Source organism: Oryza brachyantha, chromosome 1 (genome assembly GCF_000231095.2).
Source record: "Oryza brachyantha chromosome 1, ObraRS2, whole genome shotgun sequence".
In the NCBI taxonomy this organism is placed as follows: Eukaryota; Viridiplantae; Streptophyta; class Magnoliopsida; order Poales; family Poaceae; genus Oryza; species Oryza brachyantha.
In genome coordinates, this window is record NC_023163.2 from 4345161 (window position 1) to 4415683 (window position 70523).

The 70523-nt window shown below is 43.8% G+C and overlaps 8 protein-coding genes across 11 annotated transcripts; 3 read left to right on the forward strand and 5 right to left on the reverse strand.

Annotated features, from left to right (window-relative positions):
* The first annotated feature begins 391 nt into the window (after positions 1–391).
* On the forward strand, positions 392–2064 carry LOC102708655 (putative CBL-interacting protein kinase 13). Its single transcript, XM_015840237.2, has one exon. The coding sequence runs from the start codon at positions 412–414 to the stop codon at positions 1960–1962; it is 1551 nt and encodes a 516-aa protein (XP_015695723.2). The 5' UTR covers positions 392–411; the 3' UTR covers positions 1963–2064.
* Positions 2065–11560: 9496 nt separating this feature from the next.
* LOC102708933 (CBL-interacting protein kinase 5) lies at positions 11561–13478 on the reverse strand. The gene has a single exon (XM_006643827.3). It carries the CDS (start codon positions 13143–13145, stop codon positions 11760–11762), a length of 1386 nt encoding a protein of 461 aa, XP_006643890.1. The 5' UTR covers positions 13146–13478; the 3' UTR covers positions 11561–11759.
* A 5809-nt stretch (positions 13479–19287) lies between these two features.
* On the reverse strand, positions 19288–23743 carry LOC102705864 (protein MALE DISCOVERER 2). Of its 4 annotated transcripts, none has more exons than XM_015842469.2 (12): positions 23040–23743; positions 22829–22945; positions 22405–22465; positions 22163–22306; positions 21994–22095; positions 21795–21877; positions 21262–21717; positions 20762–20952; positions 20551–20683; positions 20312–20469; positions 19925–20110; positions 19288–19819 (listed from the first exon to the last, which is right to left on the reverse strand). In XM_015842469.2, the coding sequence occupies exons 1-12, from the start codon at positions 23170–23172 to the stop codon at positions 19562–19564; spliced, it is 2022 nt and encodes a 673-aa protein (XP_015697955.1). In that variant the 5' UTR covers positions 23173–23743; the 3' UTR covers positions 19288–19561. The 4 variants fall into 4 exon arrangements, with proteins under 4 accessions (XP_015697955.1, XP_006645618.1, XP_015697947.1 ...); XM_006645555.3 differs by having other exon boundaries at positions 21813–21877; positions 22405–22476; positions 22813–22945; XM_015842461.2 differs by having other exon boundaries at positions 22405–22476; positions 22813–22945.
* A 675-nt stretch (positions 23744–24418) lies between these two features.
* LOC102706148 lies at positions 24419–29375 on the reverse strand. The gene is made up of 2 exons (XM_040528259.1): positions 27526–29375; positions 24419–26810 (listed from the first exon to the last, which is right to left on the reverse strand). Exons 1-2 carry the CDS (start codon positions 29323–29325, stop codon positions 25023–25025), a joined length of 3588 nt encoding a protein of 1195 aa, XP_040384193.1. The 5' UTR covers positions 29326–29375; the 3' UTR covers positions 24419–25022.
* Positions 29376–36231: 6856 nt separating this feature from the next.
* LOC102706429 (peptide-N4-(N-acetyl-beta-glucosaminyl)asparagine amidase A-like) lies at positions 36232–38418 on the reverse strand. Its single transcript, XM_006645557.3, has one exon. It carries the CDS (start codon positions 38150–38152, stop codon positions 36413–36415), a length of 1740 nt encoding a protein of 579 aa, XP_006645620.2. The 5' UTR covers positions 38153–38418; the 3' UTR covers positions 36232–36412.
* A 6841-nt stretch (positions 38419–45259) lies between these two features.
* Positions 45260–51044, forward strand: LOC102709213 (WAT1-related protein At5g64700-like). Its single transcript, XM_040519949.1, has 4 exons — positions 45260–45462; positions 45561–45623; positions 45738–45854; positions 49996–51044. The coding sequence occupies exons 1-4, from the start codon at positions 45290–45292 to the stop codon at positions 50768–50770; spliced, it is 1128 nt and encodes a 375-aa protein (XP_040375883.1). The 5' UTR covers positions 45260–45289; the 3' UTR covers positions 50771–51044.
* Positions 51045–58618: 7574 nt separating this feature from the next.
* LOC102706705 (WAT1-related protein At5g64700-like) lies at positions 58619–60078 on the forward strand. Its single transcript, XM_040519831.1, has 4 exons — positions 58619–58791; positions 58920–58982; positions 59085–59201; positions 59298–60078. The coding sequence occupies exons 1-4, from the start codon at positions 58619–58621 to the stop codon at positions 60076–60078; spliced, it is 1134 nt and encodes a 377-aa protein (XP_040375765.1).
* Positions 60079–61954: 1876 nt separating this feature from the next.
* LOC102706986 (peptide-N4-(N-acetyl-beta-glucosaminyl)asparagine amidase A-like) lies at positions 61955–63969 on the reverse strand. Its single transcript, XM_040519830.1, has one exon. It carries the CDS (start codon positions 63943–63945, stop codon positions 62131–62133), a length of 1815 nt encoding a protein of 604 aa, XP_040375764.1. The 5' UTR covers positions 63946–63969; the 3' UTR covers positions 61955–62130.
* Positions 63970–70523: the final 6554 nt, after the last annotated feature.

Here is a 70523-nt window from a genome sequence, read left to right on the forward strand (position 1 = left end):
GAGACTTCCAGTTCACCAACCCAAATGACTAGAGTATATCCCTTACTCAGAACCAACAGCCCAGATATCACCACAATCCACATCCAACGGCAGAAGAACAACCACGTCATCAATATGCAAAATTAGGCAGCTGTCTATTCAGTCCAGGATTTTTTTAACCAGTGAGACACACTCATAATTTTCCTTTGGAAAATTAATAAAGAAAATGTATTTCACCAATGAATTAATGAAAGTCAAACTTTTTTTAAGCTAGCTGGCACACTCTCCATCATCTTCAACAAAAAAAGATTTAATTTAATAACAAAAAAAACTCTGCATAAAGAAGCACGCGCCCCTCTCCATTATCTTCTCTCCCATTTGTTAGCTGGCTCGTCGATCGTTAGTGGTGGCGGCGTTCTTGCTGGATCGTCAATGGCGCGGTTGGGGATCAGCAAGGGAGGAAGCGGCGGCGGCGGCAAGGAGGCGAAGAAGGCGCTGCTGCTGGGGCGGTTCGAGGTGGGGAAGCTGCTGGGGCAGGGCAACTTCGCGAAGGTGTACCACGCGCGCAACGCGGCCACCGGCGAGGAGGTGGCGATCAAGGTGATGGAGAAGGAGAAGATCTTCAAGTCGGGGCTCACGGCGCACATCAAGCGGGAGATCGCCGTGCTGCGGCGGGTGCGCCACCCGCACATCGTGCAGCTCTACGAGGTGATGGCCACCAAGCTGCGGATCTACTTCGTGATGGAGTACGTGCGCGGCGGCGAGCTGTTCGCGCGCGTGTCGCGGGGCCGCCTCCCGGAGGCCGACGCGCGGCGCTACTTCCAGCAGCTGGTGTCCGCCGTCGCGTTCTGCCACGCGCGCGGGGTGTTCCACCGGGACATCAAGCCGGAGAACCTCCTCGTCGACGACGCCGGCGACCTCAAGGTCTCCGACTTCGGGCTCTCCGCCGTCGCCGACCAGATGCGCCACGACGGGCTCTTCCACACCTTCTGCGGCACTCCGGCGTACGTCGCGCCGGAGGTGCTCTCGCGCCGCGGATACGACGCCGCCAAGGCCGACCTCTGGTCCTGCGGCGTCGTGCTCTTCGTCCTCATGGCCGGTTACCTCCCCTTCCAGGACCGCAACCTCGTCGGCATGTACCGCAAGATCCACAAGGGCGACTTCCGCTGTCCCAAGTGGTTCTCACCGGAGCTCATCAGCCTCCTCCGCGGCGTCCTCGTCACCAACCCGCAGCGCCGCGCCACCTCCGAGGTCATCATGGAGAACGAATGGTTCAAGATCGGCTTCCGCCGCTTCTCCTTCCGCATCGAGGACGACCGCTCCTTCACCTGCTTCGACCTGGACGACGCCACCACCGTCGACGCGTCCACCACGCCGCCCGACACACCGCGGACAGTGGATGTAGCCGGCGCCGGGGCCGGGTACGACGTCGCTCCCATGCGACTGAGAAAGGAGGGGAACCTGACGTCGTGCGGGTCGGCGCCGTCGTTGCTGGAACTGGAAGGGAGATCCGCGCTGGGTGGGAGCTCACGGCGGCGGTCTAGCCTGAACGCGTTCGACATCATCTCCTTCTCTCGCGGATTCGACCTCTCAGGGCTGTTCGATCAGGACGATGGCGGCGCGGGGAGTGTCCCGGAGCAGCAGCAGAACAGCACGGCGCGGTTCATGTCGGCGGCGCCGGTCGAGGTGATCCTAGCGACGCTGGAGGTGGCCGCGACGGCGGCGGGCATGGCGGTGCGGGAGATGGAGGACGGGTCGATCAGCATGGAGGGGACACGCGAGGGCGAGCACGGCGCGCTGGCGGTGGCCGCCGAGATCTACGAGCTCACGCCGGAGCTGGTGGTGGTGGAGGTGCGGCGAAAGGCCGGCGGCGCCGCCGAGTACGAGGAGTTCTTCCGGGCGCGGCTCAAGCCCAGCCTACGCGAGCTCGTCTGCGACGACCGGCCATGCCCCGACTCCGGCGAGCTCTGTCGAAGCCTTTGAGGCCACGACCACCGGCATGCATGCACGTTCCTTGTCCATATGTACGTAGAAACTTATGTACGCACGCACGTATGCGAGGAAGTATATGTATACATATACATACAGGCGTATATATATATATATATATATATATATATATATATACACAGCACCAAAATAATTGATTGATTTTACAATGAGAAATATAATTGCTTTTTTGTAGTATAGTACTCCTGATTATATATTTGGGTGTTAGGAGACCATATATATGTGCATCTGTGTAAGCGTGAGAAATTTGCTGTTTTTGATGTAAATCGCTACCGTGAGTTTTGGAGAAGGAAATGAAACATGATCATTCATCACAAATTAAGCACTCATTATTGATCAATTTCCCATGCATGCCGAGTTGTATGAAAAAGAGGATTTCAGAGCTAGATTATGAAAAGCTACCAGTGGCGGTGGTACACATTGTTTGTGATGGTAAATCACTGATCTGAGACTTAGCCCGTGTTATTTTATCCATTTTTTTAATTATTTCTCGGCTTTTGCGTAAGCTTTCTGAACCATTAGACGGTGCAATATTTTTTTTGAAAAACTATATAAAAGTTTTTCATCTTACATTTTTAAAGAAGATTTCTAGCACAGCAGTAGTCAACTTTATTGTCTATACCATTAAATAGCAAAAAATAGATAATATTTCATCTTTATCTAGGGAAAAAACATAACCTTAATGCCAAAATGTGTTGTAGCAGCTGAAACTGCAGGAGTAAAAAAATATGAAAAAGAAGGAGAACTAAAAATGTTGGTGACTTTTTGAACAAAACCGACAACTAAAAATGTTGGTGACTTTTTGAACAAAACCGACAGAAGAGCTGCCAATTTTATTTCATATAAGAAGGAGTAAAAATTCAGACCGGATTACAAGAAAGAAAAAAGAACACACTCTTAACAGAGCCCAACATAGGCAACCAAGCTAAACTTTCCACCAAGGCAAAGAACCGGTTCCAAATTTGCGCGTTATGTTATCGTTGTCAAGCTTGTCGTCCTAAGAATACAACAGCTTTGATTTTATGACAACACATCAATGTTGTCAGCCCTGCCACCAAGATGAAAAAATAACTCTAGCTACACATAGTGAACATCAGCCGCAACCACTAGAGCACCACTTCAATCAAACAACTGAAGCTAGCACACTAAATCGGAGAAGTCCGGGTGCCATCGTTGCCAAGCTTCGAAGCACCTCTAACAGTGAAGCAGCTTTGACTCGACTGGGCCAAAAATGTTGGCGACTTGGCGGGGGTAGAAAACAGACAATTTCAATCTCGCAATCAATTAATTTTTATGTCTTCATATCAAGGCCAAAGCATACGGACCGAGAATATTTGAGCTTATCAAATCGATGATTTGATTAAACAATTAGATTTGACGAACCAGCCAGAAGCTCTTTGTCTTTAGATTTGTCCGTTACACGTTGGCACAGTTTGACGTTTCTGGTCACCCAAGTCTCGCATATTTTCGTTTTGTTTACCTGATTCCACGCTTAACTCCTGTTGCATCTGCACACGTATCACACAAGGAGAGATCTCGTTCACGTAATTTGTCGCAAAAAAAACAAACAAACAAACAAAAGAGGTGTACACGTTTAACGTGGCTAATCATGGTCATATCTCGAACTAAGTCAGGACTCTCGAATTAGTTAACGTCCCGTTTAGTTAAAATTTTTTTTGGAAAGAGGTCACATCGAGCGTACGATTATATATTTAAAGTATTAAACGTAGTCTAATACTCCGTACAAAATAATTTTCAGAAAACCGCGAGACAAAATCTTTTGAGTTTAATTAATCCGCCATTAGCATATGTTGGTTATTGTTGCACTTATGTCTATTCATGCACTAATTAGACTCAAAAGATTCGTCTCACGATTTTTCCCATAACTATATAATTAGTTTTAATTTTCTTAATATTTAATGCTCCATTTAAATGTCAAAAAATTCGATGTGATGTTTTTAGAAAATGATTTTAGAGCTAAACAGGGCATAAGATGTAGGTCAGACTTTTGAGCCTTCAGCTCGAGTGATGTGCAGTGCACTAGTCCAACAAGTACGCTTGATATGCTCATTTGTTCGCTAGCTAGCAGCTTAGCCAACTGGGTTGCATCTTGCATGTTCTGTATGGATTCATTTTTGAATTTTCATGAATTGATCACTTGGCTAATAGAGCTAGCTAATCCTGGAATCAGTGAAGTAAGAGGAGTTGAGGTTGGTGGTTGTTTTTCTTATCACATAGGAAAGGTACACACATCAGAGTTTGCGCTGAGGATATTGAATATTGATTCTACCTTAGGAGTTAGAAAGGGTCAGTTTGCAGCCTTAGGCCAGTCTCAATGCATGTTTTATGGAGTGTCATATACACTAAATAGGGTGCCACATCAGTAAAATTATTGACTCGACAGAATTATTAAATAAGAGAGTTTTATAAGATGAGAGATGTGTTTCATCCCCATAAAACTCATGTAGCTCGGTTATCTAATTTATCGTCTTGGTAACTATGCCATGAAATTATCATTGAGACTGGCCTTACAATACTATTTGCTATGCTATACTCCTAAAGGTAGAATCCTGTACGATCATAAACTCACACGAATTAAAATAATTTATCTATGAAAGTTCTTAAAATTTTAGCATTTCAAAGAAGCCTTGGTAAATTTTGAAACTAATGTGGGCAAAATATCTGGTTATTTTTCACTGTCAACTTTCAAAACCGGATAAACAACACATTGGAATTACTTCCTAGTTTTGTTTTGAGACGGAGGTGGTATGCTCTTGTTATGCATATTCTACTAATGCAGATGTGCCACGCTCAGAAATTTACACCAAATTTCTGAACAATAGCATGCATTAAATCTCGGTCTAGGAATCAGCCTGAGCACACACTATGACAAATTAATACATAGTTTCACGACTTAAAAACAAATAAAAACAATTATCTATCGAAATGCAGCGGAAAAGGAAAACAAACTAGACCATCTAATCTTCAGCTTCAACTGGCGATGACGGCTCCACACCACAGACATTCTCGACGGCGGACTAAACCTCACTTCAACCTTGAGAACGACCTTCTGACTTCTGATTGAAACTCTGGCACTTCTTTAGTGGGGAAAAATTAAACAAGGCTGAGTACAAACCACCGTACTCAACAAGTAACACCCAAGAAAGGGGAAATAATGAATGCAATAGGGTACACGGATAGGCTAAGATTAAATTGCACAAAAGCAGCCGATTTAGCAAAACAGTAAATAAAATAGACTGAACTAAAAGTAAAGTAACATTTAAAGTAATCATCCACTGTCCAACGTTACACCACGTTGCAACAGGCCCAAACCACTGTCCAGCGTTACACCACACTGCAACAGGGTCAGCCCTCTATCCAACGTTAAACCACGTTGCGACAGACTCAAACCACTGCCAACGTTACACCACGTTGCGCAGGATCAAACCAGTTCCAAGATTAATAAAATTATTAAAGGGGTTCAACTAATCCCAGTGAATCTGTTAGTTCGCCCAATAACCGCGGGCACAGCTATTCGAATAGTTTTACTCTGCAGAGGTGTACAACTTTACCCACAAGACATGGCTTCCAAGCATGTTACCATGCCCCAACGTATCACCACGATAACTCAGTACAGAAACCATGATAAGACCTTTCACCTAACCCTCTCTAGACAATCGCACCGCACTTCAGATTTCACCCCCTCCTTTACACCAAGTCGGGCAGTCCCTTCTTGTGTCTTGGTGAATCCGGAAGCAGCAGAGGCTTTCGTTACACCATGATTGCCCGTCCATACTCCATCACGCTCACCCTTGCCTTGGTACGTCGAATAGAGACAAGCTAGATTACGAGTCTCACTGTTGCCCATTCTAACTTGTGGTTAGTACGTGTAAGACTTCCAGGGTTTCCTGAGAACTGGTCCTTAATTGCCATGGACACGACTCTCAAAATCATGCACCCACTGCCCACCATAAACAATATTTTAGTTGTATTAATCCACATCGGGAGATTAATAATGATTACAACCATTAAAGGTCTATCAAAGTGTAACAGTAATTAAATAATAATTGGTGAGCTAGTTGAACTAAGCATGGCTAAGCATTGTCTAACCCTAAGTCTAGTCAAATGAACCCTGGGATGACAATAATAATAAATGGGAATCAACGGGTATAAAGGTAATTGCCCAATAGATAAATACAATAAATAGATTTGCATAAAACAATGCATGTTTGAATGTAAAGCAGGGAATTTTATAATCATTGGGTCAATATGATCAAAGAAGGGTGCCACTTGCCTTGCTGAGACCCACGAGGAACTTCTGCGACAACTTCGGGAACGAACGGCGCTGCGACGGGGTCAAAACCTACGACAAACAAGGCAAAACAAGCAAAAACAGACTATTAAACTACTGAAACAGAGAAAGAAACTATTTTTAATGGATTCTTGGTGTTTTTCTTGATTTAATGAAACTTGAATGGACCTAAACGGAGACTAGATGAATTACTTATGAATTTTAGAAGATTAACTGTGTTTTTAAACTAAACAAGAAAATCTTAATGAATTATTGCGCAATAATTGGAGACGATGATGTCAGCACAGAGGAGAGAGGATGTTGGCTGACAGCTGGGACCCACACGGCGGTGTGAGAGAGAGGGAGACGGGAGGCTGACAAGTGGGCCCGCGCGCGAGAGAGAAAGGGAGTGAGCTGGCGGGCGGGTCCACGAGGCAGCGAGGAGAGGGAGTATGACGGGTGGGGCCAGCGGAGAGAGAGGGAGCTGGCGCTTGGCAGATGGGCCCCACTGGCCGGTGGCACAAGACAAAGGAGAGGGAGGGGAGATCAGCTCGACCGAAACAGAGAGAGGGGCGATGACAGCTCCCGCGGCAGCGCGGGCGACGACCAGGGAACAGCGGCGACGGCTGCGCGGCGGCAGCGGAGGCGGTGCAACAACAGCGGCGGAGCTCGGCGACCAAGCGGCAAGCACCGGTGATACGTGGAGCGGTAGAGGCGACGGCCAACAGGCGGCGATAGGGAGGCGAGCGGCTAGCAGCGGCGGTGGTGAGCACCGGGAGAGAGGGAGGAGGGGGAGACAGAGGTGCCGGCCTCGGCTTGGCTCGACGACGGCGGCGACGAATACCGACGGCGTCGACGCTTGAGCATGGGCCGAGAGGAAGAGAGGACGGGGAAGGAGGAGGAGGCGGATGAGGCAACATCCGCCGAGCGGCTCGTGCGACGACGGCGAAGGCCAACGGCGACGCGGCGATGATGTCAACGCGCGATCGACAACGGGTGGTGCGCGACGGCACCCGCACGCTCACGACGACGTGTGGCGGCGGCCGAGAAGGAGAGGGAAAAGGGAGAAGGGAAGGGAGAGCGGGTGCTCACCGGCGACCGAGGAAGACGACGGTGCGTGGCCGAGGAGGAGCTACGGCGTCTGCGCGACGACGGGCAACCGGCACGACGGTGGCTTGAGAACAAGTGCGGCGGCACGCGGCGGTAGGGCTTTATAGGGGAGCTGGCGCCGGCTAGGGCGGGGAGGTGGTTAGCGGCGCCGGAGAAAGAGGAGGGGTGGTTGCACCGGCGCGAGCGGGATGCGCGTGCGGACACGACAGTGCAGTGCACGACACGCAACGGCTCGGGCTCACGACGCTCGCGGGCGGAGGGTGGCTGGCACGGTGCAAACGGGTAGCGCGACGGCACGGGCGCGCGATCGGCGTCCAGCGGCAAAGCCGAGCGGCGGGCGAATGCAGAGGCAAGGACGCTGGCACATGCGGCGAGCGCGCGGGTGCAGCGGGCGAGGCGGCGCGACGCGACGCAGCGGCAGGGAGGAACGTGCGGCGACAGCGACGCGGCGGGGTTCGGCGACGGATTCTGTGGCGGGATCGAGATCTGGTGGCGGCGGCATCAGCCGAAGAGGAAGAAAAAGGAGGAAGAGGGGAAGGGGATGCTCACCGCGGCGCGAAGGGTGGCAGCGAGTCGGTGTCGAGCGGGAATGGGTGATGACGCGGCCCCACGACGACGACGGGCGGTGAGGCGCGAGCTCGACTGGCGGCAGCGAGGCAATGGGCGCGTCCAATGTGACGAGCGACGGGCATTGGCGCGGCAGCAGCGCGTAGCGGCTACTGGCGACGGCGGCTCGCGCGGCAGCGAGGCTGCAGCCACGTTGCGGGCGCAATCCGCGTGGCGAGCACGGCGGTGCGGGTGTGGGGTGGCTACGCGGCTCGGACGCAGCGAGGCGCGGGGCGCGAACACGGCTCGGCGACAAGGTGGAGATGAGCACGACGCGACGGCGCGGCGGAGACGCAGCGCACGCGCAGGTGCGGCTGGGCGATCGGGGCGTGGGAGCGAGGGCACGGCGCGACTAGCGGCGCGCGACGCGGTGGCGACAGCCACGGCGAGGCGGCACAGCAAGACGGATGCGGGGAGGACGCGAAGGGCGGCGGCCGAGCGGCACACGACCATGGCAGCGGCGAGATCGACGCGCAGCGCGGCTAGCGCGCGCGAGCGGGCAGACAGAGGAGGGAGACGGTGGCAGCGCGAAGGAGAGGCGAAGCGGGGTGCTCACCGGCATCGCGGAGGGTGGCAACAAGTCGGCGTCGACGAGGCGGAGGTGGTGACGCAGGTGGGCGGCGGCGCACGGCAACCGGCGGCGAGATCGATCGGTGGCGGGGTGACGGTGGCGTGTGGCGGTGCTTGCGGAAAGAGGTGGCGGCGGCGTGCAAGGAGAGGGGGTTTATAGGGGAGGTTGCGCCGGCTAGGGCGGAGGCGGCGGTTAGGGAGGAGACCGAGTCGGTGACGGCCGGATTCGGCGGCGGCCGTTGCGGGCACCGGCGGTGTCTGGCTCGGCGGCGAGGAGGGCTCGGGCGCGCATGGAGGCGCGGCGGACTTCGGCGCGCGGGGTGCGGGCGCGGGAAGGAGGGGGAGGAAGCGGGCCGGGTGGCTGGCACGGGCGAGCAGGAGAAGGCCGGCTCGGCTGGGCCGGCCTGGAGGGGGAGGTGGGTCGGCTCAGTTGGGCCGGCCTGGGAAGGAAGAGGGAAAAAGAAAAAGGAAAAAGAAAAAGAGAGAGGAGGAAAATTGGTCTACGGCCTAATTTGGGAAGGAAGGAAAAACGAAAGAAGGAGGGAAAAAGGAAAAGAGAAAAAGAAAGGGAAAAAGAAAAAAAATGATGGAGGAAAAAAATTGCCTCCAATTTTGCCGATTTTTATTAAGTTTATTAGACCAAATTTTATTGACTGCAATTCGAATATAAATCTTGTTAATAATTTAAAATGCTTTCGGGACATTTTAGAACATTCCGAAAAGCTTCCAATTAATTAAATTAATTTATTACACTGAGTTTCTCCTGAACTTTAATTAACAAATTATTTTTAATACATTATTTAATTAATTCTTAGTTTAGGTAAAACTCAGAGCGTGACACGATGTCACTTAATTATGTCCAAAATCATAAAAAACGACCTAATTGAAGCTCAGGTTAGTTGAAAAAAATAACCAAAAAATATGGTCACTGTTATTTGTTAGATTCTAAAATTTTAAGGTGATAAGCAACAACCTTTGCAGTTTAGGGTAAAGATAAATTTTGGTAAAAGTTCAAAGAAAAAAAAAAGATGCATTGGACCAAAATTACGATGAAACCAATGATTTTCTCTATTTTTTCAAGGCCCATGTAGACACTAGTAAGCCCACAGCCCACTAGTTTGGCCCATTAGTGTGTATCTATAGCCTAAAGGCCAGATTGGCAAGGTTACTTTCGCAGTGAGAAAAAGAGACGAAGCCTAGCTTGAGTTTCCTTCCCCTCTTCTCGGGCCTCGGCCGAATCCATCTACTCCACTCCGGCGAGCCGCCGACCACCATGGCCGCCCCCGCCGGCGAGGCGTCCTCCAAGCTCCTCCGCTTCCTCTGCTTCGTCGGCGCCGGAGGTATGCGTCCTTTCGCCTCCCCGCGTGCATTCGTGCGTGCGCGTCAATTAGACGCTCTGACCATTGATTGGTGGTGTTTTTTTGCTCTTCGTCTCCAGTGATCTGCACCAAGGCCATCAACACGTATCGCGACTACGAGCGCAAGCAGGAGGCCTCTGCCACCGCTGCCGCGGCCGCGGCAGCGGCAACGGTGGTGGTGGCGGCCGACCCCGCTCCGGCGACCGCCACCGCCGCAAAGCCCTGAGGAGGTTATTTCTTCGCCAGCTAGGGATTTTGTGGTGATGCTGGACACTCCTAAAGGGGAAAATTGCTAGCTCTGCTGTTCGTAACGTATTGTGATAGCATAATTCGACAGTAACAGCCTTTCCTCTGCCATTTGATGTGATACTACAAATGCTATGAGGTTGATTTTACCTACTCGATTGTGGTGTGATGAATAATATCAGCACTTGTCTTTGGATTGTGTTCATTGTTCTTTAGCTGTTAGTGGTACCAACTACCAAGGAGAAAATGCCAGTGCTGTTTTATTCAGTGTCCTGATTCACTGTACTGCTATTTTAATATGGAGGATACTTAATCAAACTATATATAGTGACTGATAAAAATTGAGTCACAGTGCTCTTGTAGTTAGGTATTCTGTTTATCCATGTTGGCTGGCTGATAGTTACTTAGATACTTCAGCACCATTCTGTTTATGGCCACTTATATGGGTAAGATGTAACTTACTAACTTAACCAGTGTCTCAAAGAAGGATTCTGCATGTGAAGAGATCCTAATAACCTGTACCTATATGAAGAGATTTGTTAAGTAGGAGATAAATTGTCATTGTCGTTTTTTCCGCCTTTTGTTCATCATTACCTTATTCCGTGATGGCAGGGCTTGATTTTTCACAACTCACAAGTATGTTTATGAGGCAACTGGGAGTTCTTGATATGTTGTTAAGTGCTTTATAAATTTACCTAACAATGAACAAACTATGCTTCATCACATGATGCAAGAGACTTCCAGATCCTTGCTTTAGTATACTCTTGTACTCCCTCCATTTTATATTGTAAGACATTTTGGTTATACCTAGATTTATCTGTTGACCAATTTACACTATTTATATATATACGTCTAGATTCATTAGCATCCATATCAATCTAAGCAATATTAGAAAGTCTTATATTGTGAAACGGATGTAGAAGTGAATTTCATAGGATAATGGACATATGATTGTGGGACCAAGTTATTCTGTTTATTTTAGGCACAAAACTTGGTAAATTGCACCCTTCCACATCCCTTGTTTAATCTTTGTTCTACTGAATCATGAAGTGAATGAAATTGTTAAAGCCATATAATCAGACCAGCATCCGTGGAAATATTCTTTCGACACATCAATGTTGCCTTTTTTTCTATCTTTCTTTCATATATAAGTATTCTATTTTGAACAGCATAATCGCTAGGAATTTCTCAACTCACAAGATAACATCCTGGAATGCCTAGGTGGGTCTTACTTATCCTTCATTTTGCTGTCTGACAGTATTCCCATGTCAGTTGCCATTTCATTCTTGTCGCTAACGGATTTCTTTATCCTATTAAGATTCAATTTCCTATTTTTTTCTGCAGGTGATGGTATGTTTGTCCCAAAGCAACAAATAAAACCTAAAAAAAATGCCGTTGGCAATCTCCCTGCTTCTATCAGTTAAAGGAACAGGAGATCCATGTAAACAAAGTGCTACTACACAAGGAATACTGGCAAAAATATCAGCAAAGAGTCCTAAGCCTGATGCTCAAGTGAGAAAACTCTCAGCTCTTTGATGAAAGGAAAAAGGAGGAAATGGATTGTCATTGCATCTCTTATGAGGTTGCACTTAAATGGCATGTCTCGAGATTGACTTAGAGGACTGAGCTAGAGTTGATGGCTCTGCCGGTGATGGACGCTCTGACGGACCATTCCAGCAAATGTCCCTGAGTGAAGGTCTTAGGTCCTTGTTGCAGAACGTTTCATACTCCAATGTGTCCCCTGCTGACTTTTTCACCTCGACAACATAGAAGGATGGTGTTACTTCAAAGATCTCTGCATCGATCGCAAGCTGCCCTTTCCTCCCTTCTTTTGATCCTTGGAGCTTCACCAGTCCGTCCTGCTTCTTCACCTTGAAGCTCTCTGTCTCAGCAATCTGCTCTAGCTTTGACACTATTGCTGATGCTGGTTTTTGTGTCATGAACCGTGAGTTAGCCTTCTGCTCTTTGTCCTCCTCAAACAGGCCTGACAGGTCAAATCCTTTAGAGAGGGAAATGATGTCAAATGCATTCAAGCTCACTGGCTTCAAAGAGCTTGCTGGTTCTTTTGCCTTTCCTTCATTGTCCTTGTGGTCAGTGCTGAAAGCAGTCTGGACATCCTTGAGGCTGTTTGAGCCTTGTGGCTGTGCTAACATCACTGCCGGTTTATACCCCTTCCTGAACCATGGGTGCTCAACTAGCTTCTCGATGGTGATCCTAGTGTTTGGATTTGGATCAAGCAGCCTAGACAGAAGCTTTCGCACATCAGTATTGAACCACTGCGGGTACTTAACATCACTTTTGCTAATTTTCCGGTACATCTCCATTAGATTTGCGTCATGGAATGGTAGATAGCCAGCAAGCAGAACAAAGAGTATGACACCACAAGACCATATGTCTGCTTTTGCTCCATCGTAGCCCTTCTTGTTGATTATCTCCGGTGCAACATATGCAGGTGTGCCACATGTTGTGTGGAGTAGCCCATCCTGCTTCTGACACTCCCTGAAGGCACTCAGCCCAAAGTCTGATACTTTGAGGTTGCCATTCTCGTCCACAAGGAGGTTCTCTGGCTTGAGGTCTCGGTGGTAGACACCGCGGCTGTGACAGAAGTCCACAGCCCCTATCAACTGCTGAAAGTACTTCCTTGCAGCATCCTCCTTAAGTCGGCCCCTGGCTACCCTGCTGAAGAGCTCACCACCCCGGACATACTCCATTGCAAAGTATATCTTGCTCTTGCTGGCCATGACCTCATGCAGCTGGACGATGTTGGGGTGGCGGACGAGACGCATGACGGAGATCTCTCGCTTGATCTGGTCAATCATGCCGATACGCAGTACCTTTTCCTTGTCGATGACCTTGATGGCGACGCTCTGGTTGGACGCAAGGTTCCGCGCATGGTATACCTTGGCGAAGGTGCCTTGCCCGAGCATGCGTCCGAGCTCATACCGGTTCATGAGGATGGACACCTTCTTCTCCATCCTGCTGGATTCTTCAGGGATTCTTCAGTGCAAAAGAAGCAAATGGAGGGATGATTTACAAGCGTCTACTCTGCGCCACTTCATGCCTCCATCTTCCTCCCTCCCTTATCCATGTAATGGAAGGGGGAGAGGGAGGAGAGGTGAAGGGCGAGAGAGCGCTGTGTTTGGGAAATCCAAGACACGATTGGTGTGTTTGGGATTCTCCTAGGAGGAAGGAGGAAAAGAGAGAGGTAGCCTATGGTGGCTAGTGCTTTCCTTGTGACATGAGGCTGGGACTCACTTTCCCCCCTGGAGATGGAAGAGGATGCCTAAAAATAAGCCAGGTGTTTGTGTTGAGTGGCTGTAGTTTTGCATCCTATTTGTAGGATCAGTGGTGTGTTCTAAATTCATTCATGCTACACATCAGTTTCTCTATGTAGTTAAATGCATGTGTCTTTCATCATGGGGCTCTGCAAATGAATTATGTGAACTTTGATTGCATTGCATCTATCATTGGTTTTAGATATGAAATGGGTGAGGTGTTATCGACAATCTTCCTGTAGCAACTGATGGCGTGCTCTGGGTGAGTCGCGGTATCATTCAGCTGCATGTGGTCACCATGTGCGCCTATGAGATGATTCTGTAACACATATGATGTTAGGTTTCTTTTAAAAAAAGTTTGGTGGATTTATGGAGCAGGCATGTGTCAATATATCTTTCTGCGTCCTCTAAACCAAAGTTCATGCAGAGTTTGGCTGTCCTTGACCCAAATCTAGTGTTATGTGGGCACGACTGGTACCAGCCTTTCTCACTAGATCTTGTCAGTGTATTTGTATCAATGAAAGTTCCATGCTTTACCTTTTGGATTGATGTAAAATTGCCAATCACGCACTATTCATTTTTAATAATGAAAGCCTTCGTTGATCTCGGTTAATTACTCAAGAAGATATAATTCTTGTGAGAACCCAGCTCGGGTACTGTTGTTCATTCGAAACTTGTTTTTTTTTTGTGAGAGAGAATTCATCAGGGTGTACGAGAAAGTTTGGCCTCATGATTAGGTTTCTGGTTTGCCACAAACGTCAAGTTTTCTCAGGAGACACGGCGATGGGCAAAATGTGACGTCTGGTTGGCTGATAGAACTTGCCACAGATGAATTCAGAAAGTGCAGCTTTCTAGTAGTCAGTGGTCACCTTCAGATATAAACTACCTTCCAATCCGTCCCGTTCTTGCCAACATGATATCTCCATCGCGTACACGAGACCCTTCATTACCATTTGAAGAATTGGTTGATGAATCAAGTAAATAATTAACAAGCTTTAGCCGTAAAAGAAACGAGCTGTTCCTTCAGTATGTTCAGATGTCTCAGCTCGCAGGCTTGCCAAATGCCAAAGTTTTGAACTGGTCTATGTATAGTATAGCCTAGTGAAATTTCTGTGAAATTTAGCATAACACAAGTGTCGATAGTTTCTTTCCCAGTGTAAGGTACACCCCGTTTAAAAATATAGTTATTTTAGATTTTTTTTCCGTAAAGATTAAGGAGCGAAGCAAAAGACTAGATAGTCCTTTCATCACTAAAAACACCCTTGCAACTCTAAAAGCAGTTATATTTTGAGACAGAATTTAAGTGCTGGAAGTAGGGATAGAGTTAGACAGTTAGTAGTTGCAAAGTAATACTAAAATCTACTTATCAATAGCAAGAGCTATTGTCAATATGTCATAACTATTTAAACGGGCAGATTCCACTTCAGGAGGCTTTTAATTCAAGTTTGACAGATTACACTGGTCACATCCAGAAAATCGAATTTGGCATGATCGGCTTAAATTTGACAGATACAGATTATGTATTATTGGTATATGATTAGCATGGTTCTTTAGGATAGACGGATAAGAAAAGAAGAGGCGTTCAATTTTATTTGGCAAGAGTTAGGGGAAATGCCTTCTAATCCCATGAGGGGATGTCTTTTGGAAGTCATCTAAATAGTTTAAAAAAATTGATAAGATAGATTAATATGTGATATATATCTTCACAAACATGTATGTCCAAATTCGACTTCGATAACTTATAACTAAAAGAATAAATTAAACTCCGATTTCTATATGAATATTCATAGTCATATCTAGTTTTTTTGTTGTAACTTGCAAGAGTCAAATTTGATCCAACATATTTGTGTATCATTCAATAATCCATCTTGTTATGTTTTTTATAACTGTATAGATAACATACAAGGGAACAATAGGATATCCCCTTGCAGGTTTAAAGAGTTTGCCACAGTTAGTTATAAATTGCATTAATTTGAATTGGAACAGGTATCTCTGTCAGAGTAACATCATCTTAAAAAAAATCTCCGTCGGATTGAGCTTCATTCAGTTAAGTCGTGGAAATAATTGAAACTATGCCATCCAGAAAGTATTCACTCCTCTTTTCCTCTTTTATAGATAAATACCTGAACTTTTCTACGATTATCCAATAGACAAAAAGAAAGAAAGAAATGTCATGCACACCTTTTCTCAATCATGTATTGGATCAGTATCTATTCACTCAATCCAAAATGTAGCTAACTAGGATGAAATTTGACCCATCTCCTATTCTCGTATCTATATTTTAAGAGTGAGTGAAATTTTTTTTCTCACACACAAAAGCATTACTCTGCTACAGTTATACGTCAGGGTCGTGCCATGTGGCAAACATGGCTGGTATTATCTGACACAAGTCGACATCCAAAAACTTGAAATTTCTCAAATCGGCATCAAGTTTGTGATGGAATTACGTAGCTTCTGAGTTCGGAATAATTGGTGCCAAATTTCAATAAGCAACAAAGACAGGTAAGAAAGCCTAAGCCATGCATTTTCTTAGGGAATTTGCCAGCCACTGGATTAGCATAATTGGTGCCGATGAAACAGTACTGAGCCACGTGTAATTGAAATCTGCAGGTGTATTCTGGTTATTTAGAAATTAAAAACTGCAAATATTGGTACCAAAATTTTTGGTACTTTTATGTACCTATACTTGGAGATACTAGGTTTCTACACTAGGAAATATAATAGTCAAATGTATATTATAAGTATGGTAAAAAAGTCCTTAAAAGACAATGGTTAGTATCTTATAGTATGCTCTATGATATCTTTAACAGATATAGACACATGGCTGAGTACGTCTCGTGTGAAATTTTTAGGCACGCAACAACGGTAAAATATCAGAGTATCTATGGCGGAAATCTTTCTTAGCACATAGGTGGAAATCCACCATTTCTCGCATATCACCTAAATAGTTAAAAAATATAATATAAATTAATATGAGATTTATCACTATATATACATGTAAGTTAATTAGAATTCTACAAGTGGTAACAAAAATAACAAATATATTGTGTATACGCTGGTTTCAGTTTAATTTGTTTGTTGTTATAACTTGTAGTAGATAAATTTGAATTTACATATTTGTAGAGTGATATATCTCATATTAAATAATTTTGTCAACTTTTTAATTACTATTTAGTTGACATGCAAACGGGTAAATATACACCTACATACTAAAAACATTCATATGGTCATTTCTATCGGACTCCTCCTTCCAGGAGGCATTGATGCAGTCCGACCAGCACAGGAAGTCACTAAACTTCAGTTCTTTGGGCTTTACAAGATTGGACCTATCTGAACTTGAGGGGAATTTCACGGAAGAGGAGGTCTGGAAAGTGATAAAAGAGCTGCCAAAGGACAAGGCACCTGGACCCGACGGCTTCTCCGGTTTGTTCTATCAAACCTGCTGGAATGTCATAAAGGCCGATGTACTCATGGCCCTGGAGAAGTTCTTCACCGGCAACACACAGAATTTGCACAAACTCAACTCAGCCTCAATCATCTTATTGCCAAAGAAGGAAGCACCAGAAACACTGAAGGATTATAGACCAATTAGTCTAATACACAGTGTATCCAAACTGTTCGCTAAGCTGATGGCCTCAAGACTCGCCCGCAGAATGGGCGAACTGGTACCGTTCACTCAGTCAGCCTTCATACAAGGGAGGTCACTGCATGAGAACTTCATATTCGTCAGCGCCTTGTCAAGAAAATGCCACACAAGAAAGGTACCTACGGCTCTGCTCAAGCTGGACATCTCGCGAGCATTTGACTCGGTGTCTTGGCAGTTCTTACTGGAGCTTCTTAGATTTCGTGGCTTTGGGCGAAAATGGTGCAGTTGGGTATGTGCTCTGTTGCAGACATCATCCACTACGGTCTCCATTAATGGGGACGACTCGGAGTCCATTAGGCCCGCAAGGGGACTAAGACAGGGCGACCCGCTATCACCCCTGCCTTTTGTCTTGGTTATGGATGCGCTACAGGCATTAATTGCCAAGGCAACGTCAGCAGGTCTTCTAGAAGGGCTGCAAGGGAACTTGCGATCACCAGCAATATCCCTCTACGCTGACGACGCCATCATCTTTTTTAGACCAACAGAGCAAGAGGCATTCAGTCTAAGGGCAATTCTGCATCTTTTTGGCGCAGCAACAGGGCTCAAAAGCAACCTTGCCAAGAGTGCGATCACCACCATTCGATGCTCGGATGAGATGGCTGATAGGATCAAAGTAATTATGGGGTGTAGACTAGACACTTTCCCGATCACATACCTGGGCTTACCTCTATCCTTCAAGAAATTGACAAGGACAGATATTCAGCCACTCATGGACAAATTTGCAAAAAAGCTGGCTGGATGGAAGCCAAAATTCCTCTCAACAGGTGATCGGTTAACACTAGTGAAGGCAGTACTCATGGCACTCCCACTGCACTGGCTATCGGTCCTTCAACTACCACAATGGGCGGTGAAGGAAATCGGCAGGAAATGTAGAGGTTTTCTTTGGAAAGGGCAAGAAGACATAAATGGTGGTCACTGTCTAGTGGCATGGAACCTAATTTGCATGCCAATTGCCAAAGGGGGACTGGGAATCAGGGATGTGAATCTCTTCAGCAAAGCTCTCAGAATGAAGTGGCTGGCCCTGAAACAAGACCAATGCAATCGTCCTTGGACAATCCACATACCGAAACCAAGCAAAGAGATGCTGGACATGTTCTATGCAGCAACAAAACACTTCGTGCATAATGGGCATCAAACTGACTTTTGGAGAGCAGATTGGCTGCCGGAAGGAAGTATCATGAATTCCAAACCTCTGATCTCAAGCTACGTGGAAAAGCCCGGAATCACAGTGGCACAAGCTTTACAGGGCAACCGATGGGTTAAAGACATAAAAGGTGCACCTTCAAATGCAGCAATTGAAGAATTTTTTCAGATTTGGGATGAGGTGCAGAACCTAGAAATGAATACATCGGAAAGCGATGACATAATGTGGAAGACATCAACCAAAGGTGTATTCTCGGTATCAGACATCTATGAGTTATTCTTCATTGCAAAGACAACAGCACCTTGTGGGAGACTTATATGGAAGTCCAAAGTGCCATCCAAGATCAAGTTTTTCATGTGGCTAGCAGAAAAGCAAAGGTGTCTTACGGCAGACAACCTCATCAAAAGGGGCTGGCCGCACAATGCAACCTGTGTATTGTGCCAAGTAGCTCAGGAGGACTACTTTCATCTATTTGTTGCCTGCGAATACACAACACGTGTGTGGAGACTGATAAGGCAATGGGCAGGCATTGTGTTCCCGCTACCTAGCGGCTCAGCTGAAAACCTTGGACAATGGTGGATCCAAGCCAGAACAAGCTGTCAGCCTAAGTTCAGAGCAAATTTTGATTGCCGGTACAGCTTGTGTGTTGGATGATCTGGAAGGAGCGAAATGGGAGGATTTTTAATCAGAAGATAACTTCGGCACCACAGCTGTATCAGGAAATCAAGGAAGAAGTGGGGGTCTGGAAGTTAGCGGGAGTGTTCAAAATAGGACGCGAGTAGTCAGCATGACGTTTCCCTGTTGATCGCTTGGTTCAGATTGTGAGCCGGCGATCACTCCTTCGACAGCTTTCTTGTCGATGTATCCAATCTGTAAACTCTCCTTTTCTACCTTAATGAAATTTGGTTGGCTGTCTTAGCCGACCCTGCCAAAAAAATTTCTATCGGACTTACGTTGTATCGGTTGTGAAGATCATATTCCCAACAATTTCATTTTTTTCTTAGCTTGCTGATTAGTTTCAACTTTCAAGCTAACAGAATAACAGCAGAAAACTTGCTTAATTCTTACACTATCAAACTTATAGATTCTCATACAATTCACATTCCCATCTTGTGTAAAGATCAATGTACATTAGATCCACTAGTTACACATCTGTTACACAGCATTTTCTGCATGGAACTATGGATGATCACAGCAGTCAGTGAGTTTATAGTGATTTTTTTTTTCATAGGATCAAGAGCATGAATCCTGTACATAAACGGGGCTGCAAGAGTGCAAGTATTCGTACACAAGCAACAATATACACAACCGATCCGATCATATCTACTATGTTGCCTCTGCAGAGAGTATCTCGAGCTCAGCCCACCACAGAGGCGAGAGCCGCGGCGTCGCCGCCTCCGGCGAGATGTTGAGAACCGGTCTCAGCTTGCGAATGACATCTCTGATCGTTGGCCGCTGATTCGAGTCGGGATCAATGCACTGCTGAATCACCTCGCAGACGGCCTCGAGCTCCTTGGCGTTGTGATCCTTGAGCGACTCGTCGACCAGCTTGCTGTAGTTCTTGCCATTCAGATACTCGGCAGCCTGTGGCAAATGGAGATTTCATTTGGAACCGTGTTTTGCTAGAAGTGAAGTTTTATGCTTAAATAGAAGAAGAAATGGAACTTTTTGGGTTTGCATCATTGGTACCCAGTTGCACATGGATTCTTGATCGTCTGCTTCAGGGAGCCTTCCAGATATGATCTCTATCAGAAGAGCGCCAAAGCAGTAGACGTTGCTCGCGAGATCAGGAGGAGATTCAGAACGGCTGCGGCTCTCCTCCTTTGCAGCCTTTGCTTTGGTGGCGACTTCTTTCCAGACACTAACATCAGCAACCTGCATACGCAGAACACATGACATTACGCTAGAGCAAGAGGAGGGTCATGTGAACCATCCATCTTAATCAATTCAAACTTGCGCCCTAACGTGAAATGACGCATTATCGAGCAACAAAATTATATGCTCAATTCTGCTGCTTGAAATGAGAGGAAACACTGTGTACGTTACTAAAATTACCACACCTATTTGAAACTGTACCTTGGCAGCATAATCATCTGTCATGAAGATTGTGTCGGAGCGCATGTCGTTTATCGCAACAGGTGGGTTGAGCTCATGGTGCATGTATTGGAGGCAGTAAGACACACCCATGATGATCCTCATCCTTGCAGCCCAGTCCAGATGTTCAAATTCTTTTACTGCAAAATAATCACATTCAGTGAGCAGCAGAATAAGTATGCATATGTGCGAGAGAGTCATGGAAAGGTTAAACAACTTACGGTGGAGATGCTCAGAGAGAGTGCCATTTGGAGCATACTCAAACACCATCATTCTCATGAAGGGTTGATTTTCCAGGCAATAGCCTAGGAGATTGATGAAGTTCTTGTGGTTTACTCTTGATAGTGTGTCTATCTACAATTTAGGGGATTAGGGAAGATCTAGCATTGAAGGACTTACTGCTCCAATTAGAAGATGCTGGAAGCCATTGACCTTTTTTTTGAAGCATGTCTCTGAACTCCTAGGCCAATCTTTGATTGACGAAACGGCAGTAGAAACAACACTGATCTCAACTCCGCTAGATAATGTCCCTTTGAACACGGTGCAGCTAGGGAAAGTGTTGATTATGTTGCTGAAATCCTCACAAGCGGCTTCGAGTTCAGGCCTGTTTAGCTTTGGAACACCTGATTGCAATAATTTACATATAAAAGATTAACTGTACTACCTAGAGGATCTGAAATATCAAAAAATATAACTGAAATCAAATATGACTTCCTGATTTGATCATGTGCACAGCTTAAAAAATAATTGCATCACAAAAAGCGAGCAGGTCCTTGAAATTTGTCAGGCTATAAATGTGATGCAGAACAGCTACCCAAGTGAAAATGAAATTTGTAAAAGATTGGTACTTGGCATGTACTTCTTGAGTTTTTCTGCAGATGATGTATCTACTTCCTAAACCATAAAATTAGCACGATAATAGGAATGTTTACCTGTAATAAGTGCCTTCTGAAGTGGGCCACTTAGTCCTGTTTTCCAAGGTCCTATTGGCGCACGCCCTTGCTTCCGACAAAGCAAGATTGGTGCAACAATCAGGCTAATAAGCAATATTGCAGCTGGAAGTATCATAAAATATAACCACTTGCTGTACTTTGCACTGGACACTTCACCAGTCGATTGGTTTGCTGCTACAGACTGCACTGCGACAGCATCAGCATTCAGAGTTGATTCCAGAACTTCGCCGTCTGAATTTGGAAATGCAGAGAATGATCCACTCCCTAAAGAGAGAACATCAATAGCCCTTTGGGTTTCTTCTGAATTTTCAGGGCCGGGAGATTTAGCATCGTTCCCTGAGAGGGCAGGCAGATTGCCAGCTTCACTGAGCAGCCTGCGGCGCATGGCACTTGCAAAGGACTGCAAATTTTGAATGATGTGTGGCTCACTAAGACCTGACAGAAATGCAAGAATGTAAAATGTTTCATGCTGTGCATGACATAAAGGAACAAGGGCTGATTGTTTATACAACATTCAAATGTGCAGTTACTTGCTAGGTTGGTGGAATATTTCTCTCGGAGGCCACTGAAAGAAGTCCAATCCTTAAACTCCACCCTGAAAAATAAAAATCTGTTAGGAGGTCAGATAAAACCTCTAGAAACAAAAACTGGAAACATTAGAATGCTAGAATTGAGAAACTAAAAATTTAACCTCTAGAATAGGCCACTTACCAGCAACCTAATTTTCTACTCAAGCATCCTGCCTGCTCATAAGCTATACCTTGTGTGTTCAAAGAAGAGATACCATCTTGGATATGGTTGTCATGAAGCGACCTGAAGCACGATAATTGCTCATTGCACGAAGCAACTAGCAGGGAATGAAAGACACCATTAGACTTACAGTTGCTTGAGCAGTGGCATTGCCCTTAATTCTTCTGGAATCGTTCCATCCAGGTTGTTGCTGCTCAAATCCAGTACTTCAAGGGCAGTTAACCCTCTGAATTCTTTGGGAATTTGTCCACGAAAATTGTTCTTTGGAAGCAAACTGTGTATCAATGAAGGTTCACAAATCATAATCCACTGAATTTGAGCTGAGAATAAACTCAGTTCAGTTCGTCCATATAAGTGTAGAGAAGCACTCACAGAGATTTTAAGAGTTGAAGACCTCCGATCTCAGGTGCAAGAGTTCCCACCAGTTCTCGGCCTGTTAAGTTCCTACATGTTGATGCAGATAAGAACTCAAGGCACACAATGCGCAATCGATTTTTTCAGGAATTCAGCATATGCTGGGCTAAAAAACATCACCATATCAAATCATATCGGAAGAAATGTGATCTTAAACAATCATGCTAATAACAGCGAACAGACTATTTCCTACCTAAAACAACCTATTGTGATACACCAAAATCAGTTCATTTTCCTATATTTTTCACATAGAAACAAACAAATTGAGTATTAATTCAATTAGGAGCTTCAAGAACAAAAAAATCATTTAGTGGCTTACACGATAGACATTGTATGGGTGAAAACATGGAGGAAAAACAGACTTACAAAATCTCAACTTTACCGTCAAAGCATTGCACACCGGACCATCCGCAGGGCGTGGCGTCTGTCGGATTCCAATCCCGGAATGCTCCATGGGGGTCAGCCTCCACCCTCTCCCTCAGCTCCAGCAACGCCATTCCTGCGCACAGGAAACACCAATCCATGGATGTGGTCAGACCAAGCACGAGCGATACCACCACCATGGCGAGACCGCCCCCTTTGCTGCCCGTTACCTTCGCCGTTGAGCGTGGCGCCGCCGCGCCCCACCTGCGCCTGGAGCAGCACGAGGCAGATGAAGAGCAGATTGAGCGCGTCGCGCTGACACAGCTCAACGGTTGTGAGGCGAGGCCCCCATCGCGCACCCATGGCGACGGGAGCGCCTCCCGGACAATGGCAGGCCGGGCGGCCACTCGCCAGTTCGCCACCAGCCGCCCTCGTCCGGTCGGAACAGGGAGGGGATCAAGAACCAGATGAAGCCGAGATGGCTAGACGAGACAACGGCGGCGCAGACACGCGGCCTCGCTCCGGTCGTCCTCGTCACGACGCCGGAAAAGGCAGCATAAGAGGATGATGATGACGACGATGACACCAACGCCCGCGGCGCTGGTTCCGGCAACCAGAGCCGGAAGAGAGGCCTAGCTACCCGCCGGATCCCATCGGTCGCCCGTGCCGGCCGGCGTCTCTGGCGGCGGCGCGGGAAGCTGGGTCGTCGGCCGAGCTGCCTGGACGGGATTCTCGTCGGGATGGGTGGTCGACGGCGGCGGCGCGAAGGGGAGGTGGAGGGGATTTCGCGCGCGAAGGTGGCGGGAGGTGGTTAGATTCGGCTTAGGGGGAGGGGAGGGGGAGGCGGAGGCGGAGGCGAGGGCCGCCGCGCCCGTCGCCGCAGCGCGCGCCAAACCGCTCCCTTCGGCTCCCGTGGACCGTGGTTGTGCACTTGTGCTCCTCGGGGCTCGCGGGTTTTTTTTTAAAAAAAAGTAAGAGTCAATCTGGGCTGGTTCTCAGTTGTGAATTGACCTGGCCCGCGTTCGGCAAATTATCTTATCTCCTCATTTTCCACTCACGCGCTTCAATGGTTGTATTTTTGTAAAAAAATTTTATAGAAAATTTATTTTAAAAATCATATTAATTTATTTTATATTTTTTAAATAATTAATTATTAATTAATCATGTACTAATTTATTAGTATGTTTTTCGCGCTGGATAATTAACCCACATCTTCCCTTCTTCCGAATGCGACCCTAATTAGATCGTGATTACCATATGCATCAATCAACCAACCAAGGCTGCGTTCGTTGTTAGGTTTAGATACTGGAGCAGAAAACATAGCAGGTGATTAGTATATGATTAAATAATTATTAATTATAAAACATGCAAAATAATTTGATATGATTTTTAAAACAACTTTTATATAGAAAAACTTTTACAAAAATACAAATAGTTTGAAAACATATATGTGAAAAGCGAGAGAATATAGGTTAGTAAGAGGAGGTGAACAACTCAGCCCAAGTCACGTTCTCAACTGTCTAAATGGCACTACTCCGCACAATATATTTTAAAAATATATTTAAATTCATTTTACAACTCATTCATTTGTACTCTTAGATACAATGGAGGGCATCATTTACCTGGTTTTTTTTTCATAACTTGACTACAAAATAAGTCTGAGGTCCAAGTTTTCATTAGAAGTGATGTTATTACTTCGAAAAGTAACATATAATACAAGTGTACAACAACACAAGTTACACAAAGCAGTTAGTATGACCAGTTAAATATAGATATGCCATGTACAACCCCTGTAATCATATATGAAAGCGAAGACTTACATGTGCACCTTAAAAATCTCTTAGAGTCTTGAGGAAGATCGGGGACAATCATGTTGTCAAAGGCTAGCTAATGTACTGTCAGCACAAAATCTGCAGGCTGCTGTAGTATATTGGCATAAATGATAAACCGTGGAAAAGGATAAGCAATGGTGGAAAGCATCCAATCCAGAAATATCATGGTACGATTGATAGCTACTGGTAATAGTTACTTGTAGCACACTTAGATTTCAAGAAGTGTATTTATAATGAAATCCAGTTTTCTTACCTACCACAAGAAGCGTAAACCAACCTAATCAACCTTTATTGAAGAGATGGCCGAAACAATGAAGTTCTTTATATTATTCTATCTGTATGTTTTGTTCACCAGTAACTTTCATTTTGCTTGCTGACCTTTCAAGTAAGCTTCACAGAGGAGAATTTGGGTCCATTATGTGGTGATCCCTTGGAGCAAACATCACCAGACTGATCGGAAATTATAGTGTAATTCCTGCTGCCAACATATCTGGAGTAGCATCCATCGGTACCCGTATATTTATATACCTGATGGGTCTCTCCTAATCCATCAACTACCAAATTCTTCTTTACCCTCATATAACCATGTGCCGACTGTGCATTTCGCAAAGAGTTGTATGAAAACTCCGCCTTCCTGCCAGAGGTCCTCTTCTCATTGAACCCCATTCTCACAACCGAAATCAACGAGTACTCATCACCCACTTGGTCTGAGGTTGCAGAAAAAATGTATAACGGGAAGGTGCTGTGAACTTCTTCCAGGAGCAGCACAACGCTTTTGCTTCTGGAGAAAACACCGGACTTTGCAACGATTGTTTGGTTCACCACTTGCACCGTGCCATTCTTGCTATACACATTGCTGTTTATGTAGGTGAATCTCTGGTAGAAGGTTGTCACAACATTGCCGCATGACGAGTTCACCCACCCAGTGGCAGCGATATGCCGGTTTGCGCTTGTCGCAAACTGCCCATCCAGTGCTCTAAAATTGGAGTCCACCTTAAGCGCCAATGTGGGAGCCTCATAGCTCAGCAAGCTCCCGAATGTCTTCTTACTCTTCTGATCCAACCACAGATGCAGATTGGCGTCAATGAACCAGACATCCAAAGCATTTGTTACGCTAAACCCGAAATCATGCTCCTTGCCATCCAGGAGCTTACCAAGGAAAGGGGTGATGTCGATGTCATATGTAGGGAGATTGAATGAACCAATGGCGGTGATAGGCCGCCAGAAAAGCGGGTTGACACCGCCAGTGTAGATGACAGTAAAGGGCCAAACAGCACCGACGACATCGCCGTCGACCTTAACAGTGATCTCCCGAAATGCGCCATTGCCGGGGAGGCCGGACTTATTGTTGGCTTCAATGTATTCATTTGGCGGGTGCACGTACCAGTCCTCATCATTTGAGTGGAAAGAGACGAACACCTCAAGAACTGCCCTGTAAGTGTTCGACGGAATGACAAGCTTCTTGGAGTGCATATCGGTGGAATTCTGGATGGCGAACCACTGCCCGTCGTTTAGAGGTAAGCTTCTTGAGATAGGCAAGATCAGATCGGCATGCTGCTTCTGCTGCTGCGATGCTTGGTGGAAGTAGAGGTGAAGCGTGAGGTTGGCGTGGTAGACGCCAGTGTAGGTGTCGTCTATGAGGTTCCCGAGGTACACCGCGATCTGGCCAGGCTCGGCGAGGAGGGCCGCGTACCTCGTGACGTCGCGCGACACGGACCAGACGATGCCGGTGGCGCGCGGCTCGGCGGTGCAGCTACGGAGGAGCTCCGCCCCCGAGAGCCACACGCCGAAGATGCGGTCGAACTGGCGGCCGCGGCAGTCGGCGCTCCACTCGAGCACGGCGAGCGCGAGGGACGACCCCCCGCCGGCGGCGGCGAGGCAGGCCGGCGGCGCGTAGGCGGCTGTGACGGGGGGCCGGCCGTAGGTGTAGCCGAACGAATGGGAGAGGAGCAGCGTCGAGCAGGGCCCGAGGCTGCCGCGCGGCGGGCGGATCGGGTGGTCCACCTCGAAGAAGGTGGTCGGCGGCTCCGACGCGTCGAAGGAAGCGAGGCGGAGGGTAGACGGGAAGCGGCGCCTCGGCAGTACGGCGAGCGCCGCGAGGGGGAGGAGCAGCAAGAGGACGAGGGCGAGCAGGCAGGAGCTAGTGCCCCGCGACGCCATAGCCGATGCCTAGAGCGCGAAGCGGCGGAGGCTGGATATCTGGAGTGTTTGGTAGAGTGGAGTGATGAGTACTGCACAGTGCACATCGAGTGGCAGACGCTTGATTAAAATATGGGAAACAGTTCGTATGAATTTTAGAGGAATTGAACTGTTTTAAGTGAAAATCCGATAAGATTCCTGCATTACGAAGGAGGTCTAGAATGGATCGGAGATACCATGATCAAGCATGGTCAGGGTTTGGATGGAATGGCCAAGATGCTTCATCTGGAGTCAGATCCTACACTATAAATCAATTCAATAGGAAAAATATCATGAGAAAAGGGAGATATTCCATTCTAGAAGGGCAGAATCTTGATCTGAATAACCTATTGCATTATTTCCAATCTTAAGGAAACAATTTTGTATAGGGGATTGAGTTTGAAGCTGTTATAAAGAAATACTCAAGTTTCTTATTATCTCCGTTTTATATTACAAGTTGTTCTCGTGCTTACTAGATTTATATGGATAATAATGAATCTGAGCATATATATAAAACATATCAATTATAGATGAATTTAAGAAAAATCAAACCATCTTATAATATAAAACAGATGGAGTACCGGTCACATCAACGATAAGCTAGTTAAACTCTCTTTATTGAAGAGATCAAGGAACAGGGTAAAATGGAGAGAACCCTGGGCAGTTCAGTTCCCTAGTTGTTTCAGGATGTACAACACTACAGTTATTCACCAGCTAGCAACTTTCTTCTTGATGATTGATCGTTCCTGGAAGAGAATTTAGCACCACCGTATGGCTTTCTCTTTGTGCAGGAATCACCAGATTGGTCAGAAAGCACAGTGTAATTCTTGCTGCTAACATCCCTGAAGTAGCATCCATCAGTACCAACATATTTATACACGTGATGGGTCTCCCCCAATCCACCAACGACCAAATTCTTCTTCACCTTCATACTACCACGGGCCGACTGTGAATTCCGCAGAGAGTTGTACGAGAACCCCATCTTACCACCAGAGGTTTTCTTCTCGTTGACGCCCAATTTGACGAATGAAATCAATGTGTACTCATCAGCTTTTTGATCTGACGTTCCGGTATAAACATAGAGAGGGAAGATCTGGTGAAGTTCCTCTGATAGCAGCACAGACAAAGCATCCTTGGCACAAACACCAGACTTTGCATCAATGGTTTGGTTCACCACTTGCACTGAGCCGTTCTTGCTATATACATTGCTATTCTCATAACTGAATCTTTGGTAGAAATTTGTGGTGACTTCCCCATAAGACGATTTCACCGCACCGGTGGCGGAGATATGCCGGTTTGCGCCAGTTACAAACTGGCCATCCAGCCCACTGAACCGCGAGTCCACATTCAGCACCAGTTGCGGAGCATCATAGCTGATCAAGCTTCCAGATGTCTTCTCACTCTTGTGATCTAACCATAGATGCAAATTTGCATCAATGTACCATACATCCAGCGCATTGGTCACTCCAAACCCAAAATCATGCTCCTTGCCATCCAACAGCTTGCCCAAGAAAGGTGTAATGTCAATATCATAGGTAGGTAGATCGAATGAGCCAATGCCGGTGATTGGCCGCCACAGAAGTGGATTGACACCGCCGGTGTAAATCACAGTGAATGGCCAAATAGCACCAACGATATCATCGTTGACTTTAACAATTACCTCCCGGAATGCACCATTGCCTGGGACGCTGGAGGACAAGTTGTTTGCTTGAATGTAATCATTGGGAGGATTTGTGTACCAGAATTCATCGTTGGAATGGAAGGAAACGAACACCTCAAGGACCGCCCGGTAGGTGTTCGACGGAATGGCGAGCTTCTTGCCTTGCACATCGGTGGCATTCTGGATTGCGAACCATTGTCCATCGTTCAGAGGCAAGCTTCTCGAGATGGGAACGATCAGATCGGCCTGCCGGGGTGGAGGCGGCGGCGCGGGGTGGAAGTAGAGGTGGAGCGTCAGGTTGGCGTGGTAGACGCCAGTGTATGTGCTGTCGATAAGGTTCCCGAGGTACACTGCGATCTCGCCAGGCTCGGCAAGGACGGCCGCGTACCTCGTGACGTCGCGGGACACGGACCAGACGATGCCGATGGCGCGCGGCTCGGCGGTGCAGCTGCGGAGGAGCTCCGCGCCGGAGAGCCACACGCCGAAGATGCGGTCGAACTGGCGGCCGCGGCAGTCGGCGCTCCACTCGAGCACGGCGAGCGCGAGGGACGACGCCCCGCGGGCGGCGGCGAGGCAGGCCGGCGGCGCGTAGGCGGCTGTGACGGGGGGCTGGCCGTAGGTGTAGCCGAACGAGTGAGAGAGGAGCAGCGTCGAGCAGGGCCCGAGGCTGCCGCGCGGCGGGGGGATCGGGCGGTTCACCTCGAAGAAAGTGGTCGGCGGCTCCGACGCGTCGAGGGACGTGAGGTGGTAGGACGGCAGCCGGTGCCTGTGCGGCACCGCGGCCGAAGCCACGAGTGGGAGGAGGACGACGAGGACGAGGGTGGCGGCCGAGGTCGGCGACGCCATGGCTGGAGCGGGGACGCCGGGGAGTACGAGATGTTGGGCGGAGACAGTTGAGCTCGGGAAGGAGTGAAGTACCAGTAACAATCATCGATTTAAACGAGGCAAAGCCGCAATACTGGTGCGATAATTAAGCCAGTTGGTTACATCAAATCATCCAATAACATTTTCGGATCTTAGTACTGACAGGTGGGCCATGCTATGGGTTTGGTGGCGGAGTAGTAGTACACTGCAAAGATTTCAAAAACATCGTATCGAATCTTTGGACATTTAAATAAAGCATTAAATATACCTGAATATTAAAACTAATTACATAGTTACGGGAAAAATCGTGAGACGAATCTTTTGAGTCTAATTAGTACATAATTAGCCATAAGTGCTACGGTAACCAACATGTGCTAATGACAGATTAATTAGACTCAAAAGATTCGTCTAGCGGTTTCCAGGCGAAATCTGAAATATGTTTTTCCATTCGTATCCGAAAACCCTTTCCAACATCTGGTCAAACGTTCGATGTGACCTCTTTAGCAAAAACTTTTGCTAACTAAACAATGCCTTATTCGTCCATCCCTCTCAAAACAAATCAACTTTTATGTTTTTAGATACAATGTTTAATTCTTCGTTTTATTAAAAAATTTACAATCTACAATTTTATTTTTATTAGATGATAAAACATAAATAGTACTTTGTGTGACTATTTTTTCTAAAATTTTTTAATTTTTTTTTAAATAAGACGGATAATCAAATGCTCGACGCAAAAACCAAAAAACAGTTTTTCGTGGGACGGGAGAGCAGTGAGACTCTTCTCTCATTTTCCTTTCGAGGAGATGTAGCATGCAGGAGTAGACTCTCCTCTCACCGAGTAGTGGAGAAAATGGAGTTCCATGAGCTGTAGTATGTGACTTGGATACGGTACATGGGGACGGTACAAAAGTACGACCTCAGTGACGAAATTTGCCGTTCGTAGTATGTGATCTTTTAATTGAGGAAATATAAAATATCATCCAACATTTTAGCTAGTTCGTAGTATAAACTATTCAATTAACTATAAAAAATTTAAATATATTCTATAGATATGATGTGATAAATTTTATATAATACCTCGTTTGTTATAAGCACAAAAATAATACGTAACTTAGCCGTAATCAAATAGAAGAACAAGCCGACTGCATATATAGAATTGCGTTGAAATGAAATAAATTATAAAGTAAATGATATCGGTTGGTATCCGATAATATCAACTGACATCTAGTATATTCACTGCAAAACAGTACGAAAGATATGAGCGAGTGCGGAGAAGAGCGCCAGTAATAAGCAGCGAGGAGCGGGGAGTGACGTTAGAAGGTTGGAGCTAGCGCGAAAGGACTCCCGTTCACGATGGAGGTCCGTTGCCGAGTAATTTTCTGATGGAAAAAATGCAAGTCACCGTTTGATCTCAAACGGATCAGGAGGGGCTCATTTATTACTCTGTATCGGGCATTCAGAAAAGACTACTGCTCCACTATAAAAAAAAAAAGTGTTCGCGGATACACCTCAAACGATACCTCATTTACTGCTTACCGACACGGTGATGATAAGCGAATTTTTTGAATTTTGAATTTTATTTATTAAATAATTTATAAATTTAATTTTGTATTTTAAAGAATCACAAAACTAACCTCCTGCCGCCCTCTAGGAGGACGGAAAGGTAACATGGCAAATAGCCACTTGGTCAGAACGAAACGGCTGGAAACGGCGGCACGATAAATTTTTTATTTTGGCCATTTCCGCCCTCTAAGGGCTAAAATGTAAAATTTGTCGTGCCGTCCGGAAATTTTTCAATTGAATCGTGATTTGCAACTTGCTAAAATAATTCGTTCCTGCTCGTATCAAAAATGAATGGGCCGTGCTTCTCGGGCCCGGCCATGTTTAAACGGAGCAGCTATAAGGCCTTGGGCCCTTTCATGGTGCAAGATTTGGGCCGGCCCGTGGAATTCGGCTGCTTAGGAGAGAGTTCGCAAGTGATACTGACCGTGAGTGAAACCAAAGAACGTAAATCGAGAAAAACCATTAGTATATAATTAGTTGAGTATTAACTTTTGTAAACTTGAAAAATTGATTAATTTAATTTTTTAAACAACTTTCATATATTATTTTTAAATAATATCTCATATAACAGTTTGGGAAACGTGCGTACGAAAAATGATATAAAAATTTCGTTGTATTATCACTTGCGAACGCGCCCTAGATCGCGTCGCGACGCGTAACGTATACATGACACACAACAACCGCCGGCTACCTGCCTAACCCTGAACGCTAAACACAATAACGCCTTGACATTGACTACCATCCATTTTGGGCAGCAAGTCGACATATAACACTTTTGGCATCATAAGTTCGTGATGGTGTAAAGATTTCTTTTGGGGACTGCCTTTTTTTGTAAGGATTCTGTTCTCCTTTCTTGGCAGAACCAGCAGCTTTTGTCATGCTTGGAACATTGGATCAAATAAACAAACTGACGCTGACACTGGCATACGAGGAAGGAATAGCTATGAACAAAATGTAGAATTAAGCAAATAAATCAAACAAACTTATTACTCAGTTTCAACACGGCAAAGATAAATTAGTTATAAAAAATGACTTAAATTTCCCTTATTAAATAATGAGCTCGTATGGTATGAGAGGTAGATAGAGGTAAAATAGATAGAAATTTGAATATAATGTGATTGATGGGGCAACTAGTACACCACAAATACACTACTTGTGAGACAACTTTGAATTCCAAAAGTTCACTTTATCATAGAAAATAAATATTTTTAGTCTGTTTAATAAATATTAATGCTGGGTTAAAAATATATCTTTTAGTTACTTTAGTACCACCTCCGTTTCATAATATAAGATGTTTGATTTTTTTGGTTGAAACCTTTGATCATTCATCTTATTTAAAAATTAGTACAAATATAAAAATAACAAGTTATGCTTAAAATTCTTTTGATAATAAAGTAAGCCACAAGCAAAATAAATAATATTTTCACAATTTTTTGAATAAGATAAATGTCTAAACACTGCAAGCAAAAAAGTCAAACATCTTATATTATGAAACAAAGGGAGTAGCTAACTTTCAAATTTTAAATAGTTTAGATGAAACCGAGAGAGTAGCTAATTTTTAAATTTTAAATAGTTTATATGCCTTTCCGGTTTCTAATTGGTTATGAAAATCATTGATATGATATAAATCACAAAAAATAACATGAGTATTGATGAATTTAGACATATATATAAACAATGTATATTGTTTATATATTGTTTATACGAATGAACGTAGGCGTAGCTAAAATTTCTTAGGACACAAAACAAACATAATAGTATAAAATTTAAATAATAAAAATGCTTATATTTTATATTTTAAAGCAGAGGGAGTACATTCTACTCGTTCTATCAGCACCGACATAAGCTTGGATGCATGCACGTGCAAACCATCCAGGACTCCAATAATGCACGAGTGCAAGCGTGCAACGACATGACGAATTTCTTGCTAATCAATAGCGTGCTCCACCACCAGGGCTCCAGGCTGTGATCCATTAGTGGCGAGAGATTCAGCTTTACTGGTGCGCCTCATCATTTCCTCGTATTTATGTACGCCATCACCATATTATACCATCTATCTAAAAATAAATATTTCTATCATTTAAATCTTATCCTATATAAATTTTTTTTAGCCTGGTTCATCATACCATTTATCCCATCAACACATTTATTCAAAATTCTTCGTATCTCATCCAACCCATCTATTTCTCTGAACATTGTGATATTTTATTCTTAATCTTAATCCATATTCCCTCTGTTTCAGGTTATAAAACTTTCAGATTTTATTTAGATTCATTCATATGTCAATGTATATACTTTATAATGTGTCTAGATTTATTAGCACATATATAAAAATTTAGACAAGATCAAAAAGTCTTATAGCCTGAAACAGAGAATACTAGTATAAAAATAATTTTATTTTAGGACGAATATATTCTATTTATATCACAACATGTTGTTTATGTGTTTAGCTCAAAACATTTCGGCCCCGGTTTTGCCGGCCAACTCGATCGGCATCCTCGCTAAACTAAGCTTTCGGTCGCCGCAACACCGCCTGCGTTTCGACCGACGCGCACGCACGCACGCATCGACCGGCATCGACCGATCTCACTTGATCGCTACGTTATTCTGCCCCCTGATGACGTGGTGTCGTTGTGCAATCACAGCAGTACAGGCAAGTGGAGGACTACTCCTACAGCCGCAGAACCGGACGGGTTTATTGAACGGCGATGTTTCCATTGAATAGGCGCTGGATCCGGTGTGTTGATGGCGGATCGGTGCGTACGGTGCATCGCTGACGTGACGTGACGTGACACGAGGCTGCTTCGATTCTGATGAGACCTTGTTTAGTGTTTAGTGGTGTTTAGTCGGTGAAATGAAAATTTTTCGTGTAACATCAGACATTTTGATTGGACGTTAGAAGAGATTTTCGGACAAAAATGAAAAAACGAATTTCATGGCTGATATGGAAACCGCGAGACGAATCTTTTGAGCCTAATTAATTTGTCATTAGCGCATATGGGTTACTGTAGCATTTATGACTAATCATGTACTAATTAGGCTCAAAAGATTCGTCTCACGATTTCTCACATAACTGTGTAATTAGTTTTTTGATTTATATATGTTTAATACTCTATTTAGATGTCCAAAGATTTGATGTGATGTTTTTAAGCGAAAATTTTTGGGAACTAAACGGGGCCTTAGTTCCTAAATTTTTTTTCTAAAAACATCACATCGAATTTTTGGACACCTAAATAAAGCATTAAACATAGATAAACCAAAAAACTAATTGCACAGTTATGAAAAAAATCTTGAGATGAATCTTTTGAGCCTAATTAGTCTATGATTAGTCATAAGTGCTACAGTAACCAACATGTGCTAATGACGAATTAATTATGCTCAAAAGATTTGTCTCGCGGTTTCAAAGCTAGCCGTGAAATTCGTTTTTTCATTTGTGTCTGAAAACCCCTTCCGACATCCGGTCAAACATTTGATGTGACACTTCTTCCAAAAATTTTCTCAATCTAAACACCACCTGAGTGTACTCGGTGCTGCGCCCGCGCTGAACATTTCGGTGGAGTTATACATACATACGGAGTACGTTTGATAATTTATTATTTGGCCGTCGTTTATGGACGCTGAACCGGCAAATTAAGGAAGGGTGACGTTACAATTTCGGGACGTATATACACGATACTTGGGTAAACGTTCTCGAGGTACCTAGGTGGAGTACTCTTTATGAGGTTTTAATCTCATCTTTTCGCTTTTACTTATATTTATAAATTAAAAATTAAATTTTTAATCTTTAAAGTTGATTTTAAAAGTTTTTTATCATAGTTTATTTTATAATATTTTAGATGACTAATAACATATATATATTTATTTATAAATTATTTTTTATTTATAAATACGAAGTTCTCTTTTTTTCTTGAAAAGGCAAAAGATGACCACCCTTTTCTCACCAAACCAACACATGAACAATAGATAGCACTTCCCTGTTAGCCCTTATCACTCCACCATTGTTGTCTTAATGTCGATGTCATATATTAACAATTTTATGTTACCTCTCCATCTTTGACCTACATTTATTTTTCCTTTTGATATATCACCTCAAACAAATTTTTTTCTCTCTTATACCTTACAGGCTAGGGAGGTAGTCCGAAGAGGAATTTCCTAAACCCTGCACGAATAAGATTGAAGTCTTGATCTATTGTGCGGAGTGTGATCTTGATTTTCTCAATAATGTGGCAGTAATCCCATTATGTTAGTTTTTAGGGTTAGAGTTGGAGATAGTTGGAAGGAGGGGGCTTGTATAAAGGGGGGTTGGGATAACAAATGGTTATAACAACCGAAGGGCGACACAACGGTGGCATAACCAAAACAATGAAGCGAAAGAATGTGGTGGAGATATTAGGATGTGAATGATTTGGACTTGGTGATCAACGACGAATGTTTAGGCGGTGGTGGCACCGCCATGATTGCATACCATGGTGGTGGTATGATAAATCGCCTAATAATACTAAAGAAGGAAGGAATGTGAGGAGAAGACGAAAGAAAGATAATAGTTCTCATCGTCACACGTAGTAACATCAATATTCAATAAGGAGTTTGATAGCACATGTTGGCTCGATGTCCATGGCTAAACTATGGTTATGATTGGCAGGATGTTCTATATTCTAAAATAGTATATAAACCAGACGCATCTTCTTTTCATCTACAAATTTTAAATTTATCGTAGGTGCGCTTCAGAAGCGTATAAACTTTTTATATACAAAATTTTCCATCTAATTTTTCTTTAGCAAAATTTTAACTTTACAAAATTTAATTCACTCATTTGTACTCTCAAACAGCTTTGAATCTAAAATCATAGGACTGGGTGGCTAAAAAATTAAGAGCCCGAGTAGAAATCTATTTTCTTTTATCGCAAAACACATGCACAAGTAGATCTCACCTTAACACGGTACTACTTGGCTACCGTACATCGACCTTAACACAAGCCATTTTTGTCTTTACCGGAAACGAAGTATACCGGATGAAAATGGATTCCCATGTCAGCAAGTTTCCATTAGATCAGGTACCATAACAGACTATAAACCCGCTATAAACATATTTTAAAGAGGTAAGAAAGAAGAGAGAAAAATAGTGGATTACTAATTTATAACTAGCTGCAGCACGGGCTCTAAGACACAGTGGTATGACATGTGAGACCATGTATTAAGGTTTTTATATAAATTAAAAATTAGATTGATTATATCTGATTTAGATCTAATAGATGGTTGTACTATTGAACTTGCTCTTGGGATGTACAGTCAATTCTCCTTTACATCATATCATTTCTTATTCGCAGTTAGGAACATGGTGATGCATCAATAATTGCAAGACTTTAGCAGGGCCCACCAAGCACACACTACTTTCCATTACACCCTGTCGATCTCTTCGCGGGCCCGGCTATCCGCCGCTCGATCGCTCGCTCTATCCCCGCCCTCGCCCGCCTACACGCGCGACGCCACGCCGGCGCCGACAGCCGTCAACGTCGGCGCGTCCCGGCGCACGACTCCTCATTGTGGTCGAAAAGCACGTCGTAGCCGACGCTGCTCACGTTCCTCAAGTAGCAGCCGCCGTCGCTGCCGCCGTACTCGTACACCTGGTGCATCCGCCACGACGCGCCGACCACCTGGTCGTCCCGGAGCACCACCTCCGCCGCCGCCGTCTGCTCGTTGTGGAGCGTGCTCGCCGGCCGCCCGGCCGCGCCAGCGCGCGTCTCGTCGAAGCCGAGCGCCACGCGCCGCATCAGCTTCTGCGAGGACGTGCCGCTGCCGTCGCCGCCCAGGAAGATGTAGAGCGGGAAGCTCTGGTGGAGCTGCTGCGAGTGCGGGCCGTCGCCGGTGACCTCGGTGTGCGCCTCGGTCGTCTGGTTGATCGCCTGCGAGCTGCCCTGGTTGCTCACCACGTTCGTGTGCACGAACGTGAGCCGCTGGGTGAATGTGGTGGTGATGTTGCCGCGCGACGAGCGGACCCACCCGGTGGCCGTGATGTTGCGGCTCGCCGTCGCGTCGTACTGCCCGTCGATACCGTTGGAGGAGTTTGAGACGATTCTGCCGGTCAATTTCGGAGCGTCGTAGGCGATGAGGCCGCCGGAGGTCGCCGAGCTCTTGGGGTCGAGCCAGAGGTGGAGATTGGCGTCCACGTACCATGACTTCTGCGCGTTGGTCACCGCGAACCCGAGCTCGTGCTCCTTTCCGTCGAGGAGCTTGCCCAAGAACGGCGTGAGCTCGATGTCGTAGCTTGGCAGGTTGAACGAGCCAATGCTGGTGATGGGGCGCCAGATGAGGGGGTTGATGCCGCCGGTGTAGATCACCGGGAACGGCCACACGGCGCCCACGACGTCGCCGTCGAGATGGACGGTGACCTCGCGGAATGGCCCGTTCTGGTCCGGCGTGTTCATGTACCAGAACTCGTCGAAGTTGTGGGACGAGACGTACACCTCAAGAACCGCGCGGTACGCGTTTGGCGGCACGGTGAGCCTCGTCGACTCGACGTCGGTGGTGTTATCCACCACGAACCAAAGCCCGTCGTTGAGAGGAAGGCTTCTCGAGACGGGGACGACACGGTCGGCCGGCGCGGACGCCGCCGTCGGGGACCGGGCAGCGCGCCGGAAGTAGAGGTGGAGCGTGAGGTTGGCGTTGTACACGCCGTTGTAGGTGTCATCGATGAGGTTGCCGAGGTAGACGGCGAGCGTGGAGTTGCCGGCGGCGAGGAGGGACGCGTACTTGGTGACGTCCTTGGATACCGACCAAGTCACGCCGCTCGGGCGTGGCTCGGCGGTGCTCCCCCGCAGGAGCTCCGCCCCGCCGAGCCACACGCCGAAGATTCGGTCGTACTGGGCGCCGCGGCAGTCGGCGCGCCACTCGAGCACCGCGAGGGAGACGGCCCGCGCGCCACCGCCGTCCTCAGCCAGGCACGACGGCGGCGAGTAAGAAGCCGTCACAGGCGGCTTGGTGAAGGTGAACGCGAAGGAATGGGAGAGGAGCAGCGTCGAGCACGGCCCCGAGCTCCCCCGCGGCGGGTGCAGCGGCCGGTCGACCTCAAAGAAAGTGCTCCTCGCCTGCCGCAGCGACGGCAGCACCGCCTCGACGGCGGCGATGTCCCCGACGGAGAAGCGGAGGTCGCGAGGCGAGGCGGCGCACGAGTGGAAGCGGAGGAGCAGAGTGAAGCAGAGACAGAGCAGGAGGAGGCGGCGGCGGCGGGGAGCAGAGCAAGTTGTCATGGCTTCAGTGTGGGGGAAGGAGGCACGCACGCCCGCGTCTTCCTGAACGCTTAGAATTTAAACTAGCCGAGAAAGCAGAAAGGATAATTTCGAGAAAATTCAGTTGATTGACGACAAAATGACAACGAATCGCAAGCTACAGAGGTTTTTTTTTTCTTTTTCAGTAGTATATGAATCTAGGAAAAGAACAACAATATCCGGTCGTATAAACAAATGTATTCTGAGTGCCGTATAATAACAACGCAAAGTGCTGAGTAGGTAGAGGAGTTATTCGACTTTGGGGACACTTAGAGTTGTCTACTAGTATACCAACCGATAAGTACAGAACGAAAAACAAATCGATTCATGAAATTTATTTGAGATAATTCACTAATCATCCCGGGGGGGGGGGGGGGGGGGGGGGCAAACCAGCTGGAAATACACTTCAAATGTTCCAATCTCCACTCAAACGGTTCGATGACTCGATGTCGCGTAGGATGCTGTCAAGCAGGATCACACATTCACACATAAAAACAACTTTATGGCTGATGACTAAACTGAATTTGGTATTTTTTTTTAAAATATGATTGAATTTCGTTTGTTCTTTTGAAGAAGAAACAGCCTCAGCTACCTATGGTCAATGCAGGACCAGGATATGCTTATGGCACTGTCGGCCGCTCCTCATCACAAACATTCTATAGCTGGAAATCAAGGGGCACACTAATATAGTTTGTATAGATGTCAGCATCACCACATTGCACATGTATTTGTACCGGCTACGTACATGTTCCCATGAATTTTAAACAGGCCGTTTTCAAACGGGATAACGTGACATCGTTGCAGATCCTTGCTCTTCACGTTAAAGATGTTGCTCAACTTTCTTTAAGTAAGCTGAACAATGCAAGATTCCCCTACCTCTCAGTTCGTCTTGCACTTAAATTTTTACCCGAAGAGGCAGATGCATAGCATTTTTACCAGTAACTATCGATCCACTCGAACATGCATGGCATTTTCACCAAGCTGAAAACGAGAGTATCATATCTAAGCAAGGTACAGTGCTATCTTAACCAGGTTAAAATCGATTGGGATTTCTCCCGTAACGGTGGCTGACTTGTGAGATTGGGACCTAAAAGTTAAGTCCGTAAAATAAATTTTGGTTAAAAAACTAAAAACCAACTTTAAATTTAAGATTTAAGATTTAATTTTTGATTTATAAATATAAACAGAAGTAAAAAGATATACGTGTGAAACTGCACCTATCTGGATTAATTGCAGTGCGTAGATGAAACAGACCTAGCCGCTGAATCGCGAATTCAGTGGTCGCAAAGGATGCGATCTCCGACATAAAGCCGATAGGAGACCTGGCTGGGATCGATCTGGGGTTCGTTTTCTCTCCAGCCTTTTTGTGAGCCCGACGCGCCGAGCGCGAGGAGGAAACCATGTCGTCCAAGCAAGCAAAACCACTTCCGTTCTCGTCGCTCCAGCTCCAGCTCTGCAATTTTGGGGAGACGCCGCGTCTGGCTGCGCGTAGTTGCGCTGCGATGGTCGCGTTTGCGTCGCTCCAGGATCGCGCTCGATGGCTCCCTCGCACCAACCGGAGTCAGGCTGCGCTGCTTTATCCGTTATCTTTTTCCGAACGATTTAACGGCATATTTTTTTATATATTTATCCTGTTAATTTTTTAAGAACTATTTTTGACTTTATACTATTTAACTTCATCATTTATTCATAATAACTATGACCCCGTTTGGATGGGGACTAGTTAACTAAACCTACTCGTTTTCCACACGCATATTTTCTAAATGCTAAACGGTGTATTTTTTAAAAAAAATTCTATAGGAAAGTTGTTTTAAAAATTATATTAATTTATTTTGTATTTTTTAATAATTAATATTTAATTAATTATGTACTAATCTAATATCCGTTTTTCATGTTAGCCTATAAGTTAACTTATCCCGTCCTGGTACACGTGGCACACAGGGTCGGGTGGGGCCGTTTGGTCCTGGTGGGTCCGGCGAGAAACTGCTCGCGGGCGGTGACCCGGACCCAGGCGCGTATGTGTTTGTCCGACCGCGACGGCTCGCCTAACGGCCCGGGTGGGGCCCACGTGTCAGTCTCACTGGCGGCGGATATGATATGCGGATGAGGACCGTGAGGTGTGAGGTTTTGGCTCGATCCCCTTCAATTCTCTTGGCCCTGCCGCGCTGGCGGATCAATCGATCGATCGGCCTGCGCCGGATATACGTATACTACAGTTGCATGCACGTCTTTCCAGAGTAGATATTTGCATATACGTTGCGTTTTCTACGTGCCACTGGTTATGCAATCGTACCCACACTTTTATATCTTTTATACACGGTTTTGCTTAGCATATGGCGTCACATTTTCTTGTTGATATTTAGTCACTTTTTCTCTCCCAGTGATTGATGTCGTAGTGGTATCTTATATGTCAATGTAAATGTTAGTTTCAATCTCTTCTATCCTCTTTTATGTAGGTAACTAGTAAGACTGCTAGTATTGTTATAAATTATATTAATGCTTGTGTTTTTTTCATCGCACAGTTAAACATAAAAGAACAGCTACAAACACATAATTTACCTAGGTTCGAACCTCCCCGGGAATAATAGCCATACTTCTATGGTTATAATGGATAAAACACGTATTTGATAAAAAGTTACGACTACATAGTTATTTGATCCACGTTTGATCAACTGCAACAAAAATCAAAAGATGACGACACAACAAGTTTATAACACGTCAATAAAAAAGGAGAGATAAATTTTATTCAAGCAACTATCCTATTTATAAATCTTTATCCAAATTATAAATATTTGCATGACTATTGACTCCAGATTTCGGCAGGCAGTGTACATGAATTTCTTATTCTCATAACACCTTTCTAGCTAGGCCTACCATTGAAGCCATACTTCTATCTAGTGCTTGATTTAGAGAAGGTTTACATGGTCGAAAATGCTTGGTTTGTACCCATGCATCTGAGCTAGAAATTAGATCAGGGTTGCTATCGTTTTTAGTTTTTCTTGGTTTTAACGCTTATGCTTCCTAAACTGTGTATTTTTTTCTTAACATCTCAAATTGCTATATGGTTCTATCATCCTATCTTTCTAGAGTATATTTATAACTTTCTAGTATTACCTCTGTTTTATATCGTAAGACTTTCTAGTATTGTCTAAATTTATCAATTGATGAATATATATAATATATATATATCTAAATTTATTAGCATCCATATGAATCTAGACAAGGCTAGAAAGTCTTGCATCATAAAACAGCGGGAGTAGTTAATTTTTATTGTTTATACCATTAAATAGCTATAAAAACCAAAAATCTTCCGTATAATCTTAAACACATCTTTGACCTTTCCTCTATAACAATTGGCGCGTGCTGTGCAGCCCATACCTGGTGGTACGAAATACAAAGAGCAATGCATCGGAAGGAGTTGGGCCCGTGATCCAGCAGTTGCGATTCTCACTCTTTTTTTTCTTCAATTGAGCCCATCAATAATATTAGCAGGTCCAGCACCACACCAAGTTGCCCGCAACCGTTGCCATGTCATGAAATCGATCGCTCTCGTTCTCAGAAACAGAGTTTCAGATCAGAACAGCCAACGAGAGGGGTTTGTGCTACGAAATGCTTTTCAGTTATTTTTTTGTCTTCATTTTATTACCTCCGTAAGATGGAGTTTGTTAGTACACGCAAAGATCGTGACCACATAAAGTCGTAAACATAAGGACACTTATCTTTTTGACTTTTACTTATGATTTAGCTAAAATTTAAATTTTTAATCTTAAATTTAGAGTTAATTTTAAGATTTTCTATCGTAATTTATTTTTAACCTTGTTTTTAAAAAAACTATGAATATGTAAATTTTATTTATAAATTATTTTCTATTTACAAATATACCGTTTGTTTTTTTCTTAAAAAGGAAAAATGATGACCCTCAAGATCCAATCATCGTGCTATCTCACTACTGGAGTCGAGTTGGGCCAGGATCTCCATACACGGGCCTTACATCCCCACGGTACATTGGACTTTGGGTTACACCAAAGTAGTGTGCACGATACTAGAGAGATTGATCGGTCTACTGGACTTTGGAGACTCCCACACTTGTTGGTCTAAAACCGGGAGACGCTAGTCTAACTAAAAGAAAATCTTTCTACATCCCAAAAGCTGGTCCATGAGGTGAGAGATTTTTCGCCTTTTAAATTGATGCCACTCCTCTAAATTTTTAATGTGGGACTATTCCCAAAAGATCTGCCGCGTGGCCCGCGTCGACGACACCGGTCACCTTCCCGTCGTCGCGCATCTCGAAGTCGACGGCGGCGATCTGCGTGTTGCGGAGAGATCGTTGCGGCGGAGCGGGCCACACCGCCATTTTCCGGCGGCGACCGTCGTGTCGTGGTACTCCCTCGCCACCGTGCAGGAGAAGTTCGCGGTGTCGGACGTCGATCCGTGGCTTCGCTTCGATCGATGTCCACGTAGAGCTAGCGGGATGTTCTGGTGCGCCTGCTACGAGTAGAGGACAGCGCCGGCGAGGTCGGCGGCCGAGGATGAGACGCCGTTGTAGACGACGGTGGTCTGGTTCACGGTGTTCTCACACCCTATTAACAAATACACATATGTTCTTCACACTTGCAAATAAATATTGTAAAAGCTCTTCGTAGTCAAAGTTAAAAGATTTACCTTAGTCTTGGATAGATTGATAAAAGAATTAAGGATGGTCCACAGTGCCAAAGATAAGTTACTCGGTTTAAAATTAAAAAAATATATAAAAGTAAAACACCAGTAATAAAAGATGACCCAAAGTGCTATTTACTCAAAACACACACATATTTATCATACACATAAATTATCATACACATAAATTTTGTTAGGTCATGTCAATCTAGCCCCACAGGATCCTTCAAACATGCTCACCTAAAACTGTTTAATAATAAAGCCACACAACAATGTTTCGTATCATGGAACAATATATTAGGCTAAGCCAAAATTATTCGGTCATGCAGATGAATGTCAACTATACCATTTGTCCATAGTACAAAGGGGTTATCTATATCCGGGGTACCACACTAACTAGACCAGATTAATTTATAAAATGATTTAAAAAGACATGAACACATAAAGTGATACCTCCATGTATCATGCCACATCCCCATTGCTACGAGAAAAACAACGTATGTAGGAATAATAGAAGAACATACACCATTAGATGTATATAGAAAAAATTGACGGAACAATTGATGAGCAATCAATCAACATGTAGTGTAGTGTAAATAGTAACTAGTATAATATATATATATATATATATATATATATATATATATATATATCATCTGGTTATCTAAACTTTAAAAATATAGGCTATCATTCTTCAAAAGTATTTTAAGGTATCAAGAATTTTAATACAAATTTTTGTTACCTCAAGATAAAAAAATGTGCTATCCTGAGATATCAAAAGGTGTGACACTTTGAATTATTTTTTAAGTACAGTAAAAATTCTAATATATATATATATATATATATCTATGGTGTTTGGCTAATTACCGCATGCCACCGGCGCACAGTATTTAGCCCGAGTTGGGGGTCCACACATGTGAACCAAAACTTTTAACTTTGTATCAAAAAAATTAACTTCAGTTTTAAAACTTTCAACCCCTCGTCAAACTTTTAACTCTAGCTCCAAACTTCCAACATCAAATTCAAAACTTTCAACTCAAACTCAAATTTTGAAACATTCAGTACAAATTTGAAAATACTAATAATTGAAAATGTTCAACTACAATTATTTGAACCTTTAATTCAAATTCAAAATTTTCAACTCCAACTTCAAAAACATCCAGCTTGAATTATTATTTATTATTTTATAATTAAAATAATCTTTAAGTACTAATTGTAGTGGTTAGTGCACACGCTCGCCTTACCCATACCTAGGTCCTTGTATTATTAAAGTACCATCTTGTAAAAAGAACATGATATTTCCTTAGGTGTTCATGTGTCTGACACTTCACTCCTTCAGAGATACTCAAAGAAATACTCTAGGTGCTTGTCCCATGTAGACCTCACGTGGGCCCTTGAAGAGGCACGTGGCAATTTTTGATATAGATAATATACTAGTTTTAGAACTTAGAGCTAGTATATTTGAACCTTAATTAAGACCTATGTAATATAGTGTGACAAGTTTAAGATCTGATGAAATGCTATTTATTTATTTATCTCTTTATTTTGGAAAATGTAAGCTACACGCTCCTTAACCTGACAACCATATATATAGCCATAGAAGGAGAGGGAAAAAAAATGTGAAACCCTGGTTTATCCTCCCAAGAATTAGTTAGCACTGCCTAACCACATCAATCTTTTCCAAAACGAAAAAGAAAGGGGACATCTATTGGTCAACGTTTGAAAAAACTAAATTCATCTGTCAATTTTGTTAGAGGTTAGATTAAAATCGGTCAGTAACAAATAAAATCAAACAAAATATCATGTGGACAAGCATAAATCTTGAAACACATCTAATTGACAAAAAATTAATTAATAGATTAAAAATTTTCAAGCGATTGATAAATAACAAAGCTGAAAAAGAAAATAAGAGAGGAGCAAGAGAACAGCCTCTGCCTAGTGCCTACACCAATCTAAGTACTTAAATTTATATATAGTTATATCATCTAGAAAGCAAGAGAAAATGCTACTTGTCCGGCTACCATCAGTTTCACCAGGCTACTTTCAATAATAGAGATAACATATTATCTCTAAATATTTTTCTTTAATAGTCTAGCTCTTAGCAAATAACTCATAATACAAATGATCCTATAATTCATTCTCACTTGTCATTAAAATATGTGCAAGAGACTATTTCTTGATTAATAGATAATTTTTATCTATTTTCTATTAAAAATGTATAGAATGTATTGTAGATAGCTTATAGATACTGGTCTCAGAAAACATAAGCTGAGGCTTAGCTCAACGGCTCGTGCAGCAGTGCAAGAGGTTGCAGATTTTATATAGAAAATAGTAGCACCTCATGATACCTCGGAAAATTGCTCATATAATAAAGGCTCTGCGCTGCGCTGTCTCTCTCGTCTCAAGACTGAAACCGTATTCTGTTTCAAGCCTCAGTAGAAGCAACGCCACAAGGCACAAGCGATGGACGCCAAGAAGCCCTACGTCATCGCCATCGCCATACAGGTGATCTTCACCGGCATGTTCGTCATCTCCAAGGCGGCCTTCGACCATGGCATGAACACCTTCGTCTTCGTCTTCTACCGCCAGGCAGCTGCCTCTGCCCTGCTGCTCCCTCTCGCCATCGTCCTCGAACGGTAACCAATAGATCAGGATTCAGGAAAGAGCTAGCTCTACAATAGATTCTGGGCAGAAGAAATTGATTCAGATAAATTTGAGCTTTGCAAGTATGCAGGAGAAACGCGCCACCGATGTCGCTCCGGCTCTTCGCCAAGCTTTTCCTGTATGCTCTGCTCGGGTAAGTGTTGGCAGCACTGCATCGATCTGCATCACTGAAAGCATGCTTGCAGCCGGGATTTGGATAAAAAAAGCATTCATTTTTTCACTAACTTGGATTTGGTTTAATTTGCAGGAGCACAATAAGCTATAACATGTACAACTTGGGATTCAAGTACACCTCCACGGCGGTGGCATCGGCGATAACCAGCTTGAACCCCGTCGCGACCTTCTTATTCGCAGTCCTATTCAGGCGAGCTCGATCATCATCCCTGCTTAATTACTTGATTTGTTACTGTTTTTTTAGAAAGAGAGAGAGAGGATCCTCTCCTGAATTTCTGTTTCTACTAGAGACGATAGCTGATCAGATTTCCGAATTTACTGAAAAGAAAGTACAATTAGATTTAATATATAACTCATATTGTTTCTTAATATACAACTGTATTTATTGTAAAGTAGATTTGAATTTCATATACAACTCATTTTTTAAAGATGTAATTGTGTATCGATCAATCTATATCGTTATAATCTAATCATAATATGATGAGCTGAGGCACAACGTACTTACAACCTACGGCAGCCAACCACTCAAAGTAATTGCAAAATAAAATACAAAAATTTACGGTGCCGATAAAGTACTAAATTAGTATAAATTTTTTATACCTCGAGATACATAATACCTGGAGGTAATAAGTTTCTATATAAAAAATGTGATAGTTCAGGGTATCATTTAATGGTTGGTAAAAAAAGCTCAACTAAAATCCATATTCATAGATGAACAAAACCAAAGATGTTTAGTACTTCCTTCGTTTCACAATGTAACGTTTTTTAGCCTTGTCTAAATTTCTATGGATGCTAATTAATCTAGATACACACACACATATATATATATATATATATATATATATATATATTAGGGGGCTGCTATGGTACGGTGTACCGTTAAGCAACGGGATAAGCTTTAGTCATGTTACCTTATCTAAGTAACATGGTACTTTCCAAGTAATAAGATACCTCAAATGTATCAAGCATGATATTATGTCCTATCCAGGTAACATGATACCTCATATATATCGTGTATTGTACTTCAAGATAGCATGTCCAGGTAACATGGTACCTTTCCAAGTAATATGATACCTCACATGTACTATGTATGATACCTAAATAGTATCATATATGTACTAGTCATATTATGAATAGTATTATATCATCGGTAGTGAATCCTCGTCATCGTCGCCACCGTCGTCGTCATGGTCGTCGCCACCGCCGTAGTCGTCGCTGACGCTACAACCGCCGTCGACCGCTGCTAGCTGCTCTCGGCCACCGCCACCGTTGTTATTGCCACAGTCGTCGTCGTCGCAGTCGTCATCGCCACAGTCGCCGTCGTCGTCATCATCATCGCCGCCCTCGCGTCGTCGTCATCGCCGCAGCTGCCGCTGTCGTCGTCGCAGCAGTCGCCGTCACCACAACCGTTCTATAGTATTCCCGTATAAATTATATACATTCATCAATTGATAAATATAAACAAAACTAAAAAGTCTTACAATATACCAGCTCCTAGGGTTATGGGTATACTATGATAGCATAAAATATTTTTTTCCACCGTGTAAATTATAAAACCACGTAGTTTAAAGATCATAGATCTTTACTACTCGAAGCGCAGAGTAGTAGAACTAAAGTTGGGGTAGGTTGATTCGATGAAACACAAGCCAACATAGAAAATGTAGTCAAATTCCAGTAACTCGATAGTCTCTTTTGTAGGAGGTATCCTCATGTAAACCTGTCGATCAACACCTCAATGCAACAGTGCCTCCACTATCATCCACATGTATAAGGGATGGAACACCAAATATGAATTTTGCTAGAACTCACACACGAGTAGAATTTGCCTCATGGGGAGTGACGTTGGTAGGAATTGCTTGTGTGTATGAATCTGCAGTCCTATCCTTTGAATATTTATAGTCCCTAACTGGGTCTTTCACTATCTAATAGAAACTATATTTGGATTCCTATTTAAACCAAGACATCTATCCATTTTTTTTGGGTGGGGGGGGGGGAAGGGTCATCTTTTCACTTTTTAAGGAAAAAGTTAATGACATATTTACAAACAGAAAATAATTTATGAATAAAAATTCTATATACGTTTCATAGCTGTTTAAAATCTAAGACTGAAAAACAAACTACGATAGAAAAAAAAATCTCAAAGTCAACTTTAAATTTAATATAAAAAATCTAAATTTTGACTTGTAAATATAAGAAAAAGCCAAAATATGTGGGTGATGTTGTTTAGCATGTTAAGTGGGTAACCCAAAAATATATTTTTGTCTACATGTCAACAAGGGCCCTAGTAGAACATATTGACCCATCCAACATATATATGATTATATCTGTTGAATCTATAATGCAGGTACAAATCCCTTTGCCCCATGATATCAATTAAGTTTAATGCAACATGTTGATTCTTTCAATAACTCTATTATCATGTCGATCTTGTATTATATTAATTAAACTATGATCGACTCCTTAATCACGTAACATGGTCATGTGCTTTCATAATTTATCCCATCAAGGGGTCCAGAGATATATCCCCTATTAATAAAGAGGCATATCACATCTTGATCATTCACATCTTATCGTATATTTTATAACAAACACGAAGAATCATTTTATAACTACGGGGTAGTGTTTGGAAGTCACTAAGTGTGCCAGCAGATATCTTTGACAACCATGGCAATGTTGGCTAAGGATGTAAACCAGTACTACTAGAGATGAATTAATTGATGGCACAACATATATAACTTTTAGAGTGTCTTACAGTGGGTCTATCTAACAACATATTTTCTAACATATGTCTACTTTATCGATTTGAGACATGATTATCGATCAATATTTATATTGATCTTATAATCATATTTATCCCAGTTACGATACAATCAGACATCACTTAAAAATATCAACGTATCACATAAAGTCTCATGGATAAGTATACTCATTGATCAATAAAAAGTTATCTACTCAAGAAATAGAATAACACTTTGTTTCATGATATTATAAACACAGTATGTGATACAAACATATATATATGATTGTCATATCACTAACAAGGATAAAACTCTATACATTTCTTGTACTAGAGTCATCTGCAATTTGCTTCAACAATTGTGCCATTACCTCAGCTTTCTTCATGTTCCCTCTGATTTCTACAAAACACTCAAGAGTAAATCTAATAGCAAAGACAGTAAAGTATATCGGTTCCAGAAAAAAAAAACTCATCATAGGCCCATATGCAACTGGGTGTATAGACTTGGTTTAAATAATTGTACAAAAAATTTATAAAATCTGACAAGATAAATTTGATGATATAAATCATACAGAGACACGTGAATCTAAATTCGATCTAATACATGAAGAAACAGAAACAACGAATTATGTTTATGTTGTGTAGCTGTGTAGGTATTATTCACTGTGATTTTATTTTTCTTCTCCAAGTGTGAATCGGGTTTAACGTTGCGTGTATGTATATAGACCTGCATCATCATTATCGTCTATATTGACTAAATCTTGTCAAATTTTTATATAACTATTTGAGTCACATGTAAACAATAGGTTAAAATAAGACGACTAAAAGGACAGATCTATAAGGTCTTTTGAAATTGGTTTCTAAAAAGCAAGCAACATCCCAATCTTTCCACATTGCTAAAAAATCGATGCTACTACCCAATGATGTAATCGTCTTCCTCATTGCTTTCACAAAAATGTGAACCCAACGATCAAATAAACTGAAAGCACAAGTCACTACATTCCAAATAAATCTAGCCACTAGAAATCATAGTAACAACTATTCTATTGTTTTATCATTTTCATCACAAAATTGACATTTTTCCCATGCATTTTCTCCGTCGTGCATACAAAAGATTATCTTTGGTTAAAAACTTAAAATGGCATTTCTTGGAATTAGCCACATAGAAAACATAATTTTAAAGGAATATTAAATTTCCATAACCATTTTAATACGGCAAGAGATATCTTATATAGTTTCAGAACTCTATAAAAAAATGTTCCACAGTAAATAAGGCCTAGTTTGGAGTAATTTCGTAGCAATTTGGAAAAAATAAAGTATTTAACATGAAAATTCTGTAAAATTCCATTGTTCCGGACCCCCTAAATGATGCGTTGTTCATAAGCTTTCATATAAGATTTTTTTAATTTGTCAATATTACTGCCTAAATTCTTTTCTCAGATTGTTCCACAAGTTTCAGACTTTAATTTGTTTCTGTTGATCATTTCAGACTTTAATTTGTTTCTGTTGATCATCTTATGATCTTTTTATACTGAAAGATAGCTAGCGAAATATTGCAACCAGCTGATGAATATCTGAATGCATGGGTGCGCAGGCTGGAAGTAATTCGGCTGAGGAGCTTGTCGGGCATGGCGAAGGTGGCCGGAGTGGGGCTGTGCCTGGGCGGCGTGCTGGTGATAGTGTTGTACGCCGGGCCGGCGATAGGCCCCCTGAACCACCATCACGCGTTCGGCGGCGGCGGTGGCGCCGCCGGGCCGGCGAGTGGGAGCAGTGGCGCGGGGACGAGGACGCGGTGGGTGAAGGGGACGCTCCTGATGCTGCTGTCCAGCGCGACGTGGTCGCTCTGGGTCGTGCTGATGGCGCCGCTGCTCAACGAGTACCCGAACAAGCTGCTCGCCACGTCGCTGCAGTGCGTGCTCAGCGCGGCGCAGTCGCTCGCGCTGGCGGCCGCGGTGGAGCGGGACCCGGCCGCGTGGAGGCTGCGGCCCGACGCCGGCCTCGTCGCCGTCGCCTACTCCGGCTTCGTCGTCACGGGAGTCTCCTACTACCTGCAGGCTTGGTGCATCGAGAAGAAGGGCCCCGTGTTCCTGGCCATGACCAACCCGCTCACCATCGTCTTCACCATCTTCTGCTCGTCGTTCTTCCTCGGCGAGATCGTCCACCTCGGCAGCATCGTCGGCGGGGTCCTGATGGTGGCTGGCCTCTACAGCGTGCTCTGGGCCAAGAGCAAGGAGCACGATACCCTCACCACTGCCACTACCATGGACACGGTCGCCGGCGCAACACAGCAGGAAGCCGCCGATGCAGATAGCAACAATGACAACAAACTCGAGCAGGGGAGATTGGCGTCGCCAGAGCGGCGAGTATAAGTAGCAAAAAGAATCACTCCCTCATAACACATTATAAAATGTTTAAGATTCTAAGTCAATTCTTTTCAAAATTAACTAAATATATAGGAAAAATATAAAACATTTGCAACATCAATTAGTTTAATTAAATTTATCAGTATAATGATTTTTGGTCAACCGTAAAATCGGATATCTCAATATGTCATCTTTATCAACTATTGGAACTAGCTCATTTTGCCTCCCCTAATGGATGGACAATGGTTTTATCCTACATGCCCTGATGAAATAATACTTACATGTCGATTCTACTGAAAAATTTATGAACACACATGTCAGTCACAAGGGCAAAAACACTATACCCACTCCCCTATTTTTCTTCCCTTTCTCTCTCCTTGCTTTGACTTTGTCGGGACTGCTTTGCTTTTGGGGTGCAATGGTGGTGGGAGGTGACTGCTAGGTGGTTTAAATTCCTCAAGCGGCCTCGATGAGGTGATGGTGAAGGTAACATGTCTCTCACAATACCACATACCTTGTATACCTGGAATAACATGTCCTAGAAAATATCGCATACCGTATTACATGTGGATATGTATACTTACACTGAAAAGTACATGGTAGAGGAAGGAAACCATATTCGAACAAGGGAGGGTAAGTAGACCGATCCACGTACGATTCAACCTACTCGACCGTGTAGTCTAAAGACTTCTCCGAGTCATACTTGGAGAAGGGTGCCCATTGGTGTAAATACAAGAGTCTCTAGGAGGGGATCTAAAGACAAACACACGTCGCATTGAGTCAAGATCCAAGGAACCACTACAATCTCATATACACATTGACACTAGCTACACCCGACATCAACAGATACCATAGTCATATCTCTTCTGTGAGAGTAGCGAGCTATGTCCTTCCTGATTCGGTGAAGAGGAGCAGAGAAATTGTTAAGTGGTGGAGTGTTAGCAACCCAGTTCTCAAATCCTCAACACCAATTCAAATCACCAACATCCAGTACAAGTGGCAGTCTCCAACAAAAAAGAAAGGAACAAAGAAATAGGAAAATACAAGCACTGGAAGGTTCTGGAAGCTTCTAGACTAGGAAGAGGAAGGTAGAGAGAGAGATCGACAAGGGGTGCCCACCGGCCGCCCAGGTCGTCGCCGCCGCCGAGAGCTTCTGCTCGCCTAGTCCTTCTGTTCCCCTTTCTTTGAGTTGTTCTCACTATATATATATATATATATATATATATATATATATATATATATATATATATTATATTTATATATTTATATATATATATATTATATTTATATATTTATATATATATATATAGCAGATGTATTGCTGCTCCTTGTGCTTGCTAGTGCTCTGCTTGCAACCTGACAATCCCAGCCCATGTGTGGCCCAGCTAGAACCTGACAATCTACTCTTCTTAAAATTTGACTTGTCCTCAAGTTAATACAAGGTAACTTTAATTAGCAACTTGTAGGATTTGCCAATGCCGCCAAGATCCCATGGTGTGTGATATTCCTTGATACGAGTAGCAAACCAGCTAATGCCCATAAGACTCATAGCCCAAGACACCTTGCAAAAGCCAAGCATGGGTCAGAGCAAGTTCGGTCACTGGGATCATCGTCATGGAGATGTTGGGGAGTCAGTTGTGCAAGGGGGACGGAGATTTGGGCAAGGGAAGAGTTCATGTGAGCAGCGCCCACCCAGTGTTCGATGAAATGTCCAGCCCATGGGAGGTGTCTGAGGAAGATGTTCTTCTGGTCATGCATGAGGAGAATGTCAACCGAGTTGAAGCAATGCATCTATTGCAAGAGGAGCTGTGGAATGCCCAGCATAAATTTGATGAGAAGCTTGATCGACTATTGGAGATGTTTGGTGAGAAGAGAGATATGAGGCGCATGGTTTCCGAGGAATTCTGTACCTTCATTATCACTGAGACATCAAGCGATATCATGGTTGCAACATCTCCACAATTCCATACAGAACCAACTCCAAGGCCAACCAAGAACTCTACCGCGTACTCCAACAACGCCATCGCGTCCATGATGGCAAGTTCAAGCCACAACACGGACATGCGTGCTCTGACGGCTGCCATGAGCTTCGTGGTGTTGGTGCTACAAAATTGACACCCACCATGTGTTTGATGTTGGGCCTGGACATCGAGGGTAGCGCCAATCAAGCCACAACCGCATTCCAGACCAAAGCAAGTGCATCCAAGGGCGTTCCAACCTATATTCAGCCTATAGACCCCTTCTCATCGAGGATGGTTAGCTACATCAAGCACGACACACCTATGAGCACCATCTGTTTGTTGAATTGTCTCATTTGTGACAAGAGGCTGCTAATGGAGCACCCCAAGAGAAATCCATGGCTACCTCCTTGGTCAGCTATAGTAATTGAAGGATTGAATCTGGCTGGCAGGCAATTGTTGTTGGTTTGGAGAACATCTATTGATACCCTGGCTGCCAACAACTAAAGCAAAATGGTTGAGACTCATGGTTGACAAGGGAATGGAGAAGTGGATGAAGAGAATGATACTTGACAAAGAACCACTGAAATTACTACATGCCGTGTTGATGCCATTAGTGTGGGATCTAGGTGATGGCAAAGTTCGCCCACATGAGATTGTGTTCAATGATTGGCTGGAATGGTATTCCTTTTGTTTGGGTGATAATTGGCGAAGCATTGAGCTTGTTATCGCTGCTGGAGTTCATGAAAAGTTATCATGGTGGGTCAGCTATACAGTAGTTGCCAACAGAGAAACTATACTTGTTACTTGTGAACCTGAACCATTATTTTTTGGGCCATCATTTGCAAGGCTGGAAAAATGGCACAACTGCTATTTATTTTTTAGGCTTTTAGTTACTTCAAGTGCAGCAGATGTGGAATAGAACCAACTATCAGCTATCTTGGACACATATGGTGTCAACCTTCCACCACTGGATCAATGGGAAAATGTTACTCAATCTTCAAGAAAATGGTTTCACCATGTGATGGAATCAGCACCTACAAGCTTACTCTATGATGCGGAAGATATAAATCATTGGGTATTCCATGTCAACTATCAGGACCATCTTATGGGTGATTTGCTTGCCATCATGTTGGCTGGAATTTCTAGCAAAGGCCAGCAAAGACAGGGGGTTCTTGATGGTCTCACAACTAAGTTGGTATTGCTAAAGACACACTATCAAGTCAAAAAAATTGAAGCCTATGGAAACAATGTCTCAAGATGCTGCAGAACGCATGGAAACCAAGCACTTCAGAGATTTGCATGTTTCCATGTCTTCAGCTTGCAGAAAAGCTAAAATTTCAGGGACTAGGATTGTTAAGACCCATGCTTGGCTTTTGCAAGATGTCTTGGGCTATGAGTCTTATGGGCATTAGTTAGTTTGCTGCTCGTATCAAGGAATATCACACACCATGGGATCTTGGTGGCATTGGCAAATCCTACAAGTTGCTAATTACAGTTACCTTGTATTGACTTGAGGACAAGTCAAATTTTAAGAAGAGGAGATTGTCAGGTTCTAGCTGGGCCACACATGGGCTGGGATTGTCAGGTTGCAAGCAGAGCACTTGCAAGCACAAGGAGCATCAATACATCTGAATATATATATAGTGAGAACAACTCAAAGAAGGGGGGACAGAAGGACTAAGCGAGCAGAAGCTCTCGGCGGCGGCGGCGACCTGGGCGGCTGGTGGGCACCCCTTGTCGATCTCTCTCTCTACCTTTCTTTTCCTAGTCTAGAAGCTTCCAGAACCTTCCAGTGCTTGTATTTTCCTGTTTCTTTGTTCCTTTCTCTTTTGTTGGAGACTGCCACTTGTACTGGATGTTGGTGATTTGAATTGGTGTTGAGGATTTGAGAACTAGGTTGCTAACATGGAGGAGCGAGCAGGTGGACACCACCACTAACCTGCCACAGGGTCCCCGATGGCCTTCAACTTTCCCTAGGGAAAGTTGCCACTAGAGCTAACCAAATCCTACGAGCGGAAGAAGAGTATGTTCCATGTTGATGGGGAAGTTAGGGGACTCCAGGTCAGCATCCAGTGCCAATAGAGGACGGCGAAGCCTTGGACCTCGACAACAACATAAATATGGTGGAGCAGTGGTTGTCCTACATATGTCATAGCTACTTGCCTAGTCCTTGTAAGATTATAGTCATGATTAATATTTTGTGATGAATAATTGGCTTGAGAATTGATTTACAAATGGAATTTGGTTTGAAGATATTTAAGGTCTTGGTATAAGTGCGTATAACTAATATGGGTCAGGTTGTGATAAATGTGCCTACTGTCGACGATGCTAGTGATGATGTTCAATACAAGGTGACACATGGTGGAGAGACACCGTGTATGGATGGATTCATAAAGTATTTTTAAATGTTGTCTGTGCAAACACGTGAAAATTTGGGAAGAAAATTGGATGGGAACGATAAGGAAAAATAATGAAAAAAAATAAGAAGGAATATGTAGTGCTACAGTACCTATTATGTTTTCATATGGTGTTAATGTGTTTAACTGCTTATCTGCTAGTGCATAGCACAAAGTACATGCACAAAATAAAAATTGCTTTAATGTATTGTAACACACGAGTATATTTTTAGTAGTGTTAAAATGTGCATAAACTCAAAGGCTTGCCATGTTTTGTTTTAACGGTTTGGCAAAAGAATTGTCTCGTTAGGTGTTTGAGTCTATACAACTTTTTTGGGCGCTAGTGTATTGCCCGTGCATTGTAATGGAATTTTACGAAGAAAATTACGAATGAAATTTTACTAAGAAAATTACGGTGTAATGGAATTTTATTAAAGAGAATTATACTCATGCAGTGTAACATGATTTTATCAAATAAAATCATGATTAACATGTTATTATTATCATTTTCTATACTTGTCATGATCCTTTTTTCCTCGAAAAGTACAGAGTTTGTGCATGGGTTGATATGTGGGTCCCAAAATTATTTTTCTTTTAAAAGATAGAGTTTGTGGTAAGGTGGTGACAAATTTACCGTATACCGAACATCAATTTTTTTTATAGAAGTATAGACTCTACGTCAACATAACGACTGCACAGAGACCATAATATGTTGCAGACGAGCTGAGGATTCATGCATGTTTAGAGAAAAAGTCCTTTACGTTAGAACAGGATCAAACCCTGAAAATAATTTAATTTCTAAAAGAATATTTATGATTGTCTGGACACGTGCAAAGAACGAGCCTAAATATCTGGAGGGCTTAAAATCCATCCCTATTGATAAAAATATCATAAAGATTGCACGTACAAAGATCCAAAATTACACAGGGTGTACCAGTGCATTCTTTCTGTAGGCTTTTTTTCTTTTTTAGCTGGCTTTTACGCACACGCTTCCTAACCTACTAAATAAGATATTTTTACAAAATTATGTATAAAATATCGTCACCTTATCTTTTTATGGCAGTTTTTTTAACTTTGTAGTAATTAATTTTATTTTTTATATTATTAAATAGCTATAAAAATCATATAATTTTTCATAGCAGTCAATAACCGGCCGTTCTCTAAAGCCGTACGCTCCTTTTTTTTTTGGAATTTTAAGCTGCACGCTCCGTGTATATCACGAGAAAAATGTGAACTCTAGTTGACCCTAGTTCCTAATTAGAGAAAGTCTGACTAATTAGTTAGCCCTAACCTATCCACATCAATCTTTTCCCACTGAAGAAAAATGAGAGAATTAAGAGAGGAGCAAGGGAACTGTCTTGATCTGTCCTAACTAATACGGAATAGGAATGCTTGTGGACGAAGCCAGAGAACAATCTACTCGCCCTTATTGTATATGAAAAATGCTTCGCGTACTAGTAGTACGATCCATGTACGATTTAAATGGTCTACCCGGCACTGACATGTGGACGGAGGATTCATGGCACAGATGAGGCGAGCGCCGTTATCGTACGATAGAGTTGTACATATAGCATCGCTAGCTTCCCCTATACTGCCCCTCTAGTCTCACAGTGGAATCATATATATCTGGAGATATATTTTTATCTCTCCCATTAGATATTCACTCATTTCTTATATATCATATAAATTATTATTATTAGTCTAAAAATGGTAAAATAGATTAATATAAGATATATTACTTCGCAATCATACAGGAATCATACAAGTTTAAATTCAAATTCTACGATTTTCAAAAAAAAATAAATTAAGTTGAAACTACTGTAAATACATGGACATTATAATTTGTTATTTTTATTACAACTGGTATAAGTCAAATTTGAACTTTTATATTTATATGATATATCTCATATCTTAATTCTTTTTAAAAAATTTATTAACTATTTAGATGGCATATAAAAATGAGTAAATATTTAACCGATGGCCGTCCATTTTTTTGATGTGTTTAATTCATAGGCGAAGCTGGATAGGCAGCTCAGGAAGAAAATATTCCATAGAGAAGTTAGATGAGTGTATCCGACAAAATTGACCGGATGAACTCATACACCTTCACTAACGGTGATTATTAGTGATGGTTTAGTGATAATTAGCATAGGTTGTCATTAATTAATAACTATGAAGTTTAAATTAATGTTAATTAATGATTATATATTTTTATTAGTTTTTACTAGTTACAATAAGATCTATGATGATTAATTTATATTATTATTTATTAGTAATTTAATATGTTTATCCCCTCCATCTTCGTTTATCCAACCAAAAAAAAATAGATTATCTAATCCATCTAATCACATATAAAATTGGATCACCATATCCCTAAGAATATATATGATCATATCCCATCTCACCTTAACCGCTAACCAAACACACTCAAAAATACTTTCCTTATAAATCCAGTAATCAGTTTTAGGCTCAGGAAAAGCAACGTGCAAGCCATGGATACCAAAGAGCCCTATGTCATTGTTATCGTCATAGAGGTGATCTACACTGGCCTGTACGGCTGTACATAATCTCCAAGACAGCCTTCAACAAGGGGATACACTTTAAAATTTTAGTAATTTTTAATACTTTCTGATCATATTTTTTATGATAATTAATTAACAACTGATCTACTCCTCACTGTAAATAGTACAAACTCCCTCTCGAACTATTACCCATTAAAGAAAAAAATCAATTTTAAATAGTTTGGCACATACAAAATCAAAGTAGGTGGACCATGGACATTCTCTTTATAGAGAAAGTAAGTGTAACACATTTTAAGAAAAATACATTCCTAGTTATTTTAGACAATGCTACAATACATTTTTATATCCATATCAAAGCACAAGAACATTCGGTTAATATGTATATGTATAAGAGTGTGGATTCTAAGCTCTTGAGGGTCGTCCACTCGTCGGCTTCTCATCTATTACATGATATCTAAATAGTCATTAAAAGTATGAAAAAATTTATAAAAATAGATTAATATGTGATATATCACTACACAAACATGCAAGTTAAAATATGATTTTTACAATACATAAAATCACTACACAAACATGCAAGCTAAAATATGACAGTCATATTTTAGAATATGACAGTCATATTTTAGCTTGCATGTTTGTGTAGTGATAAATCACATATTAATGTATTTTTATAATTTTTTATATTTTTATAACTATTTAAATGACATGCAATAGACGAGGGGACAACCTTAAGAGTTTAAAACAGTTTTCCCCATATATATATATATATATATATATATATATATATATATATATATATATATATATATATATATAAGGGTGTGAAAGCTGCATACACCAGCAGTGCAACAGTGTAAGCTAGCAGATACTCGGCAAGTCGGCAGCTTAATTTCCCCTTGCACCATCTCTCTTGTCTCGCACTGAAACCGCATCCAGTTTCATCTTTGAGGGTTCATCAGAAGCAGCCTACAGGCCATGGATGGCAAGAAGCCCTACGTCATTGCCATCATCATACAGGTGATCTACACCGGCCTGTACGTCGTCTCCAAGGCAGCCTTCGACCACGGGATGAGCACCTTCATCTTCATCTTCTACCGCCAGGCAGCTGCCTCTGTTCTGATGCTCACTCTCGCCATTTTTCTGGAAAGGTAACCGATCGATCAACTACACTGAATTTTCATTTTCGGATCAGGCCGGTCGGGCCTGTGCTGAAAGAAATTATTTTTTGACGTTTACTGAAACGAATCAATCGAGCTAAATTTCAGCTTACATGCAGGAGAAATGCGCCACCGATGTCGCTACGGTTGTTTGCCAAGCTTTTCCTGTATGCTCTGCTTGGGTGAGAGTTCGCCAGCAGCACTGCGTCTGCATGGATGGTTGACAGAAAGGATTGGATCAATAAACATGCATGGCATTAACTTGGCTTCGATTTAATTTGCAGGAACAATGTAAGCTTAAACCTGAACAGCTTGGGCCTCAAGTACACATCCACGGCGGTGCAATCGGCGACAGCCAACTCGGTGCCCGTAGTGACCTTCTTCTTGGCAGTCCTATTAAGGCGAGCTCGATCATAATCTCTGCTTTGATCAATAATAGTGCTCGTTTGTATGATCTGAAATGAGACGAATCGTTGCGCGGTATGTGGGTGGTGCAGGCTGGAGGTGATCCGGCTCAGGAGCTTGTCGGGCGCGGCGAAGGTGGCCGGCATGGGGCTGTGCACAGGCGCCGTACTGGTGATCGCGCTGTACTCCGGGCCGGCGATAAGGCCCCTGAACCACCACCGCGCGTTCGGCGGCGGCGGACGCCATGGACGACGTGAGGCTGTCACTGCGAAGAGCGGGAGGGGGGCCAGGTGGATGGAGGGGACGTCCCTGATGCTGCTGTCCACCGTGACGTGGTCGCTCTGGACCCTACTGATGGCCTCGCTGCTCAAGGAGTACCCCAGCAAGCTGATGGCCACGGCGCTGCAGTCCGTGCTCAGCGCGGTGCAGTCGCTGCCGCTGGCGGCGGCGGTGGAGCGCGACCCGGCCGCCTGGAGGCTGCGGCCCGACGCCGGTCTCCTCGCCGTCGCCTACTCCGCGCTCGCCGTCAGTGGAGTCTCCTACTACCTGCAGGCGTGGTGCATCGAGAAGAAGGGCCCCGTGTTCCTGGCCATGACCAACCCGCTCAGCTTCGTCTTCACCATCGTCTGCTCGTCCTTCTTCCTCGGCGAGATCTTCCACCTCGGCAGCATCGTCGGCGGGGTCCTGATGGTGGCTGGCCGCTACAGCGTGCTCTGGGGCAAGAGCAAAGAGCAGAACACGCTCACGCTCACCACGGCCACGGTCGCCGCCGTACAACAGCAGCAAACCGCTGCTGCACCACCAGCTGCAGAGAGCAGCAACAGTGACAGTGACAGCAAACACAGATTGGCGTCCCCGGAGCGGCATGTCTAGCTGTCGCTGAGTAGGAATCGAGAGTCACTAAAATTTTAGTATTTTAGTGTAACCTAGGTACCAAGAGGTACCAAAATTTTATATTAAAAGTTTGGTACCTCATGGTATCTTTTTAAGTACTATAAAATTGCTCGCTTGATATACAGCATTGAACAGAAAAATCATCCAAAATAACCTTAGAGGTAAGGTTTATGGTTAAAAGAAAAAAAAGAGTCCGGTACAATTTAAGAAGAGCAATTTTACCGTCCTTAAGTAGTTACCGAGAGGCACCACTGTTTTCTATGTAAAATTTAGTACCTTTTGATACCTTCGATATTAGAAGATACTAAATTTTATAGATAAAACAGTGTTATCTCAATGTACCATCAGTGTACTTTCTTAAGGACAAAAAAATACTCATTCATGAAACGATTAGGAAATGCTACTGCATGTAGTCCATTGGTTTTACCATATTAGTGACGTGAGTACTGGATAGGACCACAAGGTCTAAGTTTGGAGTTGAAATCTTTATACGAGTGAATTTTATATTGGTTGATTGAAAGACTAAGTTTTCATTTAAAAATCTACATATATCCGGTTGAATGTAGGACGGGGTAAAAAATACACTTGTCTAAGAAATAGTATGTGCGGTTGTGCACTGTGCGCGCTTTTAAAAAACCGATCCTCCGATGTAGGGATTGGCATGGATAGATGCATATGTAATTGTTGGCTGGCTTAGAGCATTCTTCATAGTTTATCTAAATTTTATCATCCATATTATCATTTGGATAATCATCCAAAATATATTTTCTATTTATATCAGTTATTACTCTAATAAACCATTCATATTACATCTAGCTACGGTGAGTTGTAACTCACGGGCTACTCCGTGAGTCAGGGTCCAAAAATATATCAAATCACCTCTAAATTTCGATTTATATGGCTTACTAGATTCTTTGTATCAAAATCTTATAGCACGCAATTTTTTTTCATTTTTGGAGATTTTTAAGTATTTGTTTGAGATTTTTAGAAGTGATACATAATAAATTGATTATTTTATTAATATAGTACAGTCACTTTTAAAAATCTCAAACAAATACTTAAAATCTCTAAAAATGAAAATTTTTTGTGTGCTATAAGATTTTGGTATGAAAAATGTATTGAGCCATATAAATCGAAACTTAGAGGTGATTTGATATGTGTTTGGACCCCGACTCACGGAGCAGCCCGTGAGTTGCAACTCACATTAGCTAAACTATATATATATATATATGCGCGCGCTATATTACTATTTTACAGTCACCTTCTCTTATTCTCATGTTATTATTGCTCTATCCTATTATGATTGGGTTTTTAAGATATGGAGGAAACAGAGAGCATCCATGTTTAAAGTTTTTCTTTTCAATAGACATGATGCTCTATTTTTGAATTATAGGAATAGTATCTGTTAGAGCAATATTTTTCTCTCACACATTTTTTTTCAGAATGAATGATGGGACAGTGTATCTACTATCATTGATCCTCTTATATATTCTATTTAGCTTTTATGAAGTTCGTCAATGTCAAAAGGTCTTACAACGTAGAACGAGTGGGCAAATGATACATTGATTTTTTTTATCACACCTTTGACTATTTGTTTTTATTAAAAAAACTTATGTAATTATAATTTTTGGTTTTGACTTGATTTAATTTAATTTAATATTACATGGACTTTACTGTAGCTTATAATGTTTATATTTGCATAAATATTCTGAATAAGACAAATAGTAAAATACGAAGGTTATGTTAAAAGTTAACATCATCCTCCATTAAAAATCGGAAGTACTTTATGTTTTAATACTTAAAAGTAGCTCTAGCTTAAAAGCTGAAGCTATGGAAGAACGACATACTCCAACAAGATCGCATTGGGCACAAGTACACCTGAACATGTACATGGAAGGATATGAAGGCGTCCATCTCTCTTATTACAACGAGATATATCAATTGCTTCGTATTGTGTAGACAGATAAATGCAAATGAGCTTCATTAGCTCGAGACCTCGAGTACTGCCAATGCCACGTTAATTAGCTCCTCTCACGAGCTCGTCAGCCGTGCCGCTCCCGCAGCCGCGCCGGCGCCGCCGGCAATGGCGCGGTCGGCAGGTGATCCCTTCGCGCAGACCTCGTCGGTTTGGTCGGAGACGATGGCGTAGCCTTCGCTTGCCACGTCCCGGTAGTAGCACCCGTCCGTCGCCTCGTACCTGTACGTCTGCTGCGTGCCCCACGACGTCCCGACGGCGTCCCCTTCCCGCAAGTCGACGTCCACGGCGCAGTCCTGCGCGTTGCTCAGCGACCGGGACCAGAACCCCGGCCGGCCGGCGGCGACCCTCTCCTCCTCGAACCGCAGCTGCACGTTCGTCTCCAGGGTGAACGAGTCGTTCGACGTCTGGTTCACCTGGCCTTGGTGAATATAGAGCGGGAAGCTCTGCTCGGCCTCCTGCGAGTACGCCACGCCGGCGTGGTCGGTGACGTGGACGCCGGAGTAAGCGTCGGTGGTCTGGTTGATCGACCGCTCTATGGCGTCGCGGAGCCGGTCCGTGTTCACGAAGCTGAACCTCTGCGTCCAGGTCGCGGTGATCTTGCCGTACGACGACGTATGCACCCACCCGGCGGCCGAGATGTGCCGGAACGCCGTCGTCTGGTAGAACTCGTCGCCGGGTCCCCTGGCCGAGACGGCGGTGACCTTCTCCAGCGGCGGCGCGTCGTAGCTGATGATGCCAGCCGTCGTCGCCGTGCTCCTGGGGTCCAGCCAGAGGTGGAGGTTGCCGTCGATGTACCAATAATCTTGGGCGTCGGTCACCGCGAACCCGAGCTCGTGCTCCCCGCCGTCCATCAACCAGCCCAAGAACGGCGTGAGCTCGATGTCGTAGGACGGGAGGCTGAACGAGCCGATGCCACTGATCGGCCTCCAGAGGAAGGAGCTGAGTCCCCCGGTGTAGATCACCGGGAACGGCCAGACGGCGCCGACGATGTCCCCGTCGATCCGAACAGTGACCTCTCGGAACGGGCCGTTGCCGTCGAGAGGGCTCGTGTACGTGTACCAGAACTCGTCGGAGCCATGGTAGGAGAGGTACACCTCGAGGACGGCGCGGTAGGCGTTCGCCGGCACGGCGAGACTCGCGGACTCGACGTCGTCCTTGTTGTTGATCTGGAACCACTGCCCTCCGTTCAACGGCAGGCTCTGCGAGATGGGGACGACGAGGTCCGCCGGCCCCAGCCCCGGCTGCGGCGGCTGCGGCGGGTGCCGGAAGTAGAGGTGGAGCGTGACATTTGCGTGGTAGACGCCCGAGTTGCGGTCGTTCACGATGTTGCCGAGGTAGACGGCGAGGGTGGAGGAGTTGCGGGCGGCCAGGAGGGACGCGTACTTGGTGACGTCCTTGGAGACGGACCAGACGATCCCCTTCGGCCGCGGCTCCGCCGTGCAGCCGCGGAGGAGCTCGACGCCGCCGAGCCAAACGCCGAAGATGCGGTCGTACTGCAAGCCGCGGCAGGCGGCGCGCCACTCGAGGACGGCGAGGGAGATCACCGATGCACGGCCCCCAGCGGCGGCGAGGCAGGGCGGCGGGGAGTAGGAGGCCGTGACCGGGGGAAAGTTGTAGGTGAGGCCGAAGGAGTGGGAGAGAAGCGGCGTCGAGCACGGGCCGAAGCTGCCCGGCGGCGGGCGGTGCGGCCGGTCCACCTCAAAGTACGTCGTCGGCACGTCCGGCGGCGGAGGCGGCGCGCGCGCCTCGAGTGCGGAGACCTCGGAGGGAGATAGCCGAAGCTTGAGAGGTGAAGCAATGGAGATCGGAAGGGGCGTGGCGACGACGAGGAGGAAGAGGACGCAAACGTAGCACGACGACTCTGCCATGGCTGGGGAGTGGAGTGGAGGGAAAGAGTGAGTGTGTGTGTGTGGTGCTTGGCGCGCTTCTCCCGCTGGAATTTAAAAGTTGTGAAGAGTAGAAGTGAAGAGAAGAACTCTTTTTTTGCAGGGACCATGCAATGATCTGATATTCTGATTGTTGCAGGTAAATTGGATTGCAAGTCTGAAGTACAACGACACTTGGCCTCACTCCAGGGTCTAATGATGTGGTTAAACTATAGAGCAATTTTACTATGCTTAAAAAGGTACCAAGAGATATAAAAATTTTATACTAAAATTTTGGTATTTCTCGATATCTTAATAATTGCTCTAAACTATATAAGTTTGGATTGCAAGCTTAACATGCTAGATTAGATGCATATTTGTATCTTCAATTAGCACTAACCAGCTGAGAGGATGCAGTAAATTCTGGCTAATTAGCTACTTGTTGTCTGTTGATGCAGAATGCCATCTATATATTGCCTAGTACAAATCATGATTTGTAAATAGCTCATATTATTTCTTAATCCAGGTACAATTAGCAACAATTATTTTGTCTGTGTACTACATTACCAAATGATACAGATTGAGTTTCAGAAAAAAGTGGTGCCAAATTTTTTTAATCCAAAGTTGGCATTTGGTGTAGAATGAAACTCCAAATTAGGCTTAAATGGAATAATCGTGTGCTGAAAGAAAATCACATTCAGAGTCCATTCAAGTACAAAATAGCCATGTTGAATTCATAAATTTTACAAAGCGACAACTTGTTCGTGTTGAATTCATCTAATCGGTTCATGTTATCATTCAATTTAAGCTGCAGAAACCCAACAGTTTTTTTTGCTGAGGAAAGCAAAATTTTACACCTATGGTCTATGGAGCATTTAAGGCCATTTTCAAGAGAAAATGCTTTCAAATAAGTGCCAAACTTTCATCTAAAGTATCAAATCCAGTCCAATTCAGGATTGCAAGTACCGGTTTATCCATATTTGTTGGCTCTTAGTTAAATAAGGTAGCCGACTCGTTACTGTCAATTTTCGAATTTTGATGGGGAAAATCAAAAATAATTTGGAAAATGTTAACAGCAACAAGCTGGAAAATCAAATTAGTTTTTATTACCTCCTAGCCGGTAATTAACCTCCCCTAAGCAGACATCGGCTAGCTTCAGGCCGGTAACTAACCTTTTACCACAGAAATTCGGACCCTTGATCCAATTAGAGTATCGAAATCATGAGCTGGTTGATGAGTACTCAAAACCAAATGATATCATTAGCCATTTCATCCAGATGGAATGGCTGACGTGGTGGACATCAATTACCAATCGACCCAAACTCAAGTGGCTTAGTGGCAATGGCAAGAAAAGAAAAGAAAAGAAAAACTCCCTCCAGATTTTAATAGACAACGTGAGTAGCTTTTTTTACACGTTTGAGCATTTGTCTTATCCAAAAAAGTTACAGATATAAAAAAAAGATAAGTTATACTTAAAAATATATTTAATTATAAATCCAATCGTAACAAAATAAATCATAATATATATATTTTTAATAAAACAGACGATCAAACGTGTAAAAGAAAAGTTAACGACATCATCTATTAAAAAACGCAAGGAGTATATATCTTTAGAATCACTCGCCCTACTCAAGTGTACTGATCCTGTTTGTCTATTGGGTGAAGCAGTGATTTACATCAGCGGCCGTCGAGCAGCTCTGCTTTGCGTTGCTTTGCTTTGGAGGCTGGATCTCGTCCGATTAGGATGGTGCACCTGACGCCACAGGAATATATAGGATTGCAGTAGCATTTTGGTGCGCTGTATTTTACAGGGTTCAGATATCAGCGGGAGTCTTGTGCCGCACTGGCTTTTTTACTGGTATCGTCGTCGTGGCTTCAAGGCCTCAAGCAGTAGGGAAGCATCGGCCCATCAAAATAATACACAAACAAAACCCAAAGAGAAAACAAGTGACCTTTAAAACTAGGGAAAATAAGTGGAGTTTTAAGCCACAAAACTAGGTATTTTTTTAAAAAAGGTATAAAGCAGGCGGGGCACTGCTGCAGCTATAGTTAGGCACGACAGACAGGATCTGAAGCTTAGAAACATCCTATCCATGAGCAGTCACTGAGACGACTTAGCGAACTGAAACATCTTATTAGTCCGAGAATAATAAAATCTCATGTTACTCTTAGAAAACATGTATAGTAGTTTCATTGGCCTTATCAATAGGACAAACGCTCTAGTGTATGTGTTACATGGCAACTAGCATTTGTCATTGAAGCAAGAAAATGGATGCACGTGCTAACGCTTTTACGCTAGTGTATTCAATCCGTTATTTGTTTTGTGAAAGAATATTTTTATTTTTCATTGGAAAAATTGACGCCGATGTTCAATCTTCTTGGTAGTATTAAGTGCAGTTTCAACTGACGTGGAGGTTACATGGTAATCTAATTGGGAGAAATTAAAAAAAGGTGGAACCCAAATGCCAGTGAAACATTTCATCCCCTTCTTCCTTCTATACTCCTCTCTATGATCTTTTCCTATTGCTCCCGACTCCTAGTAGTGATGGCAGCCAACGAGCTCGAGCTGACTAGCGCTTCTGCGGGAAGGTATCGGCTGATGGGTAGCGGGCGAGAAGGGAGAGGGGTGGGAAGGAAGGAGGCGAGGGAGCTCTCCACCCTGTCCCTGGTAAATTGCTAGTGACAATGGGCGGGCCACCACCATCTTCTTGCCCTGATGCGCCCCCTTCTTAGACACCATCGTCATGGACAGAGCAGGAAGCCAATGGCGGTGGGTGTAGGGGTGGGCAAAAAAACTGACACCGAAAACCAATCCAAACTTAACCGGAATTAAAACCGAATTTTTCGGTCATTAGTTTTGTCACCAATTCAGGTATAGTTATGGATTAACCGAAATAACCGAAGTAATGTAAACAATAGTACATCAAAGCCTAGTAGCCCATAAAGTCCATCAAATTATACAGATGTAATGCTATGTTAGTTGATATATTTATCAATTAGTGTCATCTTTGATTATCGAACTATAAAAAAAGAGACATAAAAGAGAGGAGGTTTTTTTTTTGAGTTCTTATCATTTTTTTGTTGCAACCTCAATCTATCAAATTTTGGTCATGACTGAAATTGAATTGCTCGTTCCTTAGTTTTCTCAACCTAATTTTGGTCTTGACTTTCTAATAAACGAATTTTCTTCATAACCGAGCTAACTGAGTGCCCACCCCTAGATGGGTGGTCGGGGAGGAAAGAGACGAGAAGGAGGAGAGGTCTTAGATCTGGCTAGGAGCCATGCGCGTGGAGAGGGGACGAAGTTACTATGACTTAATCTCCTCCTAACTTGTTGGCTGACATGTGAGCCCAATGACTGTGGGGTCTACACGTCAGCCTCTATGTCAAGAGAAAAGTAAAGCCAGAGAATCTCAGTCCATGGAGAGGAGAAGGGAAATGACAACATGAAGGAGAGGAAGGGCCAGTGAAATGACATGATATGTACTAGAGAGGCATGAGTGACGGACTACAGTGGCGGCGGCACGAACACGCAGGGATAGAGCTAGGACTATTTCATGGTGTCATATGACCCCAATAATCTTTTGTAATCTCCATTACAAATTGATCTTTTCTAATGTAATGGACTTGCAGGGAAAACCAAGTCTATGAAGGGACCATATCAGACGAAGCCGCTATAAATACCAGTGAGAGATTTGATTTGTACTAGTGTTACATGTTTGGGGATGTTAGGAATATGAATGAAACTCAACCCACACTTTTGAAGGATCAAAAGTGGACTTTTGCCTTCAACTATACAAGGACAAAGAAAAGAACGGAGACTTCGATATCTCAGACACATCTCGGCCCAAATAATTTCTCCAAGGCCGTGAATAGCCCATCCAATTTGGCCTAACGGACAGGCAACCAACCAGCAAGGCCCACGAACAGCAACCCAACCCGGTCAACCGCTATCACGTTCCCAGAATTTACTGCTCCTTTATGGCCCGACAATTACCCGGCTTACCGCCGCCTCCCCCGGGTCTACAGTCTACACGTCCGCGAGTCCGTACAGTTCAACTAGGCTAGTACTCCTTGATTTTTTTTATATACATTTGACTACTTGTCTTATTTAAAAAATTTACATAATTATTAATTATTTTTATATTATTTTATTTATTGTTAAATATACTTTTATGTGTATATATATAGTTTTACATATTTAATAAAAAAGTTTAAATAAGACGAATAGTTAAACATATATAAAAAATCAACGGGACATTCTTCTTCTACTGTTCTACCGCCCCAGTCAATCTGGATCTACGCGACGCAAATTGCGAGCCGTGCGTGCCGGTGTCTGCCTCTAGATCGGGCAACCCATGTGTGCGTCGTCCTTACGCCCCCAACCGCCGTCGTCGTCGTCGTTCATGGTCTTCTTCTTCCAGTTTTTTTTTCGGTTATCTTTCCCCCTTGGCCTCTTCCGCTGCAACCAACTCGCTGCGTGCAGCTGGAAAGGCGGACGCGTCTCGATCTGGTCCATCCACCGCAGCAGGGACAAGAGGAGATAGCACCGGTACTGCTCGTCTCGTCTCGTCGCTACGGCCATCAATTGCTCGCATCGCCCCAAACCCAGCACCAGCTCGGCCGGCGGCAGCTCAGCTCATTTTGCGTCTCTTTTGACCGGTACTAGTAAACCGTCGCTCCGTCGCGTGCGGCCATGAGCAAAACTTATCTCTCCCATGTGCCTTCTTCTTCCCTGTGGCACACTGGCATCACGCACGCATGCTTGGTCACTTGTTGGTCAGAGAAATATGGGCCAATGGCCATGCCTTTTCTTGAGTAGCTGAGCTCTGTAATTTCGTTCCAGACATCCAGTGACTGTTTGATTGATAGGATTAGAAATACGGATTAGGTTGATCCACATGCTGATGCTGAACAGCAGCGAATCAGCGAAGGTATTAGGTAGTGTCACGCTCGCATCATAATTGCTTGGCACCGACAGAGCGGCACCGCGAGTCCACGAGACCACGACACTGCAGTGAGCAATAAGCATGTGTCACCGGCGAGATCAGAGACGGCGGCCAATCCTTTTCCGGCCAGCACAGCTATCGTCTATTCACCCACCCCGTCTTTTCACAGTTATGCTTAATTTAAATTTTTTATTTTAATTTTAAAGCTAATTTTTAAGATTTTTTACCGTTATTTATTTTAAAGCCTTGGTTTTTAGATCATAAATACGTATATAAAATTTTTATTTATAAATTATTTTGTTTATAAATATATCATTTAACTTTAAAAAAAACTAAAAATCAACCCAGCGTCGTCTGCCCAGCACCGAAGCAGTAATGTAATCGAGTCTCTGGCTTTAAGTCGTTTAACCAAAGCAGTAATCTAATCGAGCCTCTGGCTTGGGGAAGCGCGCCATCGCCGGCAAGCCCGGCCGCGGTGCCGCCACTGACACTGGCACTGAGGGCTTGATTAGTTACCAAAATTTTTTTCTAAAAACATCGTATTAAATCTTTAGACACCTTTACATGGTTACGAAAGAAATCTTAAGACGAATTTTTTGAGCCTAATTAGAAAGTGATTAGCCATACGTGCTACAGTAACCAATATGTGCTAATGACGGATTAATTAGGCACAAAAAATTCGTCTCGCGGTTTCCAACCGGAATCTAAAATTTGTTTTATAATTAGACTACGTTTAATACTTCAAATATGTATTTGAAAACTTGATGTGATGTTTTTGCAAAAAAAATTTTGCAAGCTAAGACCTTGTTTAGTTCCCAAAATTTTTCTCCAAAACATCACATCGAATTTTTGGACACCTAGATAAAATATTAAACGTAGATGAACCAAAAAACTAATTACACAGTTATGAAAGAAATCTTGAGACGAATCTTTTGAGCCTAATTAGCCTACGATTAGCCATAAGTGCTACAGTAACCAACATATGCTAATGACGGATTAATTAGGCTCAAAAGATTCGTCTCGCGGTTTTCAGGCTAGCCGTGAAATTCGTTTTTTCGTTCACGTTCGAAAGCCCCTTCCAACGTACGGTCAAACATTTGACGTGACAGTTATAAAAAAATTCTTAATTTAAACACCACCTAATCACCACCTGACACTGACTGACACCAACACCAACTCGGCAATTCTTCAAGTGCGTTTTTACTGAAACTAGCTGATGCCTAGCTGGTGGTCAACTCTGTCAGAATTCAGATCACCCGGCGGGTAGTACGCTCCACGGTGGTAGCTGCAGGGGATTAAAGAAAGGAGCACAGTAAAAACAGGGGAGGAGATTCCGGGCGGCGTTGGAGTGAGCCGTACAGGCGGAGAGCTGACAAAGACAGCGTGGGGCGGCGGTGGAGCAGGGCGCAAAGGCAGTTGATGTCCAAGGGACAGCAGCGGCGCGGCCGCTTTCCCTCGCCATCAATGTCATGGCCCTCCTGGAGAGGAGCGGTTGGTGCCAACCTCTGGCGCTGGATGGACCATGCTCTTCACCGTGCAATTCAGCTTGCACAACCGTAGCCTTCTCAGCTCCCAGCTGGCTGCCTGGCTTCAGTCCAGCAATGCCAGGGAATTAACCCGATTCGGATGGCT

Bases quoted from the DNA above. Each gene is read 5' to 3' on its own strand.
- LOC102708655 (XM_015840237.2), top strand. From the start codon at position 412: ATGGCGCGGTTGGGGATCAGCAAGGGAGGAAGCGGCGGCGGCGGCAAG.
- LOC102708933 (XM_006643827.3), bottom strand. From the start codon at position 13,145: ATGGAGAAGAAGGTGTCCATCCTCATGAACCGGTATGAGCTCGGACGC.
- LOC102705864 (XM_015842461.2), bottom strand. From the start codon at position 23,172: ATGGGTGCGCGATGGGGGCCTCGCCTCACAACCGTTGAGCTGTGTCAG. The intron at 22,307-22,404 runs GTGAGTGCTTCT...ATTGATACACAG, and splicing joins CTTCAACTCTTAAAATCTCT to TTTGCTTCCAAAGAACAATT. The intron at 19,820-19,924 runs GTACCAATGATG...CATTTGCCACAG, and splicing joins AAGAATCCATGTGCAACTGG to GCTGCCGAGTATCTGAATGG.
- LOC102706148 (XM_040528259.1), bottom strand. From the start codon at position 29,325: ATGGCGTCGCCGACCTCGGCCGCCACCCTCGTCCTCGTCGTCCTCCTC. The intron at 26,811-27,525 runs TAACTGTAGTGT...TTCGCGCTCTAG, and splicing joins GAAAGTTGCTAGCTGGTGAA to GCATCGGCTATGGCGTCGCG.
- LOC102706429 (XM_006645557.3), bottom strand. From the start codon at position 38,152: ATGACAACTTGCTCTGCTCCCCGCCGCCGCCGCCTCCTCCTGCTCTGT.
- LOC102709213 (XM_040519949.1), top strand. From the start codon at position 45,290: ATGGACGCCAAGAAGCCCTACGTCATCGCCATCGCCATACAGGTGATC. The intron at 45,463-45,560 runs GTAACCAATAGA...GCAAGTATGCAG, and splicing joins CTCGCCATCGTCCTCGAACG to GAGAAACGCGCCACCGATGT. The intron at 45,624-45,737 runs GTAAGTGTTGGC...TTTAATTTGCAG, and splicing joins TTCCTGTATGCTCTGCTCGG to GAGCACAATAAGCTATAACA.
- LOC102706705 (XM_040519831.1), top strand. From the start codon at position 58,619: ATGGATGGCAAGAAGCCCTACGTCATTGCCATCATCATACAGGTGATC. The intron at 58,983-59,084 runs GTGAGAGTTCGC...TTTAATTTGCAG, and splicing joins TTCCTGTATGCTCTGCTTGG to GAACAATGTAAGCTTAAACC. The intron at 59,202-59,297 runs GCGAGCTCGATC...TGGGTGGTGCAG, and splicing joins TTCTTGGCAGTCCTATTAAG to GCTGGAGGTGATCCGGCTCA.
- LOC102706986 (XM_040519830.1), bottom strand. From the start codon at position 63,945: ATGGCAGAGTCGTCGTGCTACGTTTGCGTCCTCTTCCTCCTCGTCGTC.